This window comes from Salmo trutta, chromosome 32, assembly GCF_901001165.1.
Source record: "Salmo trutta chromosome 32, fSalTru1.1, whole genome shotgun sequence".
NCBI lineage: Eukaryota > Metazoa > Chordata > Actinopteri > Salmoniformes > Salmonidae > Salmo > Salmo trutta.
The window spans coordinates 23,130,412-23,201,083 of record NC_042988.1 but is presented as its reverse complement, the minus strand read 5'-3'; the positions used below and the strand labels follow the sequence as shown (position 1 = coordinate 23,201,083).

The 70,672-nt window shown below is 42.4% G+C and overlaps 6 protein-coding genes and 1 pseudogene across 9 annotated transcripts in view; 3 read left to right on the top strand and 4 right to left on the bottom strand.

The window, feature by feature from the left end:
* The window catches only part of LOC115171452 (serine/threonine-protein kinase SBK1), a 13,083-nt gene extending 11,258 nt beyond the window's left edge, over positions 1-1,825 (top strand). For both annotated transcript variants that reach the window (XM_029728270.1, XM_029728269.1), the window contains one exon: positions 1-1,825. This exon is cut by the window's left edge and continues 1,601 nt beyond it. The gene's annotated coding sequence lies outside the window, so the exon portion shown is untranslated.
* A 10,845-nt stretch (positions 1,826-12,670) lies between these two features.
* LOC115171451 (transcription factor 20-like) lies at positions 12,671-19,492 on the bottom strand. Of its 2 annotated transcripts, none has more exons than XM_029728268.1 (6): positions 19,095-19,492; positions 16,620-18,662; positions 16,181-16,274; positions 16,039-16,088; positions 15,688-15,759; positions 12,671-13,983 (listed from the first exon to the last, which is right to left on the bottom strand). In XM_029728268.1, exons 2-5 carry the CDS (start codon positions 18,657-18,659, stop codon positions 15,718-15,720), a joined length of 2,226 nt encoding a protein of 741 aa, XP_029584128.1. In that variant the 5' UTR covers positions 18,660-18,662; positions 19,095-19,492; the 3' UTR covers positions 12,671-13,983; positions 15,688-15,717. The 2 variants fall into 2 exon arrangements, with proteins under 2 accessions (XP_029584128.1, XP_029584127.1); XM_029728267.1 differs by having other exon boundaries at positions 19,366-19,492.
* A 214-nt stretch (positions 19,493-19,706) lies between these two features.
* On the bottom strand, positions 19,707-38,948 carry LOC115170694 (uncharacterized). The gene is made up of 23 exons (XM_029726931.1): positions 38,664-38,948; positions 37,597-37,674; positions 37,376-37,441; positions 36,656-36,807; positions 36,172-36,256; positions 35,859-36,030; positions 34,826-35,042; positions 33,697-33,802; positions 29,757-29,861; positions 29,466-29,522; positions 29,175-29,243; positions 28,954-29,043; positions 28,726-28,835; positions 28,029-28,563; positions 27,803-27,907; positions 24,784-27,675; positions 24,460-24,607; positions 24,104-24,221; positions 23,573-23,732; positions 23,213-23,314; positions 22,451-22,537; positions 22,095-22,254; positions 19,707-20,286 (listed from the first exon to the last, which is right to left on the bottom strand). Exons 1-23 carry the CDS (start codon positions 38,787-38,789, stop codon positions 20,270-20,272), a joined length of 5,757 nt encoding a protein of 1,918 aa, XP_029582791.1. The 5' UTR covers positions 38,790-38,948; the 3' UTR covers positions 19,707-20,269.
* A 1,490-nt stretch (positions 38,949-40,438) lies between these two features.
* Positions 40,439-47,861, bottom strand: LOC115171450 (splicing factor U2AF 65 kDa subunit). The gene is made up of 12 exons (XM_029728266.1): positions 47,585-47,861; positions 46,683-46,857; positions 46,453-46,556; positions 46,133-46,284; positions 45,889-46,005; positions 45,640-45,778; positions 45,421-45,516; positions 44,324-44,334; positions 42,736-42,858; positions 42,529-42,615; positions 42,182-42,424; positions 40,439-41,991 (listed from the first exon to the last, which is right to left on the bottom strand). Exons 1-12 carry the CDS (start codon positions 47,631-47,633, stop codon positions 41,854-41,856), a joined length of 1,434 nt encoding a protein of 477 aa, XP_029584126.1. The 5' UTR covers positions 47,634-47,861; the 3' UTR covers positions 40,439-41,853.
* A 1,063-nt stretch (positions 47,862-48,924) lies between these two features.
* On the top strand, positions 48,925-52,650 carry LOC115171449 (dehydrogenase/reductase SDR family member 7C-B-like). Of its 2 annotated transcripts, XM_029728264.1 has the most exons (7): positions 48,925-49,006; positions 50,672-50,828; positions 50,952-51,064; positions 51,261-51,471; positions 51,556-51,648; positions 51,811-51,957; positions 52,045-52,277. In XM_029728264.1, the coding sequence occupies exons 2-7, from the start codon at positions 50,675-50,677 to the stop codon at positions 52,275-52,277; spliced, it is 951 nt and encodes a 316-aa protein (XP_029584124.1). In that variant the 5' UTR covers positions 48,925-49,006; positions 50,672-50,674. The 2 variants fall into 2 exon arrangements, with proteins under 2 accessions (XP_029584124.1, XP_029584125.1); XM_029728265.1 differs by lacking the exon at positions 48,925-49,006 and having other exon boundaries at positions 50,675-50,828; positions 52,045-52,650.
* Positions 52,651-64,055: 11,405 nt separating this feature from the next.
* Positions 64,056-69,267, top strand: LOC115170693 (heparan sulfate glucosamine 3-O-sulfotransferase 3B1-like; annotated as a pseudogene).
* Positions 69,268-69,578: 311 nt separating this feature from the next.
* Positions 69,579-70,672, bottom strand: part of LOC115171448 (germ cell-specific gene 1-like protein) — a 3,994-nt gene continuing 2,900 nt past the window's right edge. The window contains exons 3-4 of the mRNA XM_029728263.1: positions 70,469-70,580; positions 69,579-70,258 (exon numbers count right to left, since the gene is read on the bottom strand). Of these exons, the coding sequence (XP_029584123.1) occupies positions 69,946-70,258; positions 70,469-70,580 (425 nt within the window). The 3' untranslated portion in view covers positions 69,579-69,945. The remainder of the gene's footprint in view (positions 70,259-70,468; positions 70,581-70,672) is intronic.

The window sequence follows — 70,672 nt, the reverse complement described above, 5'->3', positions numbered from 1 at the left end:
TACTGAACAGATGTGTGGGCGTCTGCAGGCATTTATTGATGTATTGTACTGTAGCTATATTCAGACTAAAATATACAACAAGATCGGACAGAGACAACAATCATGTGAAGGACAAAACAAGTTTTTACAGAATAGCAACATAATGTCATGGTAAATTGTATTGGAGCTCACCAGATCCTATCATAAAGCAATATGTTCAAGCAACTTCTCTGCAAAAATGACTCTGATAAATGGCTCATGGAATAATGGAAGAAATTAAACAACTTTGAATCTGCCGTAATTGCATCAGTAAAAGATAATTGGAGAGTGTAAAAGTTGGCTGTCATTGTGACTTTTACCAGAGCGCAATGTGAACCAATGGTACTATGGTGTGTTTGTATTGTATACCCTTATGTTCTGTGGGTATAAGAGCTTTATGTAATGTCGTTTTTGTTAATATTATTTATTTGAGTTCTTGATTTCTGAACATATATTTTTGCTATTTATTTTATAAAGTAGCATTAGAGATTTGACTTTTTGATATTTTACGTTTGCCAATGTTTTACTGCTAGTGCAATTTAAGCAGCCATTTAAGAAAAGGGAAACTGCATTTGACCTTCCCCCATAGCAATGTCATATAATTCCATGGAACTGCTTTTCATCTCATGTAAATGGATTATGTTGATGTTGGCCATTACCTCTATAGCAGTAGCTATAGTGCATTATTATGTCAGTCAGAGTGTTTAGTTCACCTCCTCTTGTCTGCGTGCTATGCCTGCTAGGCCTGGTACACCATGACAGTAATGCAGTAATGGATAAGAACACCGATGCTGACTTTATGTGATAGCCTGCAGTATACATAACCATTAGAAGCTTAGCGCTACTATGGTTTTACTTTAGTTTATTGACTGTTGTGTCATGGTGACATGAGGACGAAATGTCCATGTTTTATGTAAAGCATAAAGTGGTTTCATTTTGTTTTCTCAGGTATACTCTTTATAATGTATTATACCATATGGGTAAAAACAAACTGTTATAAGACTATGATAGTATATGGCCAATACACACCATATACATCCTCTTTTGGGGATAATTTAAAACCTCCAGCTGAACCTAAATGTTCTGTGGGCATGTTGTACCATAACTAATTTGTTATCTTTTAGCTTTTAACTCTAGGTAAAAGGGCAGAATCCTAAAAATGAATTTCCTTGACTGGTCTTTTATTTTATACATTAGTTTGGCAAATTTGTACATGCAGATGTCAGATGAAAGCATCAAAGGATGAATGGATGAGCATTATTTTTATTGCATGGTTAATAAAGAAAACATTTGTGAAATCAGCTCGTACGGTAATTGTGCCAGTGAAAAATATGTGCAAAAAAATTGTTGTATAGTGAAATTTTGCTGTAGCACAAATTTGCATAATTTGATATTGTTCTCAAAACAAAATCTAGGGCTGAAATAGCAAAAAAGAATTGTTCCATTGTATTTGATGTGCTATATTTGTATAGGCTTCCATCACAAGATCACAGATGATGTAGTGGGACTATGGGGATACTACCTACATGTCCTCAAGTACGTTTGGGATGTGACTTGAATTATTTGTTTTATTTTGTGTGACTTACCTTTAAAAGGGAAACATTTCAAAATCTAGAAAACAGGATGGGATACTGGATATAATGTCCACCATGTAAATCTGAAATACATGAGGCATTTGGGAGAAATGCACAACAGTTCATTTTGGAATAGACTCTACTCTCTCTGTGTGTTGTGTTTTTCAGAAATGTTTGCATGAATCAATATTGTTCTGGAGGAACACTGTTGAAATAAATCTCTAGAGTGAAAAGTTGCAGTATTTATTTTTCTGCCACTGGAGAAAATACTTATTGTATGTTAACAGAGGCAAACACACTGGGCCCTATTTCCCCCTCTGCCACACCCACCACCCCCTCAGAAACACACTAGACTGATCAGGAGAAAAATAAATTCAGCACTTTTTTGTCTTTAAATAAACATCAATGCATTTTGAAAGCAGCAGTCCAGTTCTGTTGCCTCTCAGCTGCTGATATATTCCTATGAGTAGATATTTCATCAATCTGTTATTTATGTGTTTTGTTATTAGTAATGTTATGGGATTTCCTTGTCTTTCTGTGCCCTGTAATTTTACCACGCTGCCGTGTTGTGGAGTTTGTCTGTAGAACATGCGCTGCTAGAACTCTTCTTCTCTTATTCAGTCCGTCCAATAGAACGCTGTCTTCCCTAAACTTTCCTCTCCTTTCATTCAAAATGAAATAAAGCGATCTGAAATGAAGCTTGAATCTGTTGTGTGGTTTTGAAGTGTGTGGTGCCTGAGAGGCTGCAGCATGGCTGGCTGGTGGCAACAGAAAGGAGATGTGCTACTAGACTAGATCCCGGTGGAAATGACCACTCTGTATTTTGTTGAATGTATAATTAATCTGGATGAATCATGGTTCTGGTGTTTATTTAAAAGGTATTTTAGAGAGCCCACTCAATGACGCCCCACTCAATTCTGAAACCACTGATGCATTGTTTCTGCTCAGCTGTGATGTAAAGTGATTCTATCCAAAACAGGGCTGGTCTGTATTATACACTGCTCAAAAAAATAAAGGGAACACTTAAACAACACATCCTAGATCTGAATGAAATAAATAATCTTATTAAGTACTTTTTTCTTTACATAGTTGAATGTGCTGACAACAAAATCACACAAAAATAATCAATGGAAATCCAATTTATCAACCCATGGAGGTCTGGATTTGGAGTCACACTCAAAATTAAAGTGGAAAACCACACTACAGGCTGATCCAACTTTGATGTAATGTCCTTAAAACAAGTCAAAATGAGGCTCAGTAGTGTGTGTGGCCTCCACGTGCCTGTATGACCTCCCTACAACGCCTGGGCATGATCCTGATGAGGTGGCGGATGGTCTCCTGAGGGATCTCCTCCCAGACCTGGACTAAAGCATCTGCCAACTCCTGGACAGTCTGTGGTGCAACGTGGCATTGGTGGATGGAGCGAGACATGATGTCCCAGATGTGTTCAATTGGATTCAGGTCTGGTGAACGGGCGGGCCAGTCCATAGCATCAATGCCTTCCTCTTGCAGGAACTGCTGACACACTCCAGCCACATGAGGTCTAGCATTGTCTTGCATTAGGAGGAACCCAGGGCCAACCGCACCAGCATATGGTCTCACAAGGGGTCTGAGGATCTCATCTCGGTATCTATTGGCAGTCAGGCTACCTCTGGCGAGCACATGGAGGGCTGTGCGGCCCCCCAAAGAAATGCCACCCCACACCATGACTGACCCACCGCCAAACCATTCATGCTGGAGGATGTTGCAGGCAGCAGAATGTTCTCCACGGCGTCTCCAGACTCTGTCACGTCTGTCACATGTGCTCAGTGTGAACCTGCTTTCATCTGTGAAGAGCACAGGGCGCCAGTGGCGAATTTGCCAATCTTGGTGTTCTCTGGCAAATGCCAAACGTCCTGCACGGTGTTGGGCTGTAAGCACAACCCCCACCTGTGGACGTCAGGCCCTCATACCACCCTCATGGAGTCTGTTTCTGACAGTTTGAGCAGACACATGCACATTTGTGGCCTTCTGGAGGTCATTTTGCAGGGCTCTGGCAGTGCTCCTCCTGCTCCTCCTTGCACAAAGGCGGAGGTAGCGGTCCTGCTGCTGGGTTGTTGCCCTCCTACGGCCTCCTCCACGTCTCCTGATGTACTGGCCTGTCTCCTGGTAGCGCCTCCATGCTCTGGACACTACGCTGACAGACACAGCAAACCTTCTTGCCACAGCTCGCATTGATGTGCCATCCTGGATGAGCTGCACTACCTGAGCCACTTGTGGGGGTTGTAGACTCCGTCTCATACTACCACTAGAGTGAAAGCACCGCCAGCATTCAAAAGTGACCAAAACATCAGCCAGGAAGCATAGGAACTGAGAAGTGGTCTGTGGTCTCCACCTGCAGAACCACTCCTTTATTGGGGGTGTCTTGCTTATTGCCTATAATTTCCACCTGTTGTCTATTCCATTTGCACAACAGCATGTGAAATTTATTGTCAATCAGTGTTGCTTCCTAAGTGGACAGTTTGATTTCACAGAAGTGTGATTGACTTGGAGTTACATTGTGTTGTTTGTGTTCCCTTAATTTTTTTGAGCAGTATACAATCCCAGATGGGTTTTTGGCAAATGTGACCCAGGATTTCTAGTTAAACCATGTTAAACCCTCACTACTAACCAATAACTACTTGCAAAAGGCTTATGTAGTCTAATAATGTAGAGTGTAGTTCGGAGACTACTGGCCACAAAATGTTGCTAGCTCATTTGAAAAATATAGATTTATATTAGATTTTTTTCTCCCCAATTTCTATCTTGTCTCATCGTTGCAACTCCCCAACGGGCTCGGGAGGCAAAGATCGAGTCATGCGTCCTCCGAAACATGACCCACCAAACTGTGCTTCTAACACCCGCCCATTTAACCCGGAAGTCAGCTGCACCAATGTGCCTGAGGAAAGACTGTTCACCTGACAACCGGGGTCAGCCTGCAGGTGCCCGGCCCGCCACAAGGAGTCGCTAGAGCGCGATGAGCCAAGTAAAGTCCTCCCAGCCAAACCCTCCCCTAACCCAATTGTGCACTGCCCTATGGGACTCCCGATCACGGCCGGTTGTGATACAGCCCGGGATCAAACCTGGGTCTGTAGTGACGCCTCTAGCACTGTGATGCAGTGCCTTAGACCGCTGTGCCACTCGGGAGGCCTGAAAAATATTTTATATTCTTTCTGGGGCCTACACTGTGTATCACAATGATGAAGCTTGTGGAGATAATGAGAGGGGGTGAGTGAATAGGGTGAGCATCAGTGCTTGAGACAGCCAGTACCAGGGCAGGCCTGTGGATCTGCTTGGATGCAGCACAGCAGGGAAACCAACAGTTCACCCTGGCCAAGGCAGTGCTGCTGCTTCTGGAGTGGAAATCATCAGGACTGCATGTTCAGCATAGCAATTACTATTGAGCACTGCACTACACACCTCACTGCCTCTCCACTCCACTGTCATGTTTACTGTCTCTACTGTAGCTGTGGCTAGCAGGGGGAGAGTGGCTGGGAGGATAACGGTTTGATACATCCTTAAATAATATCTGAATGTTACTTCTAATGAAAAAAATACAATGATGTTCAGTCTCCTTAGCTAATTATGCACACAGAGTGTAAGACCACAGAGATGAGCTGTACAGATGTAGGATCTTAATTCAATCCCCCTGTTGCAGGAAAACTTGTAGTGTATTAAAGGTTTAAAAAGGCTTCTGAAGTTTGTAATTTCCATTTTGAAATTTCAGACTTGATTTTGTGTACCGTAAATTACTATAAGCCGCAACTTTTTTCCCAGCTTTGAACCTCGCGGCTTAAACAATGACGCGGCTAATATATGGATTTTTCCCCAAAAAAACACATTCTGTGACGTGCTCAGTTTTTTGGCGGCATGAAGCTTTCATTAGACCAATGAAATTGCCGAACGGGTTAAGGTAAACAACTTTTTTGTTTACTGTTTAGATTAAATCGAGCGTTCTCAAACTTCCCATCATTCTGATTACGGTAGTCATTTTGTCACCCTCATCATGGCAAAGACACGGAGAAATGCATATGATGCAGCTTTCAAGTTGAAGGCGATTGATCTGGCTGTTGGAAAAGGAAATAGAGCTGCTGCACGGGAGCTTGGTCTTAATGAGTCGATGATAAGACGTTGGAAACAGCAGCGTGAGGAATTGACTCAGTGCAAAAAGACAACTAAAGCTTACTGCTAATTTTTTATTTTTTGTTACAAGCCGTGTTTTGTTAAAGCCTATTTATTTTTGTTAGAAGCCGTGTTTCGTTAAAGCCTATTTATTTTTGTTACAAGCCGTGTTTCGTTAAAGCCTGTGTAAAGTTCATTTGTTTCAATGTACCGGTAGGCACCTGCGGCTTATAGACATGTGCGGCTTATTTATGTTCAAAATAAATAAAACATTTAATTCAGTGGGTGCGGCTTATATTCAGGTGCGCTTAATAGTCCAGAAATTACGGTATCAACACTGACAAAAATGTCCATTAGTTATAATCCACATAATAATTCCCATTTCCTGTTGCTGCAGGATGGTTTTCCTGCTGTAGCAAACTGGTTCAAATGAAGATTTTACATCTTTAGGTGTGAATAAAAAGAGTGTGATACTGTATCCAAGCCTTTATAAGAGCCTTGAGCAAGTGTGTAAGAGCGTGTGAACTCATTGCCAAGTAGAGAGAGGAATGGTTTACAGTTCTAGTGGAACTGTACATTTCATCTCCAAGTCCTGGAGGTTGGAAAACCTTGAGGGTTAAACGTGCAGGAGGCTTTTCACATCCACAAGAGTATATTGTTGGGAGCAAGTCCTCTACATATAGACATCTCAAATCAAATCAAATCTAAAATAAAATCACAGTTTTGCAGATGTTATTGCAGATGCAGCAAAATACTTATGATTCTAGCTCCAACAGTGCAGCAATATCTGCCAATACCAATAGACACATAATCCAAAAATTAACAAAAAGAAAAAGAGAGGGAGAACAAGAAATTAAGACATATCACACAGAAAAATATGTTTGGCAAAAAATAGATAACTGGTGTGAAATGGACTCAAATTATAAAAAATTATCTGACTCAAGCAATAAAATATAATCTGACTCAAACTATAAAAAATAATCTGACTCAGATTATGAAAAATAATCTGACTCAAATTATAAAACATAATCAGACATAAATTATAAAAAAGAATCTCTATTAGGAAATTCTCCATTACAGCATGAATAACTATTTTTCAAAGAGTAGATTGAGTCATGGTTACACGACAATAAAATATTAATGCGAAGGCGATTCCACAACTTCTTTCACTGACGATACTACTGAGCCAAATACTGAGATATTCAACACTATGGCAGCAATAAGCATGCATGTTTCTATTACATGACATCTTCAAGGACATACAGTACAAGGTCATTGAACCCAGGGGAGAGAAGAAGCCATCCCTCATGGTCCAACATTTATCACCCTGTGTCCAACACCGTTAACCTGATGCACTCCGTAATCCTCCAGGTTATTTTTGGGCTTCAACAACACAAGCCAATCTGTAATAGTGTGGTGAAATATTGATTCTCGATTGCGTGCTGCCAAAATGACTCGAGCGGGTGTCAAAGTACAGAGCTGTAACCTATGTCACGGTGATATACTGTGGGGGCACTTACATGATTTGCAAAGATGGTGTTTGATCTATACTGCCTGGATTGATGCTGTCTGGTTGGTGGTGCACGTGTGCCTCAAATTTGTGACATCCTATTATGTAACAGAGAATTTGTGAGGGCAGATATTTTGGCAGAGATAAGAGTTATAATAATGTTATTTTGTGCTTTCACGCTTTGTGCATTAGGCATAGGGCATAGGCATGGGTGGACACCCCACCCTGGAAAAAATAATTTTAGTTGGCTTTGACGTTATGAATCCACTACCCATTCCTAAATTCTCATATATGCTTCAGAATCAAGTAGTTGCTTGTCTTGATTGTTGACCAATGACCAATCATCGGCATCGGGTCGCGCACATCCAGATAAGTGACCAGAATTTTTTTTTTCGTTTTGCCAGGCAAAACATAGTAGGCCTACGTTTATCATCCATATAAAATACAGTTTGCCAGAACAACCTGACAATTTGATTTATCATTTTCATATTGTGGGGTTATTTTTCGGTTTTATGCTTCTGCAGATATTGAATGTGCAACTATAGTTATGGTTTATAATATATCAGAACTTAAACAGGACAGCATAATGGGTAGACAAAGAGAACATTGTGTAACAAGGTGTAGGCAGCTGACTTAGTGATAGGAGGTTGTGAAACCCATCACAAGGGGAGCATGTGAGGAACAGGTAGAGTGGAGAAACAACTGTATAAGTAAATCACTGGAAATTGAGTGGCTGCTGACTCTTGAGTATACACTAAGAAGATAAGATCCAACGCCTGGCAACATGTGATGCGCCAGGAGGCTTGGACCAGCCTGTGCGCCTGCGATAGGCTGAGTAAGTCTAAACCACGCCCAGCCTTTACTCTGATAGGCCCGCTCTGAGCGGGAGCTATCTCTGTCAGAGTATTAAAGAAGAACTTTGTGCTTAAACAGTGAGTTCTCTGTATACCCTGCGAGGTGGTGCAGTGAGCCCGTATATACGAACATCATATTTACCATTTGTACTATCATTCTATTTACTTAAAGATGAATTAAATAATCATTGCAAAACTAAGTTGCATGGTTTGTTTATATCCTAATACCAGATTCGATTGACGCAACCCAACAATATTTCTGACCAAGTTTGGTTGGCTACTGTCTAAAGATAAGCAGCTGCAACATGCCTTCAATATTATGGGATGAAGATGTAACATATTTTGACAAATGTATTATAATATTTGTGAGGAAGAACAGGGCAATCCTGCTGCCAATGAGCACTCCGCAGGCAGGATGTACTCAAAAATGATGGCGCTGTGCGAATTTATTACGATATTTGTGAGGAAGAACAGGGGTACCCTGCTGCTAACGAGCACTCTGCAGGCAGGATGCACTCCAAAATGATGGCGCGGTGCAGACACAGCATGCTTTCCATCAGATCCTGCAACCTCCACTTATAGTATGCTACAAGCAGGCCGTATGATTGCTCTGGACTCCAGAGAAGTGACATGATATACCCCAAGTTGATGTTGACTGCTAACATGAATGAATTTCAGCTATGAATGCAGGTGTAAAACGCAGTTCTGTAGTCTATATTGCGTTTTGAAAATGCATCACTGTTTATGGCTGTAATGACAGGCTACATTTGTACAGCGACTGTGCGCGCATGTTCGTGTGTACACACGTGCATGTGCTTGCGTTGGGGTCGCAGGTTTTGTACCAGTCCTTAAAAAGTTTGAAAACCACTGGGATACATGATAGTGACAACAAATGGAGTTGGGTTGGATATAGCCTAGTAATGGTAGGCTACAGTATTTCTTATGTTCTATGATGACTGGAATTGTGTTGGTCATTGTTAATAAGTGCAGAATTTATTCCAGTTCAAAATAGTTTAGCAAAATACTTTACTCATCAGATTGTGCTGCTTTCCTCTGTTCTTGTAATAATTGATGCGGGACATTTTTTGGGGGGAGAGCCCTTTTTTTTCACTGACTCCAAATGGTCTGTGCATGGCCCTGTTGTGCATCCTTTATTTTGTGACCCTGGATGAGGAGATTCTGAGTGACCTGCAATGGCATTGTGCTGCTGTGCTCAGCTGCTGAGATAGTGGGAGGGATTGTGATCGAATGAGCCTGTCAGAGTCCTGGGAGCTGAGATAACACTGCGCCCAGAGCTAAGGCTGCTGCATGCACGGAGAGAGAGAGAAAGAGTGAGTGAGAACGAGACGGAGAGAGGAGAGAGAAAGAGAGGGAGATAGATGGAGAAAGAGAGTGAAAGAGTGAGAGAAGTGTGGGCCTTAGGCATAAACATTTTGAGACAATTTAGCTTGACAGAGCTCTCCCTGTCTCTCTTAACTTAATCTCTAAGATAAACAAGAGCGATTATTTATCTTAGATACAGCTAAAACGCTTGTCCTAATAAACCACTTGATACCGAGTTAAATGATAGCTCTCATAGGTCACTCCATTCACTGAAATGGCCCAAAGTCAAACAAGGTTAGCAATTATGAGGCTGGCATTTTGCTGTGTTTACAATTTACACCTACGTTAAATACATTTTCTTAGACCCAGTTAACATTTGAAAAGGCTTTTATAGTGGAACTGCCCTAGTTACAGCATCATCTGATGAGTTCTACTGTGTTTACAACCTACGCCTGCGTTATATCAATATCTCTTATACCCGGTCACAGCGTTAACTGATGTGTCAACTTGTTGGATTCCACACATTGGTGATAGAGGACAGGGGTTGGGGAAATACTTACAGTAGGGTACTGTAGGAAAAATGTGAAATGTCATGGTATTTATGAAAGAAGCAATATTTCCACTGTCATAATGGCTGTAATACAACCCACATTATGTTGGATGATGCAAGTGTTTCATAATTGTCCAATGAGGCATAATACATGTTTGGTATTTTCCACCAAACTCTTCAGCATCTGTCATCTTCAGACAGACATCCAGCATCATGAGTCGCCTACAGGTGTAGGATCTTAATTTGATCTATATTGTCAAAAAAAATTATCTAGCCAAAAGTATGCTACATCAAAAGTGCTGCTGTTAATATATGTTAATACCTTCAGAAAAGTATTCAAACCTCTTGACTTTTTTCACATTTTGTTGCGTTACAGCTTTATTCTAAAATGTATAAAATAGTTTTTTCCCCTCAACAATCTACACACAATAACCCATGACGAAGCAAAAAAAATTTATTGACATTTTTGCAAACGTAGGCAGGATGTAAAAATACGGAAATATCAAATTTACATAAGTATTCAGACCCTTTACTCAGTACTTTGTTGAAGAACCTTTGCCAGCGATTATAGCATTGAGACTTCTTGGTTATGATGCTACAAGCTTGGCACACCCATATTTGGGGAGTTTCTCCCTTTTTTCTCTGCAGATCATATCAAGCTCTGTCAGGTTGGATGGGGAGCTTTACTGCACAGCTATTTTCAGGTCTCTCCAGAGATGTTCGATTGGGTTCAAGTCCGGGCTCTGGCTGGGCCACTCAAGGACATTCAGAGAATTGTCCCCGAAGCCACCCCTGCATTGTCTTGGCTGTGTACTTAGGGTCATTGTCCTGTTGGAAGGTGAACCATTCACCCCAGTCTGAGGTCCTGAGCACTCTGGAGCAGGTTTTCATCAAGGATCTCTCTGTACTTTGCTCCGTTCATCTTTCCCTCAATCCTGACTAGTCTCCCAGTCCCTGCCGCTGAAAAACATCCCCACACCGTTATGCTGCCACCACGGTTTATTCCAGATGTGACACTTGGCATTCAGGCCAAAGAGTTCAATCTTGGTTTCATCAGACCAGAGAATCTTGTTTCTCATGGTCTGAGAGACTTTAGGTGACTTTTGGCAAACTCCAAGCAGGCTGTCATGTGCCTTTTACTGAGGAGTGGCTTCCATCTGGTGGAGTGCTACAGAACTGGTTGTCCTTCTGGAAGGTTCTCCCATCACCACAGAGGAACTCTAGAGCTCTGTCAGAGTGACCATCGGGTTCTTGGTCACCTTCCTGACCAAGGCCCTTCTCCCCCGATTGCTCAGTTTGGCCGGGCGGCCAGCTCTAGGACGAGTCTTGGTGGTTCCAAACTTCTTCCATTTAAGAATGATGGAAGCCACTGAGTTCTTGGGGACCCTCAATTCTGCAGAAATGTTTTGGTACCCTTCCCCAGATCTGTGCCTTGACACAATCCTGTCTAGGACCTCTATGGACAGTTCCTTCGACCTCATGGCTTGGTTTTTGCTCTGACATGCACTGTCAACTGTGGGACCTTATATAGACAGGTGTGTACCTTTCCAAATCATATCCAATCAATTAAATTTACCACAGGTGGACTCCAATCAAGTTGTAGAAACATCTCAATGATTATCAATGGAAACAGGATGCACCTGAGCCAAATTTGGAGTCTTATAGCAAAGGGTCTGAATACTTATGTAAATAAGGTATCTCTATATATATATATATTTTTTAATACATTTGCAAACATTTCTAAAAAACAGTTTTTGCTTTGTCACTATGGGGTATTGTGTGTAGATTGCTGAGGATTTTTTTCAAATCCATTTAGAACAAGGCTGTAACAAAATGTGTAAAAAGTCAAGAGGTCTGAATACTTTCTGAATGCACCGTGTGTTAGTGTGGGTTTTCAGTGAATTTATGTAAATCACAAAGTTCATCGGTACTTCCTGCAGTGCAGGAGCATTCTCAGCAACAAAAGTGCTAAAATTAAGATCCTACATCTGTATGCTAAGAGATCAAACTGTTAGCATATGGAGCTGCCATTCCAAATGGCTGTCCATGTGTAAACCCTTGTAATGAAAGGCAGCTAAATATAGTCTCATCTTCCATGGGGAGGAAACACAACAGCTGTTTGAATATTCTCTGTGAAATTGGCTGCTTAAAATGCAGAGATTTGCTCAGTTAAACCCTCTTCCTGGAGACAAAGCCACAGCTCTCTTACACAGGAATGGGATGCCAGTCTATTTTAGCAGGTGGGAACACGGTTATATTCTGAGTTCAACAAGGTGAGATATGCTCTGTGAGCACCACCCACCAGGTCAGGATGACACCCAGTTAAAAGTGAGGCAGACACGCGCAGTAAAACATTGAGAGCAGATTATTCCTGATAACAGAGGTAGAGGAATAGAAGAATAGGTCACAGAAGGAGTCTGAACAGTTTGCAGAATAATTATTCATACAAGGAGAGGGTGAATGGTTCAACATGACCGTAGCAGTCTAGAATAGGGCAGTTATCTACAATTACTGTACTTACATAGAGAACATAAACAGCACGGATACATCCAGACTTACCTTGTTGTGTGCTACACAAGTACAACATATGTTCAAGCATTTTTTATACAGAATATCTTAACCTAACCTGTCCCACTGAATCACAGCTACATCTAATAAAAGAGATTAATTATGCTAAAAAATGATCACATCTTAAAACAGGTGACGTACACAGGAATGTCAGCTTTTATTCAAACAGGTGACAAAAAGGCAACAGTTGCAAGCTGTTACAGACAATTATTTCCATGTGTTAGCCATCTCTTCCTCACACATATGTAAGACTGGAACACCCATACATTTCCTTAATGGACTGCATTAACAGAACCCAGTATAAAATCATAATCTCTGGAGCCAATGATATCAGGTCAAATTCAAAATCACTTCACACTGGGCACAGACGTCAATGCAACGTCGATTCCACGGTGGTTCAGCGTCATTTTATTAAAATGATGTGGAAACAACGTTGATTCAACCAGTGTGTGCCCAGTGGGTTGAATGTACCAACCTTTGCAAACTTTGTGCAAAACAGACATTGTACCTTTTCCTCATTGAGCAGCACTACCACCATGTCAGCTGAACATTACACAAATAAATATGCACAACATGATTAAATCATAAATAGAAAATAAATATGTCTTTATGACTGCATTTAGATAGGCACCCCAATTCTGATATTTTTTTCACTAAAGTGGTATTTTAACCAATCAGATCTGAAATAGATCTGATGTGAAAAGATCTGAAGTGATTGGTCAAAAGACCAATTTGTGGAAAAAATATCCGAATTGGGCTGCCTGTGTAAGCGCAGCCATAGAAGCCTTTCTGGAGATCCATCACTTCCTCTGTTGTCATTTAGTTCTGAATGATTACCAAAGCATACCACCAGGATAATCTGAGATGCAAAAATCATTATAGTAACATACAGAAATCTGAATTTCAAAGTAGCAATCTTGCAATCTTGGCCTTTCAATCACTGTTAATTAGAATGAATACTGAATTCAACTATTGTCCTCTCAAGGTTCCTATTAAATAAAGGTTCCTATCAAATAAGGAAACAATAGCAAGTCTGTCACACATTGTGAACACAAAAACATGTCAATCATCATTTCAGTATTAAAAGGTAAAAAGACCAAACATAGATATAAAACTTCAACAAAATAAAACAGAGGACCAACAGTGATATTTTGGTCTTTCAACAAAGCAAACAGCACAACAAACCTGGCAACACAACTCTCAAGCTTCTACAGTGAAGACGGGCCAAAAAGACCACGGCCATCTGCAGGCAGACACAAAATAAGAGCATTTGGCTTCATTGGAACAATCAATTCAGAATCATTAATAATACTAAAGTAACATGGACTCAATGTAAACATTCAAGAGATAAAAGAAAACATGAATAGAATGTTGCAGTTCTTCCACAGCCTCTTCTCTGGGTTGAAGGAGAGTATCTATCCGATGGCTGCTGCCAATGAGGTTTAGCTGTCAGGGAAACACAAGGGAACAGTGACACACTGTTATAGAATTGGACAAAAATAATCAGTTACTCAAATTTACAGTACAGCTATATAGTAGCTAGGGTCACACACTGAAATAGACATTGATGTGAAAGTACATATTTTCTGCACCACATTCACTCATTTATCTCTTGCGAAGCCTGAGATAAAAATATATATATATATTTTTTGTTTACAACTGAAGAGCAAATCAAATCAGTTTCAACATGATAGGTTATGAATGTTAACCCAGAAGCCCTTGCAGCAGATTGAGGATATTCTTATAGCATAGTTGGCAAATCAGTCTCATTGCTTTTTCACACCCAATCACTAGGTATGTTCTCATGTTCCACACAGCTCATCTCACTGAGGGAAGGTCTACCTACACTCATCAACAGCAGATTGACTGGCTGTACCGCTAAACCTTCCTGTTAGGATTCTTAAATGAAATTCAAACCTCTTTAAACTTCAAAGTAATTATCATGGCTTTTCTGCCATTTCTGTGCACATTCCCTGTCAAACTGACACTGTAGATTGTGTGTGTGTTCCTTAATCAACTAATAATCCAACTTGAATTTGGAATCCTCTAGAGCAGGGGTGGCAGGTTTGAATCCCCGAGCCAACTAGGTGAAAAATCTGTCGATGTTTTCCCCTTGAGCAAGGCACTTAACCCTAATTGCTCCTGTTAGTCGCTCTGGATAAGAGCGTCTCCTAATGACTAAAATGTAAATGTTGCCAAACTTTTTAGCTTTGCGATTTACCTTAAGTGTTTGAGCTGTGAAAAAACATACACAGACAGAACAAGTAAAAAATACAGTATAAAAATAATAAGTAAAAAATATAATCTGGCAGTAGAGAGAAACATTTTACATTTTGAAGCTAATTTCCAGCAATTCTACACATTCTGCCGTGAAGTTTAAATAAAATGTTGCTTTATAAAGAAAATGTTCTGCAATTGTATACATGTTGCAATGGAGCTGGGAGAAAACGTGGCAGATCTTAAGCACATTTCCTGCAATTCTACACATTTTGACAGATTAGTGCTGTATTCCTATGCTCAAACATTATAACAAAATCAATGGGGCCTGGTTGTCTAGCTCAAAGATTATAGGCTATTATTTACAAATATATAGGTCCATTATATTTTCTATTTGGTTTTAATAATTTAAATTCACACAAAGCATTTTTCTATCCCAAAAATATATAATCAATTATTTTTAATTTTTTGGGTAAAAATGCAATGGACCAAAAATGTAATCCCATGACCCACCTGGGCTCCTGCCACAACCCACAAGTGGGTCCCGTCCCAGTTTGGGAACTACTGCTCCTGTGGATCGTTAGCACGAACTTGTTTGAGTTTGATGTCACTTTGAACAATATTGAAATCTTACCCTAAGTCCTGTTTTAAACATACTGTGGGTAAAGATGCTCAACTTATTTGTGGAGAAAACAATCAAATCAACAGTCTTAGGGAAGCCTAGCTGTTCCAAACACTAAAACAAGCTCTGACACGATGCACAATCACAGATCTCTCATAGTCTGACTGATGAGCATCAATGACTAAATACCGTCCTATTTACAAATAAACCCGGAGCCCTTCCAAAGGACACACATCTATAGGTAGTACACTTTAAACCGTCTGGTCTCACATGATGAATGTAACATGTCAAGGGCATAAAAAATCACATACCTTCCATGGTGTCCAATTCCTTCTCTCCTGTCATCTGTTGTCTGGCATGTTCACACCTCTGAATGATTTATTCTGGAAAGGACAAAAGTGCAATATTTCAGAAACACTGCACTAATAGCCTAGATCGCCGATCAAAAAGTAATGATCTTTAGGCAACCCTATATTTTAAGGGTCCATAATAAACCATTTATAAGGCATTTACAAACCGTTTGCTCACCATTTATTAATCATTACTCTTACATTTTTAAATGTTAGTAAGATAGCTATTCACAAATGTACATATATTTCCTTAAACATCCTGTGTTTTGTTATTTAACCAGGTACTGCTGGAATGACAATTGTTACATCTACCTTGTGCTTTGGACATCTCATGGAGAAGTTTTCCTCGTTAAGCACACAGCCTGCAAAGATAGATAGAAAATAAAGCATTTAGTCAACCCAATGTTTCTTCATTGACATAATTGTACATAGGCAGAGCAGGACAGCTTCCCACCTGACTGAGCTGCACAGCTGTAGTGGTACTTATTGGGGCACCCTTTCTGGAAGCAGCCCATGGTTGCACCTGCTGCGAGGCATGTTGAACACACCTGGAGAAGAAAGGAAATGTAAAAAAGCATATTTGCATAAAGCTTTATTTGAGAGGCCAAGGACACAGTGAAAGAGTAAGGCATTGTGTTTTACCTAGTCACAAGCATAATGGTCCTCTGTCTATCTGAGCTGCTTCAGTTTGACCTTGTTTACATATTTTGATAAAGTGAGGCAGACCGAAGCTACATTTCAGGAATGTTAGGAAGACACCAATGCATTTTGATTTAGCATACACAGCAATATGATCATATTTTCAGTTATGTTCTCATCTATGTTGCACTCGAGATACGCAAGCACAAATGCACATTATCTCAAACAAAGAGGCATCGTTGAATTTGACTCACTGTTTCTTGGGCAAACCTAACAGCCTCCTCCAAGCCGTAGAGCTTTCCTTTAACTAAGAAAACACCTGTGGACCATATGCCACAGTCCTCGTGGATCCAGCATTCATTGGTGTTGTGGGGCACCACAGGCAGACTGTGGTCGTCCATCACGCAGCCATTTGTTCGGAGCTTTTTGGCTGAAGGCAATGTGGAGCTTTCACAATCACTGACTGTGATGCAGCAGTCATCAACTACAGCCTCTACTCTAGGCACATTGCTCAGTTCATGTAACCCATTCTCCCCTACCTGACCACAAAGGCCTCTCTTACAATCTACAGACAGTTCACTGTCCTTGTATTCTTCCCTCTGGGCCTGCTGTTTGCCTTGTTCCTCCAAAGCAGGTCCAGTTGGATAGTAAGGTCCGTGTAGGTCCCCTAGGCCCACAGCATTAGCAGACCCACCACACAGGCAGCACACCATTAGGGGCTGACACTTACTCTTTGAGCTGAGGCGACCCAGACGATAACAAGACGTCTTTGGAACGACACCAGACAAAGACCCAGTTGGTTGTTGTTGCTGTCCTTTGTTCCGCCTCACATCCTTCTCCTCCTGCTGATCGTTGATCACTGTACAAGCAGAGTACTCCCTCTGCTCCATGTGCACAAAAGGGCAAAAGTCCTCTGATTTACTGGCCCTTTTGTCCTGTTTGTAGTTTGCATATTTCAGCTTGATTTCTGCCTCTTCATGGGAGAACATGGAGGATGAGCCAGCTTGTTTGTGTTTCTCCCTCCGTTTTGTTTTACTTGCTGCTGCTTTTCTACTACTTGAGGCCTGCTTTGCTGGGCTTCTCTGGTGGGTTTTCTGCTTGGTTCCTGACCTTTTGCTCCTGGGTGAAGAGGGCTTTGTCCACTCCTGTTGGATGTCTTCCACATGTGTGGCCTTGGTCCTTGACTCTGTAGCAGGTGATGATCCTCTCTGTGGCCTTCTAGAGGAACGTAGGTTCTCAGAGGGGTCATGTCGAACTGTCCGACGGTCCACATCAGAGTCATCAGATTCTACTACACACCTGTACAGGTAGACAGTTGGCTGTAACCAAGACTCATCCTCTGAACTAGATGACTTCTCTTTTGAGTCCATTGTGGCGCCAGAATGTTCCTTGGGTAATATTCTACTTGAGTTTTTAGTATGTATTTTTGAATGATGGCGAGTGACATTGTTGGTGAGTTTCTGAGCGCTGACCCCAGGCTGTATTGTTCTAGGATGTGGAGAAAGGCTTTTTTTTACAACATTACTAGCTTCACCTGTCAGCTTTTTCTCATTTTGAACATCAACAGGTAAACTGTGAATCTTTTTCTTTTCATTGGTGATGGGAACTTCAATGACATCACTATCATCACTTGAGATATCCACAGGAGACCTGACATATTTCCCATACACAGCAGCTAATTCCGACAGGTTAAGAACGGGTTTTGCATTCACCGACATCTCCTCTGTGCTTTCAGATGAATCCTCTGAATATGTATTGTCAGGACTGGGGGAACTCAGTGTCTGGGGCAGTAGAAAACAACCTTTAGCTTCACCCAAAGAGACAGCGCCAGGGGACGGAGAATCCCCTAAGGGACTAACAGATCCCCTGTCTAAATAGTCCTGAGGTGAGGGTGCTTCCTTAGAACTGGAAACAAGCAAAATGACATCAGAGTCACTCTGACTCTCGTCTCCATCAATACTTTCAGAAATGGGGCTCTCTGCATTTAGGCTCTCTGTAGGGTGTGGCTCGTACAACCCTGAGTCCCGTAAGCTTCTGTCCATACCATTATGTAAAAGGGGGGAGCGAACACAAGTCCTAGTCCCGTAGGAAAGTCTGACACCTGTGTCTGTTAGTGTTTTCTCAGAGAGGAGCTGCATGCAGGGCATGGACACATGGTCGTCAGTGATGCTGTGCCAGCTGGGCTTCTTCATCAGGTCCAAAACCTCTGTGGTCCTGGGATTCAGATGACTCTTCCCACATCTCTTTGAGAGATCCAAAGCCATAGGATGAGGGTCTTGAGACGACAGCTCCATAACCTTAAAACAAAGTCACAAAGATGGTTAAGCCCATAGGTTACTTCAAACCTAGCCTATATAGGCAGAATTTCAAAAGCACCTTTTCTACATAATAGCTACAGATGTAGGATTTTAATTTGAGGCAGTTTGCTACAGCAGGAACAGAATCATGAAGGAAAATTCTCACCAACAAAGAGTGATCAAGTTAAGATCATACATCTGTACTATTAATGCATCACTATAACAACAATTTATCGTTAAACCAAGCATTAATATTATTATTTATGATTATTAATTTGCAACTCTTGACAGCAAATTCAGTCTACAAAATGTAAAGTCGCATTGCGTGATACCAATTCGAGATGGAATCAATTTCTGAAATATGATCTCTTTCTAACGTCGTTACTAGAGAAAAATGGGAGCTGCCCGTTCAACGTTGTACCGGTTACCTACCCTTCGTCGTTCCTTGCTGCAGGTGAGTGCACTGATGACGGTAGCTGGCTAGTGGCTAGCTAGCTACTTGCATCCAGGCCTTTGTAAACATTGTGTAAACAAAGCCGCAATATAACCACAGCTAACGTTAGCCAGCGACTGTGTTGACAACCGACTTTAGCTAGCTAGCTGGAGTTAGCTCGCTATTAATCCATAATAACATGCGTTATAACAAACATGTTGCCGAGGACCCCTTATATTCGGAAATAGTTCAACTAACTATTTGACCTACCTTATTGAAATTAATAAAGTAAGCTGAAAGGGTGCTTCCTTTCCAAAAAGGGCATCTCGTAGTTTACTTGCATTGGTGAAGAACTCAGCTGGCGGCTGGTGGTAAACGGGCAATGCATTATGGGAGATGAGTTTTGTCAGTTTCATTTGATGTGGACCTAAACAAATATTTTATTAAAAATTATACATGTATGAATTTCCATTCATGATAAAGATGTTATTTTTTTGTTGTAAAATCAAATATAATACCTTCATAGAATATCTTGTATATTTCCCTGTCCTCTGATGATTTGATTATGTGATGATTATTCCGTAGCAGACTGATAAAAGGTCACACAATTATTTAAAATAAATCAATTTAATTTATCATTAGATTACTTGACATGAATAAAGAACATCAAAATGTGTACTAGCAGGACCAAGATAAACGCCTCCAAATAAAACCACCCACTCACAAACAAATAATACTTTTACATTATAGACTCATTTTACATTATAGACATACATACTTTTTCATGTATTTCACAGGTAAGAAAAGCAAACTTAATCTGAGTTGTCTTTAGAAATATCCCCGTTCAATAACTGGATTGGACATAGCAGTGTAATAATTCTACACATTTTACAAACGTCTTGAGATAAATGTTAATCGTCAGGAAAACGTCTACAAAATGTCTAGCCTATCTACAAACGTAGACAGGCTAAATAGTAGTGTGCGTTTAGATACAATGATGTAAAAATACAGAATCCTCAAATAATGCGCTCTTAAAATTCTGTAGTACAGAAACAGTAGATAGGACATAAAATGTTTGACAATATAACTTTGGATCTCTAAGTGCTAAATGGTGTAAACATGGATAGACCGATGAACAATCCATGTTGTGCGTTGCGTCTCTGTTCAGCTGCAGTTATCTTCCTTGACACTCTACGGAGAAAGAAACAGATATCAGAAATCAGATCCAGCATCATGACTATTAAGTCATAATGGTAAAGCTTGTGTTTCAAAAGTGATTACTGTAAGGCCACATAAAGAATCACCAACAGCTTTTCTAATACTGGCATGGCATAGTATATTTTTCGCTGACATTCCTACATTTCGCAGACATGCAGAAAATATAAGAACATTACACCATTCACTGCATTTGCAGAAGATTATTCATAAGGTGCAGCCATGCCCAAAATGTTGGCTACATTACCAGGACAGTCTGTTCTATTATTCAGTCTAACAGAACTAGGGAGTATATGATGGATGAAAGGATTAAAACCATTAGTTGCCTTCAGTATAAGGATTAAAACCTACTAGTTGGCTCCAATATAAGGATTAAAACCATTAGTTGCCTCAAATATAAGGATTAAAACCATTAGTTACCTCCAGTATAAGGATTAAAACCATTAGTTGCCTTCAGTATAAGGATTAAAACAATTTGTTGCCTCAAATATAAGGATTAAAACCATTAGTTGCCTTCAGTATAAAGATTAAAACAATTTGTTGCCTCCAATATAAGGATTAAAACCATTAGTTACCTCCAGTATAAGGATTAAAACCATTAGTTACCTCCAGTATAAGGATTAAAACCATTAGTTGCCTCCAGTATAAGGATTAAAACCATTAGTTACCTCCAGTATAAGGATTAAAACCATTAGTTGCCTTCAGTATAAGCATTAAAACAATTTGTTGCCTCCAATATAAGGATTAAAACCATTAGTTACCTCCAGTATAAGGATTAAAACCATTAGTTACCTCCAGTATAAGGATTAAAACCATTAGTTGGCTCCAATATAAGGATTAAAACCATTAGTTGCCTCCAGTATAAGGATTAAAACCATTAGTTGGCTCCAATATAAGGATTAAAACCATTAGTTGCCTTCAGTATAAGGATTAAAACCATTAGTTGCCTCCAATATAAGGATTAAAACCATTAGTTGCCTCCAATATAAAGATTAAAACTATTTGTTGCCTCAAATATAAGGATTAAAACCATTAGTTGCCTTCAGTATAAGGATTAAAACCATTAGTTGCCTCCAATATAAGGATTAAAATCATTAGTTGCCTCCAATATAAGGATTAAAACCATTAGTTGCCTCCAATATAAGGATTAAAATCATTAGTTGCCTCCAATATAAGGATTAAAACCATTAGTTACCTCCAGTATTAGGATTAAAACCATTAGTTGGCTCCAGTATTGCGAGGTCAAACCGCATGTATGAGGAAGAATAACGGACACCCACACCCCTAAGAGACACTGTAAAGGCCCATGAAAGGGCAAAACAGATGTTTCAGATATTTAGTATATATGTGTACCCAAAGGAGATCTCTATAGCGTTATGCTGCACTACTGTACAATATGACCTCTAATAAGAGCCGCTTTCTTTCATTTATGTAAGAAATGGACAGAACGTCAAGGGTTTTCAAAATCTAAAGGACTAAGTGACATGCTACAGCAAACTGCACAGATGACAGTCAGAGGATTCAGATACATCCAATATTATTAAGGTACATAACAGAATGAGGTTATTCACAAATGGTCTGTATTACGCAATGAATGACATCTATATGATACAGACTAGTGATGCTGCCAAAACCAGAGTTGGGTGGGGAAACATCCAGCGAGACTTGGCTGTCATGCAGGTTTTGGCCTCAGAGTGGCAGCATTCAACACCTTTTCGTTTTCACATCAGTGTTTCATCTCTGAATCCCTGAAGGCCGGGCCACCAGCATAATGTCATGTATACCATTATTATCTGTGTCCGCTGCAGGTGAGAGCTCTCCTAGTGCTTTGTGGGCCAACCTCAGGTTCTCCCTGAGCTGTCCCAGGTCTCTCTCTGCCTTGGCCCTCATGATGCTTAGCTCTGTGTAGATGTCCTTGTACGTCTCTGTTGCATACCTCTTATCCTGGGGGGAACAGGGATTAGGCTATAAACAGGCACTATTACCAGGTTAAATAGAGTATGACCCATGCTAATAAATGTACAGTAGTACATGGTAATAGCAGGACAATAGTGTTGTCCATCTTATGTCTAGTAGTCATACATTTATACAGACAAAGGCTATTGTTATTCTGCCAGTGTGTGCTGTGCTGTGATCTCACCCTGTGGGCTGTCTGGAGTTCATCCTTGAGCGAGGTGATCTTCTGCTTGAGGCACTGCACCTCTGACTCCTTCACACGCAGGGAGATCTAACAGTCAGACAGAATCACAGTTGATTCCTCAGACACAGGTACAACACCAGACACAGGTACAACACCAGACACAGGTACAACACCAGACACAGGTACAACACCAGACACAGGTACAACACCAGACACAGGTACAACATCAGACACAGGTACAACACCAGACACAGGTACAACACCAGACACAGGTACAACACCAGACACAGGTACAACACCAGACACAGGTACAACACCAGACACAGGTATAACACCAGACACAGGTACAACACCAGACACAGGTACAACACCAGACACAGGTACAACACCAGACACAGGTACAACATCAGACACAGGTACAACACCAGACACAGGTACAACACCAGACACAGGTACAACACCAGACACAGGTACAACACCAGACACAGGTACAACACCAGACACAGGTACAACACCAGAGGACCAAGGTGCCATAGATCAGCACAGAATGTACAGCACATGAGTATGTCATATGTTTTAGAGGCTGTAAATTGGTCATGTTGCTAAGGGTGACATCTAGTGGCATTACCAGTCAAAGGCAGATACAATTTACCTTCACATCAAACTTTACTTGACTGGGCTAGATAAAGATTATATCCAACAATTTTTTGTTATACTTAAGCAACATAGCTATTGTGCAGTGAAGTACTACTGAAGACTTACCTCCAGCTCATACACATCTCTCTCCTGACTAAGAGGGAAGGCGTTCTGCTTGGCCAGAGAGCAAAGTCTGGTGATCTCTGCAGCTAGATGGCCACTCAGCTCCTGGAAAGACAACCAGCTTCATCATTACTAACACCGCTACTTTGTATCTGATGACGAAGACAGAATTGGGAAATACTAAGGGAAATGTAAGGGACCCTCAAGGTTTTGTTGCAGAGTGTTGTAACAGTCTGATATGAAGTTTATAAAAGTATGCGTTATGCATTCTACTATGTGTGTTAAGACAGAGGACCCGGCAGCCAATTTAGTTGGCTTGGAGCAGAAACACTTGTGATGGTACATGGTCATAATGTGACTGACCTGGTTGCAAGTTCTAAGGTCCTGGTTCTCCTGCTGACACTGACATAGAGCCTGTCTCTCTGCCTCCAGGGCCTGGCCCAGGTGGGAGCTCTCCAGACACTTTAGAGAGTACTGCTGGGACAACACCTCCAGCTCCCTGTGACAGGAGGCCAGCTCCTCACTACACACACACACACACACACACACACACACACACACACACACACACACACACACACACACACACACACACACACACACACACACACGTGTGCACACACACACACACACACACACACACACACACACATACACACACACACGTGTGCACACACAAACAAAAACATGATCCTGAGAGCTGAAAACCACAGCCAAGACTAGACACAAGGTGCATTGTGTGTTATACAGACAGACAGATACAGAGCCAAGGGCAGGGAGTATGCAGATTATCAGTCCAAAACTCAGTGTTTGTCAGCCAATCCAGTGTACTATCTGGCCATGTGCTTTCCTTGACGATTTACAACGACATAGATCAACAGGTAGTACATTTACCTGTGTTGCCTGCATATCTCTCCAAGGTTCATGTCTCCTGCATTGTTGTTTTCATGGCATGCCCTCTGTATCTCTCTCTTGAGTTCGGCACGGTGAGCGTTCTTCATTGCTTCAATTGCTAATGCCACAATTAAAGGGGATATGTTCACTCCATTAGAGTGGCATGGGAACGTGAGCTTATCAATATTCTGAGAAACTCTGCCTTCACACATACTGTAAATATCCTAAAAACGTTTAACCTTTAAACATGCACACACACACACACACACACACACACACACACACACACACACACACACACACACACACACACACACACACACACACACACACACACACACACTGTCCCCCCTCACCTGTGATAGTAGCAGCCGTCTCCTCCTCCAGCAGTCTGTCTGTGTCTAACTGCAGGCGCTGCAGGTCCTGCTGATGTCTGTGCTGCAGTTCCCCCACGATCCTCTGCTGGGACTCCTCCATGGTGACAAATCCATGCTCATATGTGGCCTGCAGGGGCAAACACAGACGCAGTGGACTGTTAGGTGATTCATCCACAGATCCATTGTTATAATGGTCACTACTCCCTGGGGTTGGTTCATTACATCTTAATTCTAGTGAATTCAGGAACTACCAAAAATCCCATTGATGATTATCGACAATTGTTATTATGGGAGTTGTCCTACCTTTAGATTTTCTATGTCCTCCTTATGTTTCAGCTGGAGAGATGCCATTCTCCCATCATGCTCTGCTTTAATGTTGGCCATGACAGACAGCTGCTCCTCTAGATCCTTCACACGACCTCTCAGTGATGATAACACAATCTCCAGCTCCTCCGCCCCCAGAGTGTTTGCTTCTTCATGGGGTTCAGTAGTGCTCCTCTCCTCTACATCCTTATCCGTATCAACTTCCTGGATTCCTTTCTCTACCTCATCTACCCTACTCTCTACCTCATCTACCCTACTCTCTACCTCATCTACCCTACACTCTACCTCATCTACCCTAATCTCTACCTCATCTACCCTACTCTCTACCTCATCTACCCTACACTCTACCTCATCTACCCTACTCTCTACCTCATCTACCCTACACTCTACCTCATCTACCCTAATCTCTACCTCATCTACCCTACTCTCTACCTCATCTACCCTACACTCTACCTCATCTACCCTACTCTCTACCTCATCTATCCTACTCTCTACCTTTATCATTGGACTCTCAATGCTGTTGGTCAGGAAGTCACCCTCCACCACTTCTGCACACCTAACCCTGCACACTTCCTCTACTGCAGTCACTCCCTGGTTTGGGCTTTCCACCTCCATTTTACCTGCAGCATTCATTGCAGGCGTCTCTGTCTTCTGCTCACTTGCAGTGTCTAGTAGCTGTGTGGCTGTTTGCTGTGCGTCTATGTGTTCTCCCTGCCTCAGGGGGGTCAACCCTAATTCCACTGAGGAACTCCCCTGTCTCTCCAGGTCTGACCATCTGGCCCCAAGCTGCTGGTTTTCACTCAGCAGCCCAGCACATCTGCTGCACATCAAAGGAGAACGAGCAATGAGCAGTCCCTGTTGAGTCTCTTGAAATTGGCTCTTGTGTAGAGTGTTAAGCCTACTGAGACGATAGGATGAGAAGGCTTCCATGGCGGTGCAGTGTATGGAAGCTAACCGGGGCTCATTTACATTGTGGAAATGACAAAGTCTTTGTGCCAGGGACTGGAACTCGTCATTGGCCGGGGCTCCGACTGAGGAGGCGATTTGGTTGAGCAGGAAAATTCTCTCCTGTGTGATCTCTGTGAAATGTCGGCTTATGAAGTCATCGGTGTCATTATGCTGGTTGTACACATTCCATATCCTCTCATCATCTTCCTCTTTCATTTCTGAACCTGTTTCACCTGCTATGTTTCCAATGATGTCCAGGTCTCTCAAAGACCTGCATCCATTCATCCTGTCCAGGCCTCCAGTGTTTATGTTTAAATCTTTCTTATTATGAGAGAAAAGACTATGAGCTAGGAGGAGCGTCTGCTTTTCCACGACCATGTGTTCTAAAATCTGACTTAGAATCACATCTGTGAGTTTATCCTCATTGGACTGGCATGGGTTTGCCTTCAAACTGTTCAACAGCCTTCCCCAAAACTCCTCCTCTAACTGAAGCTGCCTGACCACTGTCTGGTTCACCTCCACACACTTTCTATCTAATGGCATCTTTACCACATCCATATCTGACCTGTCAATCACCTGCGCTACTCTCCCTAAGGTTCTGGACATCAACCTTATCCCTTCCACCACTTGCTGAACCCTTTCTTCACCTGAATCCAATATTACATCCTGCCATTTGCCTTCACTGCTACACCTCAATCCACTTTCTTTCTCTACCGTCCATTCCTTCTCTACTTCCTCATTAATCCTTACGATGTCAGCCTCTGCCTCCATGGCTCTCTGGCTGTACAACCTCTCAGCCTCTCTGAGTTGTGTGTTGTGGGCCTGCAGCTCCCTGCAGGTCTGTTCTGTGTGCTGGAGCTGTCTCTCTAGTTCTAATTGCTTGGCCTCCATGGCCTGCAGACACTGTTGAAGGTGTTCCCGCTCCTTCTCTCCAAGGTGGTGTGTGTTGATATTCTCTTCCCCAGCTTCCTCCTCTTCATCATCATCATCCTCTTCTGCTGGGAAGCCCAGGTCTTTGAAAGTGTCCTCCCTGAGCTGCAGCTGTACCTCTGTCTCCTTCAGACGCTGGTCCATTGAGGCTAGTAGGGACTGGGTCTCCTGGAGCTGCTCATCTCTCCTGCGCAGCTCCTTCTCCAGGCCTTCCACTTTGGTCTGGCTGTGCTGCTCTGCCTCAGGGAGGAACTGAGGCCCACTGTACTGAGTGATAAGCTCTGCTTTCAGTCTCTCTATCTCTCTGTCTGCCTCTGTCAGCTGGTTGAGCATCTCCTGGTTGCGCTGGTTGAGGGCCTCGTTCTGGCTGCTGAGCAGCTCTACCTCCTGGGATAGTCTCCTCATCACGATGGCCTGATCTGGGTCTACGTACTCCTCTGTGGGCCTGGGTGTCTCACAGCATAGTAGGTTGTCTATTCTCACACTGTTGGCTCTTTCCTGAGTTTCCTCCATGCTCAGTGAATCTGGGCTCCATGCACAACTTTTTGTGTGTGATTCTGGAATCGATGTCTGTTGATGGCTTCCATTTTCAAACTGTGTCTGAGAGCTAGTTTCACTGCCCAAGTTAGGCCCTCTGTTCTCACTTCCATTCTGAGGCACAGAGTCAGATGAGAGTTCTGTGTCTGAGGTTGGTGACATGACAGGTGTGTTTACTGATATAGGGCAGTCAGGGAACAGATCCTCCAGCTCCTGGAGGTTTCCCTCGGTGTCATGCAGCCAGATGCTGGGTGGTGGTGATGGGTGAGTTCCAGGGGAGCGGTGTTTCTCCAGAGGGGCTGATGACAGGGACAGGCCAAGCTGCTCCTGGAGCTGCTCCTGTATGTTCTGTCTCTTCAGCTCCTGTTGCTGGAGGAGCTCTCTGGTCTCCCTGTACATGTCAGTCAGGCTTTTCAAAGAGGGAAGATCATCTTCTGGGCACATTGGGGCCTCAAGCTTACAGGAGGAGGCAAGACAATTGTCTATAATTAGGTAGTTATCATTGTTGCAAAGTGGAAGTATTATAGATGGAACTACAGAGCATATCCATACTATGTATAGGCTAAGATATATTTTGCCTTACCGGCAGGGAGGCATGATGCTGGCATCCTAATGCAGTGCTCAACTGAGCCTTCAGCTCAAGCCTGCGATGGTCTGACTCTGCCAACTGGCCCTTCAACTCCTCTACCTTTAATCACACGACACAGAGATACAGTAAGTCCACCGTTAAGCCAACCAGCAGCAGAGAAAGCACCTCATAACGTTAACATTGTTCCTGTTAGGAATCATTTTGAGATACACAGTCTCACCCTGCTGTGGTAAGTCTCCAGTAGAATCCCCATATCCTCTTTATCCTTGCCCTGGGACTCAGTGTACAATGGAACAGTCTTCTCCTGTCTAAAGGCAGTCCTTTCCACCTGCTGCCAGCATTGTTCAATCTCCCTCTGCACCTTCTGGTGAGTCCTGGGTGACCTGGGACTGATACCTCCTCTGTCACAGTCCATCTCCCAGCCCACAAGGAAGCCTAGCATGCTGTCATACCTCCTCCTCCTCTCCTCTCGCCTCCTCTTCCTCTCCAGGTCCCCTACCTCCATCCGAAGAGGCTCCTTTGTTTCCTGCTGCACCTCCAGCTCAGAGGCTAGCAGGGCCATAGGGCTGAACTCAGCCCAGTCAAAGGTCTTGGAGCGCCCTTCGCGTCTCCTCTCATGGATGTGGCTCTGTTTGGGCCCCTGGACTCTCTCTGTAGGGACCTCAGAGGAGGGGGAGGAGTCCTGGGTCACGTCTGGCTTAGGGAGGGGCAGGGACTCTGTTGGGCTGCAAGGGATGCGATGGACTGGCAAGCTGCTTTACAATCACAACAGAATAACACAAATACTTACTGACTGAGGAAACGAGGCATTCTGCCTAAACAAAGGCAGAGACCTTCCCATCACTACTATAGAATGGTGGTAGTCTACTGATGTATTACTATGTAGTAATGAGGCTGGTATTACAGACGCCATTTACCTGGCTACATCAGGAGCGTTAGATGGATGGACATTCTTCATGAGGGCCTGGATCCAGTTTCTCCGGATCCCTGCAGTCATGGCTGACAGAGTAAAGACACACTTCTGGGTCTGAGGGAAGACATTAGGAATATTATTTTGATTGAGTATAGGAGACTTACTGTATGTATAGAATGGATCAGCATTCATCTGTTGATTTCAATTTTTGTAGGTATAGATTTAGTCTTACATGGATCTGAAAGCCATAGTTCCTCTGGACCTGGTACTCTGAGACATTATGACACTTGGTCAAGTCAATCTCCCCCTCCAGATCTGAGTTCTAACAAGAGATGACAAACATGAATTCAAGACTTGGGGTGAAAAATAACAAAAACATGTTTCCCTGTCCCCACAAAATCACATATCTGTGGGTACTGCATTCAGTAAAAATGAAAATGCACATGAACTTGCCTCCTCTGCGAAGGAATCCTTGTAGTACCGCAGACTGTCAGCTGACAGCACAAACCAGTATTTCCTCCACTAGAGGGGAGCAGACAGACATTATAATGGATAGTAGATACAGAAACCTGCATAATACATTTGAACTGTCAGGCTTCACCTTCATAGCAAGGACCCACAGCACCTTAAACATCACAAAATGTACATGCGCACATTCAGCATCCATGTGCCTTTGGGGTAGAAATGTGGGAAGGTGTTCAGTGACGAAAGTAAAATACATTCTTGATCTGTCCATTCCTATACCTGATCCTCCTTATCCAGTTTCATCATCCACCCTTTCTTGAAGTTCAGCAAATCAGGCTGTAAGGAAGATAAGACAGTAAGTTAGTCAGGAGGTCAAAGAGGCACGGTCATACAGTTGTTTTCAGACACTTCAACAAAAAAGTTAACTGCCGTCAATCCACTTGGGGCTTTCATTTATACTTGTTTAAATTATGAGAGCATCCTTGTTTGAACTGTGACAGTTTTCTGACGTTTTACAACTTGACCCCATGCTTTCAGTGAACAGAAATTCCAAAAGTAACAAGCACTCACAGTCATGACAGACTCCGAAGTCCTGCGGTCCAGTGACTTAGCTCTTCTCTGAGGAGGAGGGACGGTGAGTTGACCTGGGCTTAGATCTCCACACGACTGCAGTTTCTGGGCGTAACAACAGGACACTATCAATTACTGAAGTAACAATGTAGAAGGTGTAAGATGGATTAGCAAATGTGATCATGTCCTGTATTACTGTCAGCTTGTTGCAAATAAAAAACAAGATTATGTCGTTTCCCTTTACTCTATCATGACTGAGACAGCTTGGACGTGTGCATTGTATCAAGCAGAGAACCCACAAGTCATGGCAGGTCTCTGGCAGGTCTCTGGCAGGTCTCTGGCAGGTCTCTGGCAGGCAGTGTTGTGAGATGTAAGGCTTATTTTGGGACACAGCAGGAGAGAGGAAGTGCTCTCTTTTCAGGGGCTATTAAACCTTACTCACATTAAGAATGAGTTCCACTCTGGTGACTGGGCTTGGCTGGGGAGTGTATGAAAAGACTTTGGAGGCTGTATTATTCCTGATGGCCCCTGGCATCCAGTCTCACAAGCCCAGGGATGTTAAAAGTCCCAAATCTCTGTCTTGACAAGATTCCCACATCCCTGACTGTTACCTACCTTATATTGGGTTTCATCCTGGCTAACTAAATAGCTCTAAAAAACACATCAGTGAGTCCCTTTAAATCTAGATTAGCCACCGCTAAATGAAACTAGAGACAGCGGCACCATATGAAACAAGATTATTTTCTCATCTAGTTGAGCCTTCAAAAGCCTCATTCTTTTAACTCTTACGTAATAAAAAAAAGGAAAAACAACCACTTCAGTAAATCCAGAACATTCTTCGTCTGTGCCCAGCTATTTGCATAGAAAACTATCCAAGGACACATAACAGTAACATGAGGGAGAGAACACTCTGCTCCCGCCAGCAGTGTGAACTAGCCTCCTGTCATATTCAACAAACACTGACCATTCTGGACAGTTGCTGTCTTCCAATAGGATAGGATGGGAAAGGGGAAGTGGGACTATCTGGGGAATCTGAGCCTGGGGGACAGAGTGAACTGTGAATAGGCATTTGACCTCTCACTCCAATAACCCCCCCCCCCCAAAAAAAACTACTGGAACTGGAGGAACATAAATGATCACATGGGATAACATGTTCCGTCGGGCAGGAACTTAAGAGAAAAATCCTACAGATGGATTTAATCAGAGATTAACGTTGAACCTTTGACCCCGTGGGATGGACATACTATGTATGATGTGTTTAACTAAATCATATTACTGGGTTCAACAGTTCATACAGTATCTCATAATATAAACAGTAAGATATACACCAGACGTAGTCTGTGAAAAATCAACTACAAGCAGCCAGGAGGACGGGCTCATAGTACTGGAACGGAATAAATGGAATGGTGTCCAACACATACCATTCCATTCACTCCCTTCTAGACATTATTATGAGACGTCCCCCCCTCAGCAGCTTCCTGTGACATCAGCAGTATGTTTTCTACATCTAGTACAGTGTGCATACTGTGTACCAGTATGGACTGTACATGTGTTCTATACTGTAGTGTTAATCCTAAATGCTGGTCATGTATTTGTTGTTGTCAGGAGTAGACAGACTGATGCTTTAGTCACTACCTTATCACAGGAGCCAGTCTGAGAACATGGTGACTGTCATTTCACAAACAGATGTGCACTTGACTCAGGAGATACTGTACAGTGATAGTGCCTCCCAGCCTCAAACACATGACCAACAGCAGCTCCCTAAAGATACAACAGCTCCCTACAGATACAACAGCTCCCTACAGATACTACAGCTCCCTACAGATACAACAGCTCCCTACAGATACTACAGCTCCCTACAGATACAACAGCTCCCTACAGATACAACAGCTCCCTACAGATACAACAGCTCCCTACAGATACTACAGCTCCCTACAGATACAACAGCTCCCTACAGATACAACAGCTCCCTACAGATACTACAGCTCCCTACAGATACTACAGCTCCCTACAGATACAACAGCTCCCTACAGATACAACAGTTCCCTACAGATACAACAGCTCCCTACAGATACAACAGCTCCCTACAGAAACTACAGCTCCCTACAGAAACTACAGCTCCCTACAGATACAACAGCTCCCTACAGATACAACAGCTCCCTACAGATACAACAGCTCCCTACAGAAACTACAGCTCCCTACAGATACAACAGTTCCCTACAGATACAACAGCTCCCTACAGATACTACAGCTCCCTACAGAAACTACAGCTCCCTACAGATACAACAGCTCCCTACAGATACTACAGCTCCCTACAGATACAACAGCTCCCTACAGATACAACAGGTCCCTACAGATACTACAGCTCCCTACAGATACAACAGCTCCCTACAGACACAACAGCTCCCTACAGATACAACAGCTCCCTACAGATACAACAGCTCCCTACAGATACAACAGGTCCCTACAGATACTACAGCTCCCTACAGATACTACAGCTCCCTACAGATACTACAGCTCCCTACAGATACAACAGCTCCCTACAGATACAACAGCTCCCTACAGATACAACAGCTCCCTACAGACACAACAGCTCCCTACAGACACAACAGCTCCCTACAGATACAACAGCTCCCTACAGATACAACAGCTCCCTACAGATACAACAGCTCCCTACAGATACTACAGCTCCCTACAGATACAACAGCTCCCTACAGATACAACAGCTCCCTACAGATACAACAGCTCCCTACAGATACAACAGCTCCCTACAGATACAACAGCTCCCTACACATACAACAGGTCCCTACAGATACTACAGCTCCCTACAGACACAACAGCTCCCTACAGATACAACAGCTCCCTACAGATACAACAGCTCCCTACAGATACTACAGCTCCCTACAGATACAACAGCTCCCTACAGATACAACAGCTCCCTACAGATACAACAGCTCCCTACAGATACAACAGCTCCCTACAGATACAACAGCTCCCTACAGATACTACAGCTCCCTACAGATACAACAGCTCCCTACAGATACAACAGCTCCCTACAGATACAACAGCTCCCTACAGATACAACAGCTGGGTCATTGTACTGTAAGATATCATCACTCTTATGAGTTAGCAGAGGTTTGTCTGGGTCTTACAGGCAGATCCCTAATTACATAGTATCCATGTTTAGGTAAATGGAAAATGTGTCTAAGAGGAATGCCATTCTGAGATTACAACACACAACATGAAATGCAGACAGAGCCCCGTCAGAGTATTAAAACCAGTTTAGTTAGAGAACACAACACAGTCCTGAATTATTCACCTTCTTCTCCCTGTCTTACTCACACACTAACACATGCCTCAACACGGCCGATGGGAGGCTGACTTAGCCATGCCAAACTCCTGCATTTCGGTATGGAACTAAACACACATATATTGACACACGTGGCACACACACACACCTGACAGTGTGGAATGGAAGAGTAGTGCTTCATCCCTGTCCATGAGCCTTACACACCATGCAATCAGGCCAGAGCCAAACCGTTTGAGGTGACGTCTTTGCCTCTCCAACACCTGGTCTTATGAGTCATGTCCAAACAAGTCCAATGGAGAACCAGCGGGAACAGCTGTGCAGTGTACACGTGTACATTACCTTAATAATGACAGACTCCATCAATGGTGTGTAAAATACCAATCTATATGTGTAGATGTGGAAACACTATTCACTGGACACTGTCCTAAAGGGGTCTGCCGAAAGGGCAATGCTTGTCTTGGGCCGTCCTGGTGGGTAACAGGTGTTGCTATTCTTAAAAGCTATGGTTACTCTTTGGATTATGAGGTGTGGTTCAAGTGATGGTGTTATAGTGGAGGAATGTGACAAGCCTTACCGGGAGTGGGAGGACTGACTGCAATGTAAGAACACTGTGACGGTGTGACTGATTACCTCTCTCTGGTTGCTGCGAGCTTCACTCCTGCCCTTCCTGGATCCAGCCTGACCCAGGTCCTCTCCCACAGCACTCCTCCCAGCCTTCCCTGGCTCATTGTAGCAGCTGAAAAGCAGGAAAATCAAGTCTGTCATTCAACAAACAGCCATGGTGTCCTCCATGGCCCCTCACAGGTGGGCTGTGACATCACTTCCTGCAGGAAGAACTTCAGGATGACAGCTGAATAATGTCACCGCCACTTATTCTGTACCCCCAAGCCAGGCCTAGACTGAGGACATCCATGTCACCTACATCCATCTAGTGCTACTGTTGAATTGGAATTTCAAGTCACATCCTCAATTCCAGTGTCATGTTTTGTTTAGAAAGATAGCAGATATTACATAGATGGAATTCCCTAGAAGAATCCGATAGAGAGTTTGTATATACAGTATAACCACAAAAGCGAATACTATCTTTAATAAACTGCGGGTGTAGCATCTGTCCTGTTATAACAGGGATGGTAAATTCTTGTTGAGGCATGTATGAGTTGGCACAAACATAATACTGTGCCCTCAGTCAGTGTAATGTCTTGCCTTGACATTTCTCCTACTTTCTGATGACTGGCAGTTTGTGAGGAACTCAGAAATAGAATTCCTTCAAAATATCTAATTCCACAATCCTTTAGGAATTTCGAGGCCTTATTCAGGGAAAGGATTCTGTCTGTCCTTAGAAGGCAATGAATGAAACACACAGACCAAGGAGGTATTCCAGCCACGTAGCCCAAATACTGTATGTGCTGTTCATTAAGGAACAAACTGGGAGTGCTTCTATAAGCTACATTTTAAAATGTTACCTCCCTAATGGAAGAATATGGATCTTTGATGTGCTGTTGGGCTGTGTGTAATGTGTGTACCATTTTATACAGAGAGAAACAGGGAGGCATCTGCTGTCCTTTAGTGCTAATTGCTAGCACATTTGGTCCTAGCCCATGCCAAACCCGTTTTATGCCTGTTAGCATTTTCATGACAACACACAACAAATACAAAACCAAATAAATAAAATTGTAACTAATGTCCAAGAACATTGCGTTCATTATAGATCTCCCAATATCAGACACAACTGATAACATTTCTTCTCCATGATTCTCACCTTCTCTCTGCCCTGTTGTTCTTGTTGGCAGGTGGGTGGTCTCTGCATGGCGTAGGCTCTGTGGGGTGGCTGTCGCTGCTGGTGTCAGTCCCCTCGCTAGCCACAGAGTCCAGGGAACTCACAGAGCTACTGATACAGGAGCCGTTGGAGAGCCACAGACTACCGTCAAAGGTTAGGGAGTCACTGGAGGCTGAAGGGAGGTAGTGGGGATCATGACCTGAGAAGAGTTATTAAATAAAGAGGGTTGTTTTCAGACTGTGACTGCACAGGTTAGGTCTATGTTTTGCATGATACTTTAGGTCATTGCTTTTGGACCGAAACACAAATAGCAGGACAGTGGCAAGATTTTTATGAGAATCCAGTTCTAAAAAATCAAACTTTTAAGACTTGTTATATGAGGAATCTGGTCAGATAGTTACTATAATGTCTCCCATCTAAGGAAGTGTCACGTTTGACCATAGTAGACATTTTAGGGACACCCCTACATAGTGTCACTATGAAGTTGCACAGCTCATTAAAGAGATGCCTCCAGTTTGTTTTCCTTTTCATCTGCTCCCAGGCCATGGAAAAGCAGCTGTAAAATCTGTAATCTACATCAGCCTAATGAAGTCCCCTACAGGCACAGTCTGCACTACAGGAGTTGATCCTGCTCTCCGTTATACCCTAGGCCCAGACACACCAATAAGTCTGCCTCCACATAGTTAGTGTGCACTTGCCATTCATCACATGACCGCTATTAAGAGAAATGTCTGCTCTGATCGCATAATTAATCTTAGTTGTGTCTGTGAAATATATTAGAGATTATAGTTTACCATGAGCCCTGCATCCTTTTCTACTGTCTTTCAATAACACTACTACACTGGTAATGAATCTGTCCACTAATAAAGGCCAACTTTCTCATCCTGTATGCATGACCACCTGCAGGAAGTTAGGACAGTGTTAGAGGGCAGGAAATGGCTGTGAATGTCTGACAGACATGAAAGCCTGTCTGAGTGTGTGTGTATGTGTGTTGGCTGGTGTATTTCCTCCACACCTGCAGGGGTCTCATCCAGGCCCAGGGGATCAGTATCTGTCACTGTCCAGACAGGGGCCACATCCGGACCCCCACTGGGCAGCTCTCCCTGCCACAGGCTGGAGCGAGGGTCACCACTTTTCATGACTGAGAAACTGGGCTCAGTGGCAGCCATCTTTGCTGGGCTGGGCTCCTGATGAACACAATATGTTTTCATTATCATAATATGTAAAGGCATAACACATCTTTGACATATACAGTAGTTTATAGTGTATTTAGGCCACCGGTAACCAGGCATCTTGGTCACAATGTTATGAGAAGAAGAAGTTGTCACCTGGGAAGTAGTGGGTTCTACTTTACGTTTCTTCTTCTGATTCTGCTTATAGGTCCGTGGGTAAACGACTAGTTGTTCACTCCAGCTGGTAAAAGGAAAACGACACGGACATGACAGGGATTCAAAATATTGTCCATCAAAGACAAGAATTTACTGAAAAGATAAATCAGGAGTGATATCATATCATACTGTAATATCAGAGAAGTTAAGTTAGGAGTGATATCATATCATACTGTAATATCAGAGAAGTTAAGTCAGGAGTGATATCATATCATACTGTAATATCAGAGAAGTTAAGTTAGGAGTGATATCATATCATACTGTAATATCAGAGAAGTTAAGTCAGGAGTGATATCATATCATACTGTAATATCAGAGAAGTTAAGTTAGGAGTGATATCATATCATACTGTAATATCAGAGAAGTTAAATCAGGAGTGATATCATATCATATCATACTGTAGTATCAAAGAAGCATCGCTGACCCATTGATGATCTCCTTGTTCTCCCCCCGGATAAAGAACTCCTGTTCAGGTGTGATGATGCACAAAGCGTTCCTCTGACCTGTCTTAGGCTCTGCGTCAATCACCGCTGTACACAGATTCATGTTCACTGTTCCTTGTGGCAGAGTGCTTGTCTAAAGGAATGATACACAATGTCAATCATTTTGTATGACTGGAAATTCTGGCAGAGATTATGATGCTAATCATGGTATCTTTTGTACACCATCTAGAAATATAAAAATATATATAAGGATATTTTGGAGGGTTAAAGGCCATCATGAACAAGACATTACCCGTTGCAACTGAGTTTTAATACAGGCTATATAGAGTGACATGAAAGAGAGCAGAGGAGGAGATTTCAGAAGATCAGTGGGAGAGGGGGATGTGGCATTAGAGGACAGATTAATCCCAAATCATCTGCTCTGGTACTACGGTACACACAACATCTGGCAAAAAGATGCATAGGGAATCCTCTCATAAAACATTAAAACATACATCAGGACAATATACTGTAGTTAACCTCTATTAATGTTGGATGATCTGGTTTGCTTAGCTTTTTGGTGTGTGTGTGTGTGTGTGTGTGTGTGTGTGTGTGTGTGTGTGTGTGTGTGTGTGTGTGTGTGTGTGTGTGTGTGTGTGTGTGTGTGTGTGTGTGTGTGTGTGTGTGTGTGTGTGTGTGTGTTCAAATACAGAATCTCTTACCAACTCGTCCAGTGCAAAGCTCATGCTGCCATGTTCATACAGGATGAAGAATCGTCGCTGCCATTTCTGCCATTTAGAGATAGAGTTGTTATGGATAATGTTGCAATAATGCCTACAAATATTGAATAACTTGCAGGTCTATCAGAATATAAGCTAGTCCTACTGATACATTTCTGTACAACCACCGTCCAAGACTAGATAGTTATTTGTCATTCTCTTACCCTTGACCTCTGCATTGGATTGTCAAAGTCTGTCCCCTCAGCAGCCAAGCAGAGCCAGCCTCCATAGATGGGTTTGGCCTGTCAAGCATGGGAACGCAAGGAGGAATTAGTTGGGTCTTGACCTGTGAAGGTTCTATCTAATGAAATCGTTTTTCTATGCCATCGTATGGGTCTTGGCTTTTTCTGGCAGGGAGCATCAATACTCGTTGATTCATGTTTTGAATGACAAAGGAATAACAATCCTATCTTTTTAGGGAATGTCCTTTGTAGGATTAGCCAGTGACTGTTCGTGATTCAGTGTTCTTATAGTGATATGCTGCATTTACAAAATGTGTGAACAGATTAAGTATGTCCATGCAATAGGCCATAAATAAGAGGCAGGGATAACCTTGTTGACATGGAAAAGAGAAGATAAACTGCTCTTTGTGCTCTTTAAGATATGTCCCCAAAGACTGGAATGTTCTGACTCTCTGCCAGTTACTCTTGCTCAACTCTTTGTCAGAGAGTTTTGTTTCTTGTTTTATGAGTGCCTCTCAACATGAGATAATTCTTTCCTCAAAACTTCCAACAGACGTGGATACTTTATACTTAACCTTCACCCCTGAGTCAGATGCTTTAAAACAGGAGCTTAGCTGAGGTTCATTGACCAATGGCTCTAAATTTACAAGGCACACAGAGATGAGCACAAAAGAATCAGATAGCAATGGTGTATATGTTTTCTAAAATAATAATAACCTGTTGAGACCTATGGCATGCCGAGTGCTGACAGTTGGGCTGTCAACGGTCTCTTTACAACAGTGTGGGAGGTGTGTGGTGACAAATATTTGACTCGTGCATTGGGGCCATTCAGTCAAGATGCTTCATTTTCTACAACAGGTAAATTAGGCTATTGCGTTATGTTCATTCAATTTCACAAATGAACGTTATACCTGACACAATATGAAGAAATGTCTCTGTCTGATATAACATTGAGTGCATGCCCATCTGTCATCCCTGTCATCAACATTCAGAAGAGTAATAGCCAAAGTATTAAAACTAATAAAACATAAATATCTTTGTTCACTTACCTGGTCCTTACCATGATCAGTTGGAAGATGCAGCTCCCGAGACTTGAAACAGTTCTGACATTTACTTTTATAAAAAATGTTCGCTTGGAATTTATTACACGGATTCGCACTCTTTTGTCCAGACATTTTGTCGCATATAGGCTACCACTATGTAAATCCGAAATGCCCCCCAATTCTCTCTTTGCGGTGCAGTTTATCCGATTCGAACATCTGTCAAATCCTGTGCGCTTTGAGCTCTCCCCGACCGGTCGAAATCTGGGATGTCCTAGGCAGCTGAGGAGTTGGCTATGTAAATCCAACCTGGACTCAGGGGTCGACGTAATATACCAAACTGGAAATCCGTGAAGCTCAAATTAGTATGATACGTTACATTTGGTATGTATTCATTTGTGGATGTCCATCATCCATTTCGTATTATATGTTATGAATTACAATTCGTATGATCTGTTACAATTCGTATGATATCTTACCAATTCTAATTTGTTGTGGCTAACGTTAGCTAGGTGGCTAATGTTAGCTAGGCTATGGGGTTAGGGTTAGAGGTTATGGTTAAGGTTAGGGTTACGATCACAGATGGGCAGTAGCTCTGTTACAAGTATTTGAAATATGTATTTTAATTATTTCTGAGTATTTTGTAATTTGTATTACACTGGGTTGAACTACACTCCAATGTATTTTGAAATAAGATACTTTCGAGAGCTGTAAATTGTATTTTCAAAATACAAAATACTTTTCTATATCCTTTTTATAGCGGTTCACAATTTTGTTGCCCCTTTTACCCTGCATTGTTATCATAAGTCTCATGGCACTATGGTGTGATAAGAGCGTCTGCTAAATGAACTAAATATAAATGTATACGTAAAAATGGACAATTGCAAAGCATGCGAAGTATTATTCCAATGAGCTCCACCCCGAAACAAGGTACCTTATTATTACAAGGTAATAATACCCAGTGTGCTTTGCAGTTCATTTTGGTATGTTCATTTTCACATATACATTTTGGTCATTTAGCAGACACTCTTACACAGAGTGACTTACAGTCATGGCATTCAACTAAGGTAGATAACATTTCACAGTTATAGCATGTAAGAAGTGTATTTAATGTTATTGCTATTCTGGGCCGGCTAATTGCAAATATATTTCTGTATTTTAATATACAAAATACATGTATTTGAATTAAATATATTTCAAAATAGAAGTATTGTGTAGTTTAATTTGATACAATGATATTTATGGTATTTTGTGTAATTATATTTTGTAATTGTATTTTGTACATTTTGCCCATCCCTGGTTAAGATTAGGGTTAAGAGTTAAAGGGTTAAGGTCAGGGTTAGGGAAAGGGTTTGTTCACATGCTAAGTAGTTGCAAAGTAGCTCAAAAGTAGCAAGTGGTTGCAAAGTTACAAATTAGCTCAAATGCTTGTCCGTGATGAGATTCAAACATGCAACCTTTGGGTTGATACACATTTGCGTTATATATACCCTCCTTTCATTTTTGCCTTAAGTAACCTTTTTTCTTATGTCTTATTAACATATTATACTAATTTGAGTGTCCTGGATTTTCGTTTACTATGTTATGTCTAGTCTATGAGACCAGCCTGATAAAGCTCAACTTTGCTGCCTTCTACTGACCGATAGCTGAACTGATAATCAATCTGGTGTGAGTTCACAGTATATTCACATTTCCTCACCTTATCTGATCTCACAAGATGCCCCTGTCCTGAAATTGACATCAGCCTTATTTCAAAGCAACAATAATGATATTATAGACTGACAGAGGATGCAGGCATTTATTCAAGGCATTGGCAGGTTAGATGTGTACATAAAAATGCTTTCCGTTTGGCACATTCAAAACCACATTTACAAAAACAGTATTTATAATTCTTTTGAATCAATGAACTGCATTTATTTAGTTGAAAGCTGATTTCCAATGTACCCATAATGAAGCATACTGTTTTTGTTGTAATCGTATGTGATATACAGTACATAATAAAACACTCAAAGGTCGTCTCACTGTAATGATGTGCAACTCACGTCTGCAATTTTCATGAAGCTTAAAAAACCTTTGGGTAAAAATAAATTAACCAATTTTCTTCCATACAATTGCGAAAGCATCAGATAACAAAAACACAGGATATACATTAGCTACATACATTATTTACATAAATGAAAAGCACATCTTCTAAAATCTCCTCCTTTCCTGTAGGATGACCAACTATTTCTTATTCAAAAAACTATGCATAATGTCCATTTCTATTGCCAGTATGGCATTTTTGTGACCTTGTAATTTGTTGCTACAATCTAAATGACACAAATTCTTAATCCAGAACACGAACACAAAACAATCTGCAAATTTCAAGGTTAGGGGTTTTCTAACACAAGTTTTAGGTGTTTGAGTTTTAAACTTCAGGATTTTGGAAATGCTTTCTACTTCCCTAGAGTGAGATGAACCTGTGGAAACCATTTTTATGTCTCTACGTGCAGTTTGAAGGAAGTTTCTAACTAGCGTTAGCGCAATGACTGGAAGTCTATGGTACTTGGCTCGTGAAACTACCTCTAACTTCCTTCATACTGGATGCAGAGACATAAACATGGTATTCACAAGTTCATCTGACTCTGGGGGGTATACAAAACACTTCACTGTTAGTTACTTCTCAGAATCACACAGTGAAAGTATGATAGCTATCAAATATAGGTACATCTCGACTTAACAATTCTTTAAGTTAAGAGACAAAATAAGAAAACAGCTTGTGCTCAGAATAGAAATCTAAACATTTCACTTTTGTATCATGTCATTGACTTCAGAGTTAAGAAAGACAGCAACACTTGCTATGTTACAGTAGTCTGGTTTTAGATCGAAGTACACATGACATTCATACTACTTCTGCAAAGGGAATCCTACACAAATAGCATGGTTTTATTTGTTTGTATACATTTCAGACTAAATTCATTCACTGCACACAGATATTTTTGGTTGGTGTAATATATCAGAGTATCTAAAAGACGCATGTAAAAATCTAGTATTTTTTCCTAAAAATCTGTACTACTGTAGTAAATGAGGATAGGGTTACAACGTACTAGCTGTGAATACTGGAGAGAGAACACACGATACTGAAGAGCTGAAACCAGGTTTGAGGAGGCAGGAAAGAGGAGGTCCCAGATAATTCCATGTATTGCCTCCTGTTTCCCCTCTACCCTGAGAACTCCTGTCTGTGATACATGTCTGGATCATAGTATTTGGTGACCACCACTCTGTTGGCAAACTTGCGGCCAGTGAGGGCCTGCATGGCATTCTGACAGTCTACAGCAGAAACGTACTCCACAAAGATCTGAAACAAAAAGAACCCTCAACCTCATCAGGATCCAAATAGCAAATACATACATGTTACTTCAACAACAATTCATACTTCATGTGGTGTATTACAGTTTGTTATTTTGTTCAGACCAATTACTTATGTTTAACAACAGTGAAGAGCAGAGTCTCATTCTGTATTGAATAACCTCAGTTCAACCTTTTACCTTGCCACAGCCAGGGACCTCCACTCCATCGACAGGCCGGGGAATCTCGATGGAGCGCACGCTGCCGTACTTGCAGCACTCCTCACTGATGTCCTCCAGGATCTCCTCGTAGTCCTCGTCATCCACCAGCTCCTCAGGCATCACCATGTTGAGCAGGCACAGCACCTCCGTGGGCAGCCCAGAGTTCTGAAGTCCCTGCAGCCCAGGCACCTGCAGTGTCACCGGGGTCTCGATGATGGCAGTCTAGGTGGGAGGAAGGAAAACAGGTCAGACAGACAACACATTTAGACTGCGGGTACTCACATTTGTTTCTTGCAATTCAAAATGCACAAGGGAACTGCGCTCACCGGATTGGCGTTTTTGGCCCCCACACTTGCTCTCTGGACGATGAGCTTTTTGTCACCCAGTTGCATGCCATTGAGCCCAGCCACCGCCTGACAAACATACACAGAAACTTTTCAAATATGGAATAGAACCTTAAAAACAAGATTGATTTGACACCAAAAAATGATAAACCATAACCATGAGAAAGCATAGCATTTGCTCATCCGTACCTGATCAGTAGCACTGATGTCAACATATTCACAAAAGGCATAACCTTTGGATAGTGACGTGGCACTGTCCTTGACTAGGTTGAAAGCTTTGACTGGTCCGAATGATGTCAAGAGCTCCTTTACCTGCATAACAGATGAAGACAAGCAGAGGCATAAGCAGGGTAATTTGAATCCACCACATATTCTACTGAATGAATTCTAAGCCTCCATTTAATAGTCATGAGGAGAGAAATCATACCAAGGTGAATGGCCTGGAGAAGTGCAATAAATGACATGGTCAAAGAAAACAAAATATTTGTATCTTGTATTAAAAAAATAAAAATAATTGTAGAACGTTTATCAGTTTCAGTGTGATGAGATTAAGATTGCTTAATTACGAAGCAAATCAATTGTTTGTTAATAATTTGTATATACATACAACGGCTGATGTTTTACAGACGAACTCTATTTAAGTATGACATATACTAAATCCACAATAATCCAGGGAAACTATATATGAGATTTTTGAAAGAGCCCTGAATGACTGATTTTCTGTATGACAAAACAGATAGACAGAACTGGATTAACAAACGTTGTGTAATGTATTTCATTTTATTCATATTTTACCAGACATTCATTTACTTAACAATAATATAAAGTTATTAAACAGTAATAACACAAGTTGTGCTGAAAATTGTGCACTGACTATAAAATCCAATACTTATTTGTTTACCAATTCACCTGAGCTATGAAAATGATGAACCCATCATCAAAGTAAACTGATTGGCTATCACTTAATCTACAAAATGCACTTGTTTCATGACAGTACATCATGTTAACAGTCTTAAAAATAAAGTTAAGGCTGAGAACCACCCCAAAACCTAACATTAATCAGGTATCTGTTTATTGTATCCCACCCCTAACTAATTTAGTCCTTAACGCGTTTCAAAAGAGTGATGGGAGAGAGAGAAAGAGTAGCCAGGAAGGGAACCTGCTGGCTAGGAGTGTATCCGTGGGAGGAACGGAATGTCTTACTTGCCTTGTGTTACATGTTGGCATGGCAGCAGTAGATCAGTACTACTGAACAAATTATGAGCGCAGACTTAACGATCTTACAGGCCCCTAGCTGGGGACAAAGTGGGGGAACAAAAATGAAAGAGCTGTGAGTATCAAAGCAGTAGCAGTGACTGCAAGAGTAAAAAAGAATAAGAAAATAAACACCAGGGTACAATCAGGGTACTGTTTAGAAAGAAATCATGAGGAATGGAAAGTTAGAATCCAATTCATTTAGTGCACAACAACATTGCAGAACTATGCCGTTTTCCCAATCTCTCTGGAACTTGGAGTGAAGATGTAGCAGTCAGGGCTTAATATATGTTTGGTGAGAGGAATCATGGAATACGGTTGTTGGCAACCATTTGACTTAACCAGGAATTTTACTCAAGCCTGCATATTGTGATATCTAGAACATGTTACCTCGCTGCATCTTATGAACTGGACTTTGCTTACCTTTGTCAAATAAGCATGGTTAAAATGAGAAATTAGCATATAGCTGAACAGTTACAATTTTCACTCACTGGAGTACTGATAATCAAGCCTATTAACCCACCCATTCAGATACTTATAGCTCCTGCTAGCAGGTGGTCATGCATTTATCCCATTCAAAAGTATGTTTTCATGGGACCATTAGTGACTATAAACTACTTATCTGATAGAGATACTATTGTTATCGCTGAAATCAAGTGAACGAGATTGAAACTGGGTTGATGATTATGCATAAATAATATGTGTAAATATTCATTCACAATTTAGTTCAGTCATGAAATCACTAGCTGAGTTTTTATTCAAACACAGAGCGATTCATGGAGTGAAAAATAATGTGTTCACATTAACTAATGCTAATGAATAATGCTAATGAAATGTAATCACATGATTGCTAACAGAAGTGTAACAACAAACTGCATAAAAGGAGGAGTTACTGGCATCTTCACAAATATCAGACATAAATACTACATTCATATTTTGATTTCCATACAACACTGGCCAAATTGTAGACACAATGAAAACAGAACCTGAAAAAATATGAATTTTAAGAAAATTGTAATTCAATTGAAGGTCAATTATTCAATGTTTTTCAAACAGAAACTTCTCCTTTGGGTAGGGTGCACTCTCACACCTGCAGGGTGTGACTGAAGCAAATGATGTCAGTGCTGAATGTGTTAGTTCTTATAAGCATCTCTACACTACTAGACGCCTGCCATGGACTCAGAGCCAGGGAAAGAGCGTCAGCTACAATTAAGTTCATACGGTCTACTTTAGGCCAAATGTTATTCCCATTGTTACTCCCTAGTATGTTTTATTCACGTGTGCCTATAAGCTCTATTTAGCTCACTGTATCTCAACCAGTGGAGGCTGCTGAGGGGAGGATGGCTCATAATAATGTCTGGAATGGAGTCAATGGAATGGTATCAAACTCCTGGATACCATTCCACTGATTCCGCTCCAGTCATTACCACAAGCCTGATCTCCCCAATTACGGTGCCACCAACCTCCTGTGGTCTCAACATGGTTGTAAGTGTAAAGGACAAAGGTCACTTCTCCCCCACCCAACCAGAACACTGTAAGTCTGTCACTTCAGAGACCAGTTCAAGAAAGTAATACAAATGAGAAGGGTAAGGTATGCTTGTGTTGTCAATGTGAAATTACTGTTTGAGTGAAGTACCTGATCATCATTGAGATAGTTGGGTAGGCCTCCAATAAACAGTTTATGTGGGGAGTCTGGTACCACTGTGGACACGACACCTACAGAGACAAAAACAACAATAAAACACGTTCAACTGCAATATACCTGTACTGTAGCTGATATCTACTGGTGCTATGAATGTGAACTACATAACTAAGAAAGCATGTTGCCACTGTACAAACCTGGGACATGAAAAGCAGGTTGCTCTGAAATGCCAGGTAGAGGCCGGTAGTCATGTGGTCGTCTCATCTTCAACGACTGACCTTGGAAAATGATTCCATCGAAAGCCATGGCCTGTGTGGTCTCATCGACAGACCGAAACTGGAGAGGAAGATGCCAAACAGGGAGTTAGACAGTTTTAGTAAGTTATGCAAGGCAACTAATGTTACACACCAACATATACAGAAGAGAGAGGACACAAGGCAACCTACCTCTAGGAATGCAAAGTTTTTCTCCTGATTTATCTGCACAGCAAGCACAGGGATGCTAGGGGCTGGCGATAGGCCTGCAAGCCTCATTTGGGCATTGAAGAACTCTGCCATGGACTCCTAAAAACAGAAATAAATAAAAGGAAAAAATAACAGCTGAAACCCATACAGTAACTGCAAAAATACCTTGAAATACGATGTTGTCACTTCAATGTGCAAGACAACGTAAGTCCTCTGGGAAGTTTACCTCTGTCACACCAAAGGGAATATTGCCAACATAGAGACGTCGAGCCTGCCTAGTCATCTGACTGCCAACTATGGGCACTTGGGTGGGTGTTACTGCCAACCCACTCGTGGCAGATGATGCCAGCAGGGCTATTGTGGGTATCTGCCCAGCCGCTGAAGGGAAAAGTGGAGCGTAAGAGAAACTTCACACAACCTTGGTAACTGGCACTGTTCTTGACAATTAATTCTTACATGTATGAACTTAACAGGAAATAAATAAAACAGGGGAACATTACAGTGGGATATTAGCCACTTAACAGGCAAAGAGAAGCTGACAGATACCTTGCATAGCTTTGTACTGCAATGGTGTGATGTGTTCAAAGCCAGGGGGAGGCACATCCCAGTATCTGCAGGTCCTTTTCCTCCTTGTTCTTCGTGGAGAATAGCTGAGTAAACAGAATACATGTTGGCTCATTGTTGGCAAAGGTAACACTGAAAAGGCAATACCTTAGTATACCTGACATGCTGTCAGTGAGTGGCTCCAGGTACTGTACCAGGGGCTAAATACTCACCTGTGCTTCTTGTGATCCCGCGAGGTGCTCCTCTGCTCCCGGCTCTTCCTGTCTCTACTGCGGCTTCGCTTCTCTCGGCTCCGGTTGCCCCGGTCTTTGCTCCAGCTGCGATGTTTCTCACTGCGGCTCTGAGACCCACTGCCGCTCCTCTTCTTGCGTCTCTCCTTCTCTCTCTCTATGTAGGTGGGAAGAGAAAGGATGGAACATAAGCCAAGCTTTTGGTAGCTATATACAATCATGCTTCAGCATCATTAAGCACAGTGGGTCACTATAATACACCTGACATACCTAACATGCAGAGAGGGGTTGGAATAAGCTAGTATGAACTCTTGAATAAACTTAATTTGATCGGGGTAAAATACACAGAAGCTGCTTCCAGCTATGTGAATAGATTTGACAGAAATTAGTTCATAACATTCCAGTGGGATGCTTATTATGGACCAAGATATAGCTAACCTACCTGCAAGCTGACCAAGCAAACGAAATTGATCAGTCAGTCTGGGATAGCTAGCTTGATTGTCTTGGTAACTAGCTAGCTAACTAACTCTAGATGGCTAGTGCAATAGATCAGTGAGTACATCTAGATATCTGGTGCAGCTCTAGTTAGCTAGGTAACGTCAGATAAGCTAATTCACTCGAACTATAGCCATGCCATGTTTGCTAATCAATAAATTGAGTGGCTAATGGTTAAATTAGCTAGCTAGTCAAATAGGCTACATCTGCATACAGCAGGACTAGCTCTTTTAGCAAAGCTATCTAGCTAACTTGACAACTAGCCACATAACCACAGCAATGCATGCTAGTTAGCTAGCTAATGTTAGTTAGCTATCTAAAAGCTTCTAGATAGCTAGAACCATTGCAACCCATCCAAAACAGAAAGCTGAAATAAAATGGGAAATCACCCTGTCGGTTCTTGCTCAGCTGTTTTTCGAATTCCTCAAAATCAGCCATGATTAATGCAATATTTTAAACCGATGATATTCTGTATCTGCCTGACTGCCTTAACGGATCAGACTTGGCTGTCCAGCCCAGCTAGCTGTAATTGCACAGTGCTGTAGTAGACGGCTCCATGGATTTTTCCAGTCGTCCAGGCAAACTGATGAGCTACCCATTCCACAGAGTGATAGAACATAGCTACACAGCAGTAACCCAGATGAGAGAGTATCCAAACATTCCAAGAGTGTGCAGATCAGGGAATATCATAGAAACGACGCGCAAGGGGAGCGTTCAAGAGCAATCACACTTTGTAGAGCAATCACACTTTGTAGAGTTTTAGTCAATCCTGTAATCGTAATCAATATGAGAAACTGAATGCCACGTGAGGATTAATTAGTAAAAAGATGAGAAGACAGCAACATGTTTTCTCTACAACACTTATAATAAAGCGTATTTGATACAGGTTGGAGATGGAGACATTGGGTCAACATTTAGCATGGAATAAAACAGCTCAAATAAACTGTGAAGCTGACGAAACAATGCATGCATGTGTGTGTGCAGGGCTGGACTGCACATCTGGGGCCGATGTGCCATGAGACTTAGAAAAAATCTTCAATTTTTAAAGCATTTTTTTTTTACTATTCTATATATTATGCTATCTGGGGGGCCCGACCTCCAGGCTGCTCTCAAAGCCCCAAAATAAAATTATAATATAAACTTTTCTTTTGGGGGGAGGGGATTGGTGGAGTCCCCTGGAGGTCGGGGCCCCATGGCACGTGCCCTGCATACCCGTTTGGTAAGCCGGCCCTGTGTGTGTATGTGTCTGTCTTTCTGTCTGTGTGTGTAGGCTATGCATGCTCACTGGTACATCTGTGTGAGTGTGTGTGATTCAGTTTATTTTCTATGCCATATCCTTGCTTTGTGGTGCACTAAATGAAAACAGAGCTAAATAGAGCAGGGCCTTAGCAATGGGACACCATCTCCCCCACCTCCTCTGCCTCCTGGAGGTGTGAGCTGCCTTGTTATGCTAAACATAATGAAAGACTCTGTAACATGTAACAAACTTTTAAACATGTCTGTGGTTTACCCCCTCTAATTGTAATGGTTACAGAGCACGGAGATGCTCTAGTTAATGTCTACCTACTCTGACATTTATCTATTTCTTTGTATACAACATGCATGGAAGATGACTGACTCAGCTGTGCGCTATTAAAAGAGCTCAAATCCCAAAGTATTGCCGGGGGGGGGGGGGGGGGGGGGGGGGGGACGACTGCTGGTCAGAGCTACACTCTGAATGGGCTGGGGCTGGGAACATTGTCCCAAATGAGAAGACCTAACCAGGAATACTAGCAGACATCTTTCCATCAGAGGTCTAGCCAACCCAAACCGTAAGTGGCAGTTGTGTGAAATGTATCAAACCATACCATAGGTGTGAAATGGAGACAGTCAGCCAATGACACCCGGCCAGGACAGTATTTGCACGTTTTGTGTTGAGACACAGGGAAACTTGTTACTGTAACTGTATAGTTCCATGTTCTGATTTCATTGTAGTTGTGAGGGATGGCAGGATAACATCTATGATTAAGGTCTTTAGTTTTTTTTCACATTATGTCTTTATTGCATTTGTTACATCCATGTTATTCTTGGATCTATTAAGTTTATCTTGGAGTTGTGCTGATGTTACCGTACAGCTTTTGAAAATAACGTTGCTATAGTATTTCTAGGTCAGGGTATATTTGGAGCCTCCCTTTGGACAGACACACACTGTACAGTACATGGTAAACTGTGGCTTAAGTGCTATTACAACACCCAGTAGAACAAAAACTGTGGACCAATCACACTTAAACTGCAATGGGACAAACTGGGATTGTCGTATGTGGTTATTGCAAAGATATAGTAATCTGAGGAGAGAAAGTTACTGTAAAGTGACTGTATCTTATACTGTATGAATGAACTCTGAAATGTTGAGTCACCTTGACTGTCTGACATATTCGGTATGCTTCACATAGACGCTGTCCTAACTGAAGATGGGTTTCACTTTGCCCTTTGTGATAATTTGAGGTCATGTATCAAGGAGTATGTTTAGCTCCTTCTGATGAAACAACCAGACAGCATTTATTAGAGGGATCATAAGCTCTTATCTTTTAACTTGCTCTGTCACCACAGTACATGGTCAATATCTGTCTCTTCTGTGTCCATTTCAGAGTTATAAGAGTAACTTAAGGCTTAAAGGCCCAGTGCATTCAAAATGTGATTTTTCTGTGTTTTATATATATTTCCACACTATGAGGTTTGAATAATACTGTGAAATTGTGAACATGATGATAACACCCTTTAAGTGTAAGAGCTGTTTGAAAGGACTACCTGAAATATCAGCCTGTTTTGGTGGGATGGAGTTGGCATCACCAGTTGGTAAATTAGCTAATAGACCAATAAGAAAGAGAGCTCCAACACTCTCAGCCAATAACACCTACTTTTCAGTTTTCCCCTCCAACTCTGACCACTCCCAGTCAGTCCTAGCTAAATTCTTATTTGAGAAATGTCTCTTTTCTAAAAAGCATTTTTTCTTCTTTTTGACCATTTTAATTGAAAACAATCACAGTAAGGTACTAATTGTTGCCCAGAAATGATTTGATATTGAGATCAAAACATCTGCATTGGACCTTTAACTGTTGTCTTTAACAGGGTCTTTTGGATACCAAAATCATGGACCTGGAATATCTGTTGATATGAAATACATTTTTGAGAATGTTCAATATTCTCACTTTGATTATGTAATCACCCATAGAATTTGAATTGAATTCTTATTCTATGTAATCACTCCTCATCCATTAGTCAATCCATTGATTATTGATTCATCTTGAACATGCTTTCATCATATCATATAATGGACTGTAGACCAAGGTGTATTTCTATAAGAATGCACTGCATACTTCTGAACAATACATTTACTGCCTGTATTTTTTAATTCAAAACTATCAAGTTTTCTCACTAAACACTAAAACATGGCACTATATGCTACTGAAAATGATATTCCCATTGGTCTTTTCCAGAGTATGGACCTAGCTGCTATTCTGCTGGTGCCTGTTGTGGTGGTGGTAACAGCAGCGGTTATTTTCCTGCACAGTCTGGTGCTCAAGTTCTTGTCCACAGCAACGGTACGCAACAAGGTGGTCGTGATAACAGATGCCTTAACAGGACTGGGAAAGGGTAAATCCTTTGTTTTGATTTTGAAAAACAAAGCTCAGATATAAAGTGCACGTAGAAAACTGTTATTACATTGTTACTAAAACAGTATTCTGTCTGTAAATGTATTAATCCAAACCTTTGCAGAATGTGCAAAGTTGTTTCACGAGGGAGGAGCTAGAGTCATCCTTTGCGGAAAAACTTGTGAAAAACTTGAAGGTTTTGCTGATAACCTGACTAGCGCTGCAGACCCTAAATTAGTAAGTATGTCATAACTCTTAAACCCAATAGAGCAATTATATGGTCTTTATATGCCTGATACAAAGTTTAGTTTTATTAGCATTTATATGAATATGCATAAATTGTAAAGTGATCATGAATATCCTAAAGATTAATAACCATATATTACGATAATTTGGTCCTGCATCATTGTGAAATCCTCTTTCCCTTTCCTAGACCTTCCCTCCTAAGCTTGTGCTGGTGGATTTCGGTGACATGAACAGCATGCCAGATGTGATCGCAGAGACGCTGGAGTGTTATGGCTGTGTGGATGTGCTCATTCTCAACAGCAGCCTTAAAGTCAAGGCCCCAGTACAGAGCACATCACTGAAGATGGACAAGCTAGTTATGGACAATAACTACTTTGGCCCTATCACATTGGCTAAGGGTACTATATCACAACAGAGCATAATTGAACTCAGTTATAAGGAATTTGAGTTTGAGAGTTGTGTTACATTGGTCCCTTCTGTAGGTTTTCTGCCATCCATGATGTCGAGGAGGACTGGCCATGTGATTCTGATCAACAGCATCCAGGGCAAGCTGGCAATGCCTTTCCGTGCCACTTGTGAGTTGTCATTTTCATACCGACAGTAGGCCTACTTCTGAATGTAGTTTGATGAAGTTTGAATTAACAGGTATTCAGATGTTCAGTATGAGTTCCCTCAATAATGAAACAATTGTATGAGCGGGAGATCAGGGTCTGAATTTGGCTTCTGCTGGGTTTCAGATGCTGCCTCTAAGCATGCGGTCCAAGCCTTCTTTGACTGTCTGCGGGCTGAGGTCCAGGAGTATGGCATCTCTGTCAGCACTGTCAACCACACCTTCATCATCTCCCCTCCACCTGGGGAAAAGACCAAGAAGTCCATCTGGTCAAGTAAGCTGCTGTCTCAGTTGATGATCTTAAAACTGTGTTGTCTTGGTCTGACTACTCTAACCAACCTTATCCTGCCCCCCCTCCCAGTCTTCTCCAAACAGAAGGTTATGGGCATCACACCAGCAGAGGCTGCCAATGAGATCCTGAAGATTCTGAACAGCAAGAAGAGAGAGGTGGTCATGGCTCACTCCCTCCCCAAGATGGCCATCTATGCCAGATCCCTTTTCCCAAATGTATTTTTCGCTGTGATGGCTGCAGGAGTGAATAATGCGGCAGGAGTGAATAATATTGCAGCTTTAGCAGACTCAGAGGAGCTGTAGTCAACATAGCATTGGATTGGCACTGGATTCTGGATACACACCACATAGAACTGGGGATAAGATGATGTGTTGGGCCAACACTTATTACTGTCAAATATGGAGGACCAGCTGAGACCGGAATGAAAAGAGAAGAAGACAAAACGATTATTGAAATGCTAGAATGTTTTCAATGCTGAATGGACACAGGTGACTGAAAAAGATGTTAGAAAAATGTTTACTTGGAAACTAAAATAACTTGGGTAGCTCATAAGGTACACAACTTGCTTCAGTAGAACTGTCATATAGCAGAAATGAGGGAAACTGTTGTTTGTGTTATTGGGAACCGTATATTAGGCCTACTGAGCCTAGAAATAAACCTTGTTTTGACCTCTGTCTCCTTGTCTTTACCTTTCATAATATATGTAACATTGGTAAAGAGACCACTTTGTAGCCTACAGATGGAATTGAAGACTCATAATTGTATTTTGTGACAGAGGTGGATGGTAATTTAATTACAATCTCAACTCATTATAGTCATGAAGTAACTATTTTACGCCGGCTAGTGGGCATCAATGGAATTGCATTGGGAAAGACGGCGCACAGCCACGAGCGAGAACTGACTCTTGAACAAGAAAATTGATATGGCTTTATGAAAATGGATTTTTCGCGTCTATGCATTGAACAGCACACCTCATTCTGTAAAGGTTTTGAATACTCATGTCTGCCTTTAGTGTATTGAGTCCTAACAGCGACTTGAGAGTAAAACATGACCGACACAACCTCTGCTTTTCTATCAACCTGGACGGCGAAGGTGAGCGTGAAACAGAGCAGGGATTGCCATTTACAACCAGGGGGTTATAGTAACTCGAGGCCGGTGTTCATGCATGGCCCACTTGGGAACGTTCCTAGTTAGGAACGCATGACTGTGGGGAATATAATATGTTACACGTATAAATAACATTTTACTCTCTTGGCACAGGACATCAGGATAGCGCGGTGCTACACTACAAATTTACGAGCAAGAAGGAGGTAGATCTATTGTCAACTTATGTACCTGAGTCTTTCAGGGGCAAATGTGTTACAGCTCTTCTGTCAAAGGTAAACTGTCATGACTATGGAATCCCATTTCCTCCACCCCCAAAAAATGTAAAGGCCCAGTGAAGTCAAAAACGTGTGTTACTGTGTTTTATATATATTTCCACACAGCTTTGAATAATACTGTGAAATTGTGAAAATTATGATAATGCCCTTTTAGTGTAAGAACAGTTTGAAATGTCATTCTGTTTTGGTGGGGTGGAGTTTTGGCCTGCCTGGTGACATCAACAGGCGGTAAATTAGTTAATAGTCCAATTAAATATTGTTCCAAACTACTCTGCCAATAACAACTCGTTCTCAGTTTTTCCCTCCCTACTCAGACCACTCCCAGACAGTCCTAGCAAAATTATTGCTTGAGAAATTGCTCTTTGCTATTTGAAAACAATCACTGTAAGGTACTTAATTGTTACCCAGCAATGATTTGATATTGAGAATTTAAAAAACGTCTGCATTTGACCTTAGAAAATTATTATACTTTCTAAACATTTCTAGGTAGTATCTACAAATTTTGAGATACTTAAGTCAACATTGAGATACTTTTTTTCTAACCTTAATTTAACTAGTCAAGTCAATTAATAACAAATTCTTATTTACAATAACGGCCTACCAAGAGGCAAAAGGCCTCCTGTGGGGATAGGGCCTAACTTTAAATGTTGGACAAAAAAAACATATCTGTCACAGTTGTCGTGAGGAGTGGACCAAAATGCAGCGGGTATATTGATCATCTTCTTTACTTTATTATAGAAAAAATACTTAAACAAAACAAACGACAAAAACAGTCCCGTAAGGTGCACAGACTATACAGGAAACAACCACCCACAAACACAAGTGAAAAACAAACACACTAAAATATGGCCTCCAATTAGAGACGACAACCAGCTTCCTGTAATTGGAGGTCATTGAAAAACACAACATAGAAATAGAAAACTAGAATAAACATAGAAATAGAAAATATAGAACATAAATCAAAAACCCCGAAACACCCAAAACAAACCCCCTGCCACGCCCTGACCAAACTACAATAACAACTAACCCCTTTTACTGGTCAGGACGTGACAGTACCCCCCCCAAAGGTGCAGACCCCAAATGCACCTCAAAACAAAAACCCCACAATAATTAACCCCAAACTTAAAGGGAGGGAAGGGAGGGTGGCCACCATCAACGACGGCTCCCGTGCTACACCCCACCCCCCAAATCCTCCAACTACGGAGGTGCCTCTGGCTCCGGCCTTAGTCCCCATTCTAACCTGCTGAAGGCTCTGGGCTGAGGTGCGTCGCTAGAGACCTCGGGCTGAGGTGCGTCGCTGGAGACCTCGGGCTGTGGGCCGTCTCTGCAGGCTCCGGACTGTGGGCCGTCTCTGCAGGCTCCGGTCTGTGGGCCGTCTCTGCAGGCTCCGGTCTGTGGGCCGGAGCAGGAACAGGACGTACTGGACTGGGCAGGCGCACTAGAGACCTGATGCGTGGGGCTGGCTTTGGGGGCGCCAGCCTAGTGACACGCACCTCAGGGCTAGTGCGAGGAGCAGGAACAGGACGTACTGGACTGGGCAGGCGCACTAGAGGCCTGATGCATGGGGCTGGCTTTGGGGGCGCCAGACTAGTGACACGCACCTCAGGGCTAGTGCGAGGAGCAGGAACAGGACGTACTGGACTGAGCAGGCGCACTAGAGGCCTGGTGCGTGGGGCTGGCTTTGGGGGCGCCAGACTAGTGACACGCACCTCAGGGCTAGTGCGAGGAGCAGGAACAGGACGTACTGGACTGAGCAGGCGCACTAGAGGCCAGGTGCGTGGGGCTGGCTTTGGAGGCACCAGAACAGTAACACTGGAGGAGCAGGAACAGGATACATTGGGTCTTGAAGACGCACTGGAGGTCTGGAGCGCACAGCCTGCACAACCCGTCCTGGCTGAGTTGTCACTGTAGCCCTGCACGGGTGGAGTGCTGGCACAGGGCGAACTGGGCTGTGCTGAGGAATGATGGCTGCCATGCGTAGAGCAGGTGCAGGGTAGCCTGGGCCTAGGAGACGCACTGGTGGCCAGATATGCTGAGCAGGCATACTCCTTCCTGGCTGGATGCCCACTCTAGCACGGCACTTGCGGGGGGCTGGTATCGACCGTACCGGACTGTGCGTGCGGATGGGCGAGACCGTGCACACTTCCGCATAGCACGGTGCTCTCCACGCCAAACGCTCCCCATAATAAGCACGAGGAGTTGGCTCAGGTCTATTACCTGACTTACCCCAACTCCCCGTGTGCCCCCCCAAACATTTTTTAAGGGGCTGCCTCCTCACCTCCTGAAATGGAGGATATAATGCCTAATACCTCCGTCGTTCTGCCTTTGCTGCCTCCAATTCCTCCTTCCGTCGCCGGTACTCCCCAGCCTGCCTCCAAGGTCTCTTTCCATCTAATATTTCCTCCCATGTCCACGACTCCAAATATTTATCCTGCTGCTCCTTCTTCCGCTGCTTGGTCCTGTTTTGGTGGGTGGTTCTGTCACGGTCATCGTAAGGAGTGGACCAAAATGTATCGGGTATATTGATCATCTTCTTTACTTTATTAAAGTAAAAACACTTAAACAAAACAAACGACGAAAACAGTCCCGTAAGCTGCACAGACTATACAGGAAACAACCACCCACAAACACAAGTGAAAAACAAACACACTTAAATATGGCCTCCAATTAGAGACAACGACAACCAGCTGCCTCTAATTGGAGGTCATTGAAAAACACAACATAGAAATAGAAAACTAGAATAAACATAGAAATAGAAAATATAGAACATAAATCAAAAACCCCGAAACACACAAAACAAACACCCCCTGCCACGCCCTGACCAAACTACAATAACAACTAATCCATTTTACTGGTCAGGACGTGACAATATCATGACAAAAGAGACACCACAACACTACATAAAGAGAGACACAAGACAACAACATAAAATGGCAGGAACATGACAATACATGGTAGCAGCACAACATGACAACAACACAACATGGCAGCAGCACAACATGGTAGCAGCACAAACATGGTACAAACATTGTTAGGCACAGACAACAGCACAAAGGGCAAAAAGGTAGAGACAACAATACATCACACGAAGTGTCAGTAAGTGTCCATGATTGAGTCTTTGAATGTAGAGATGGAGATAAAACTGTCCAGTTTGAGTGTTTTTTGCAGCTCGTTCCAGTCGCTAGTTGCAGCGAACTGAAAAGAGGAGTGACCCATGACTGTGTGTGCTTTGGGGACCTTTAACAGAATGTGACTGGCAGAACGGGTGCTGTATGTGGAGGATGAGAGTTGCAGTACGTATCTCAGATAGGGGGGAGTGAGGTCTAACAGGGTTTTATAAATAAGCATCATCCAGTGGGTCTTGCGCCGGGTATACAGAGATGACCAGTTAACAAAGGAGTATAGCGTGCAGTGATGTGTCCTATAAAATGTTGAGATATTAAGTCCTCACCCTAGGGAGGACTCCTGGTCATTTACACAGACACAGAGACAACAACTGTGAGTGGTCAATAGAGCTAACGGTGCTGAGCTTGCTTTATGCAGGGTTGCATCATGTAGGACTTTGCATCTGTAATTAAAAATTTAATCACACAACAAACCATCGCTATTGTGTTGATTGATTAATTGCAGTCAATCATTTTGGATTGAAAAGGTCTATGTAGCTTAGCCGCACAAAGTTCGAATATAAATCAAATTTGATCACATTCATATTATCTCTTAACAGAAATAAATGGGCCTATATTTAAAATATAATTTAGGTTGTAAATACATAGCTTAGGCTATAAATACATGACGTTACTGCTTTGCTTCCTTTGCCCAGAGGGAATCAGAGTGCTTAGGCTTCTCTAGGCTACCTGCAGCTGTGGTTGTTATCAGTAAGCTACAGTTGATCAGTTTGTGCTCAAGTTGACAGATGGAAATCACCACACAATGCTACAAATAAATAAACATGGCGCGGCAGGTAGCCTAGTGGTTAGAGAGTTAGGCCAGTAACCGAAAGGTTGCCGAATTGAATCCCCGAGCTGACAAGATAAAACATCTATTGTTCTGCCCCTGAACAAGGCAGTTAACCCACTGTTCCTAGGCCGTCATTGTAAATAAGAATTTGTTCTTAACTGACTTGCCTAGTTAAATAAAGGTTAAATGTAAAATATATATATATATTTTATAGCCTCAAGGCATACCACGTCACGTGGGGTTTGAACACCAAAGGATCCAATTCGGGAAAGTCATATTCCTGAATGTAATGCTGGTGCATTACCGTCGCTCTGATATATTCTGGCTGCTCTTTGGTGTTCAAAGTGGTGCTTGACGTGGTATGCCTTGAGGCTATACAGAGGTATTATTTACCATCTCTACATTTTAGATAGTATTGACTTTTTATTATGTGGGTGGGAATTGGCTTCCATACGTGACTCATGATGTCTGTGGTAACAATAAAATAGTTGCATGTTTGATCATATTTTTAATTGCAATATTATTATTATTATTTGTTAATACATTTTAACCATTCTCTCCTCTATTCAGGCTGCCATGAATTTTCTGGTGGAAGAAAACCTCAAAGCCCATATATCTTGTTGGTATATTAAGAAATATGTTGAGGAAACCCCACTTCTTGGTTATAAGGATCTTATTACACTGCTCAAAAAAAATAAAGGGAACACTAAAATAACACATCCTAGATCTGAATGAATGAAATAATCTTATTAAATACTTTTTTCTTTACATAGTTGAATGTGCTGACAACAAAATCACACAAAAATAATCAATGGAAATCCAATTTATCAACCCATGGAGGTCTGGATTTGGAGTCACACTCAAAATTAAAGTGGAAAACCACACTACAGGCTGATCCAACTTTGATGTAATGTCCTTAAAACAAGTCAAAATAAGGCTCAGTAGTGTGTGTGGCCTCCATGTGCCTGTACGACCTCCCTACAACGCCTGGGCATGCTCCTGATGAGGTGGCGGACTCCTGGACAGTCTGTGGTGCAATGTGGCATTGGTGGATAGAGCGAGACATGATGTCTCAGATGTGCTCAATTGGATTCAGGTCTGGGGAACGGGTGGGCCAGTCCATAGCATCAATGCCTTCCTCTTGCAGGAACTGCTGACACACTCCAGCCACATGAGGTCTAGCATTGTCTTGCATTAGGTGGAACCCAGGGCCAACCGCACCAGTATATGGTCTCACAAGGGGTCTGAGGATCTCATCTCGGTAAATAATGGCAGTCAGGCTACCTCTGGCGAGCCCATGGAGGGCTGTGCGGCCCCCCAAAGAAATGCCACCCCACACCATGACTGACCCACCGCCAAACCGGTCATGCTGGAGGATGTTGCAGGCAGCAGAACATTCTCCACGGCGTCTCCAGACTCTGTCACATCTGTCACATGTGCTCAGTGTGAACCTGCTTTCATCTGTGAAGAGCACAGGGCGCCAGTGGCGAATTTGCCAATCTTGGTGTTCTCTGGCAAATGCCAAACGACCTGCACGGTGTTGGGCTGTAAGCACAACCCCCACCTGTGGACGTCGGGCCCTCATACCACCCTCATGGAGTCTGTTTCTGACCGTTTGAGCAGACACATGCACATTTGTGGCCTGCTGGAGATCATTTTGCAGGGCTCTGGCAGTGCTCCTCCTGCTCCTCCTTGCACAAAGGCGGAGGTAGCGGTCCTGCTGCTGGGTTGTTGCCCTCCTACGGCCTCCTCCACATCTCCTGATGTACTGGCCTGTCTCCTGGTAGCGCCTCCATGCTCTGGACACTACGCTGACAGACACAGCAAACCTTCTTGCCACAGCTCACGTTGATGTGCCATCCTGGATGAGCTGCACTACCTGAGCCACTTGTGTGGGTTGTAGACTCTGTCTCATGCTACCACTAGAGTGAAAGCACCGCCAGCATTCAAAAGTGACCAAAACATCCGCCACGAAGCATAGGAACTGAGAAGTGGTCTTTGGTCACCACCTGCAGAACCACTCCTTTATTGGGGGTGTCTTGCTAATTGCCTATAATTTCCACCTGTTGTCTATTCCATTTGCACAACAGCATGTGAAATTTATTGTCAATCAGTGTTGCTTCCTAAGTGGACAGTTTGATTTCACAGAAGTGTGATTGACTTGGAGTTACATTGTGTTGTTTAAGTGTTCCCTTTATTTTTTTGAGCAGTGTATATTCTGAATAAGCTGCATCCTTGATGAATAGTGGTTGGAAAGAATGGTAATTGTAAAAATATACAAAATACTTAAAAATAATGTATTCAGTATATACAGTACTCGTCAAAAGTTTGGACACACCAACTCATTCAAGGGTTTTTCTTCATTTTTACAATTTTCTACATGGTAGAATAATAACGAAGAGAATCAAAACTATGAAATAACACATATGGAGTCATGTAGTAACCAAAAAAGTTTTAAACAAATCTAAATATATTTTAGATTTTAGATTCTTCAAGGTAGCCTTGATGACAGCTGACAGAAACTGACAGATGACAGAAACGGAAGTCCACCATTACTTTAAGACATAAATTGCAATAACTTTGAAAGTTGTACAGTCGCAAAAACCATCAAGCACTATGATGAAACTGGCTCTCATGAGGACCTCCACAGGAAAGGAAGACCCAGAGTAAGGGCTATTTGACCAAGAAGGAGAGTGATGGAGTGCTGCATCAGATGACCTGGTCTCCACAATCACCCGATCTCAACCCAAATGAGATGGTTTGGGATGACTTGGACTGCAGAGTGAAGGAAAAGCTGCCAACAAGTGCTGAGCATATGTGGGAACTCCTTCAAACTGTTGGAAATGCATTCTAGGTGAAGCTGGTTGAGAGAATGCCAAGAGTGTGCAAAGCTGTCATCAAGGCTACCTTGAAGAATCTAAAATCTAAAATATATTTTGATTTGTTTAACACTTTTTTGGTTACTACATGATTCCATTTGTGTTATTTCATAGTTTTGATGTCTTCACTAATAATCTACAATGTAAAAATACAAATAAAGAAAAACCCTTGAATGAGTTGGTGTGTCCAAACTTTTGACTGGTACTGTATATACATAATATTATAATATTTTATAATAAATTATGATAATACATATGGTTTATCAGCCTGCTTTCAGTCTACCTTATTTTGCATTCTCTGACCATGCCTTTGAGAAATATTGTCATGCGGTGGGTGTAGCTGGTGTATGGAAGTCAGGCGCAGGAGAGCAGAGATGAGCGAACAAAGAAGCACTTTACTGAGGCAATAGAAAGAACAGAACGCAACCGCGTCACAAAAAACAAACGCACAAAGAATAAGTGAGGCAGCACAAAGTACAACAACCAAGTACAAAGTACAGGCTGCCACAAATCACGGGTACAAATAAAACCCGGCGCAACCCAGCCGGAAGCGTGCCAACCTAGACAATAAACAATACCCCACACAGAAATGGAAGGAACAGAGGGCTAAATACACATAGTAATCATGAGGAGATGTAAACCAGGTGTGTGGAAAACAACACAAAACAAATGGAAAAATGAAAGGTGGAGCGGCGATGGCTAGAAGACCGGTGACGTCGACCGCCGAACGAACAAGGAGAGGGACCAACTTCGGCGGAAGTCGTGACACATATTTATTCAGGAGTACGTTCAATGAGAGGCCAAAATAAGCAACCATGTTTGAGTCACTTCAAATGTAGCTTACTATTTCCATCAGAAAGGAAAAATTATATCGATAGAAAGAATTCTTCTTTATAAAGTTGTCTGTTGTATTACTTGCTTGTTTAAATTATTTGTGAATAATCTCTTATATTTGATTGTACATTTTTCATTGATTGAACAATAGTCATTTCTATAATAGATTATATTGATATCAAACACCCTCTCCTTGTCATGTCTTCAGTAGAGAGCTACCCAGTCTAGTCCGGGTCTTCATAATGTTGTTTTTTTGTTCTCAAGAAATATAACACCTGCAGAATAGAGGATAGACTTTATTGATTGAATCATCACAATTCAGGATTTGTACAGAATAAAAATAGGATAAAGAAACATAATGTTTTTTGCAAATGAGATTACAGTTTTTAATCTAGTCATAGATAGGGATCCTGTATTAATCTCTGAATACTCAAGAAGTAAAGAGTAATCTCCTTTAAAATATTATTATCTGGAGGTGACAGTGGGTTTAAGGGCTTTAGTTCTAATCAAGAGGATATTGCCTTTCAGGACAGCAGTATAGTGCTCAGACCTTATAACTCTGCAATTACTACTGTACTAGGGGTATTTGGAAAGTAACCTTATCCTTTGGACCGGTTTTGGAGAGACAAAATACGGTTATTGTAATGGTACTGCACTGATGATACAAGGACAATGTTTGTTGAAAGAGCTGCTATTCCTACAGTACGTTACAGACACTTTTTTAGTTCCAATTAATGTAACATTTTGTATTAAATATTCATTGGACATGTTGAGGGCAGTTATATTGTGTGATAATAAGGAAAGATTATTGTGGACCAGTGGTGACTAATTCATTTTCTGGGGGCGTTTTAAGCTTACATGATTGGGTATAGACCAAAGATATTTGAAGAGCAATACACCTTTTGAAAATAACATGACATAACAATCTCTTAGTACTCAGCTCAGAGGTCAGGAGTTATCTGTGATTGCAGGATGGGGAGGCGTACAAGGTAAAAATGTCACATGTGGGGCCACATTAGCATACTATTGTGAACATGCCTCCGCATACATTTAAGAAGATCTCCAACAGGTAATGAATGGGATTGGAACCAGGTGTGAAAAGAAACAAGACAAAACCAATGGATAATGAAAAATGGATCAGTGATAGCTAGAAGACCGGTGACGTCGACCGTCGAGCACCACTCGAACAAGGAGGGGCATCGACTTTGGTAGAAGTCGTGACAGTACCCCTCCCCCGACGCGCGGCTCCAGCAGTGCGTCGACACCGGCCTCGGGGACGCCCCGGAGGACGAGGTGCAGGGCGATCCGGATGGAGACGATGGAACACTCGCAGCAGGGAAGGATCTAAAACATCCTCCACCGGAACCCAGCATCTCTCCTCCAGACCATACCCCTCCCAGTCCACGAGGTACTGAAGGCCCCTCACCCGACGTCTCGAATCCAGGATGGATCTAACGGAGTACGCCGGGGCCCCCTCAATGTCCAGAGGGGGCGGAGGAACGTCCCGCACCTCGGCCTCCTGGAGAGGCCAGCCACCACCAGCCTGAGGAGAGACACATGGAACGAGGGGTTAATGCGGTAATTGGGGGGAAGCTTTAACCAATAACATACCTCGTTCAATCTCCTCAGGACTTTAAACGGCCCCACAAACCGCAGACTCAGCTTCCGGCAGGGCAGGCGGAGGGGCAGGTTTCGGGTCGAGAGCCAGACCCTGTCCCCCGGTGCGAACACCGGGCCTCACTGCGGTGACGGTCTGAGCCAACTTTCTGACGTCGTACGGCACGCTGAAGGTGGACGTGAGCGGCTTCCCAGGTCTCCACCGCGTGCCGGAACCAGTAGTCCACCGCAGGAGCCTCGGTCTGACTCTGATGCCAAAGGGCCAGAACCAGCTGATACCCCAACACGCACTGAAAGGGAGAGAGGTTAGTGGAGGAGTGGCGGAGCGAGTTCTGAGCCATCTCTGCCCAGGGCACAAACGCCGCCCACACCCCCGGCCAGTCCTGGCAATAAGACCTCAGAAACCTACCCACATCCTGGTTCACTCTCTCCACCTGCCTGTTACTTTCGGGCTGTCCTTCCATGAAAAAGATTTTCACTATGATGCTGCGAAAACAAGCAGAATCAGACACAAACCCCCTCCCTGTATTACTTAATACCTCTGCCTGGAGATTATCCTGGTTGTATTACCAACGCTTCCTATTACGTCATGATGCCTATGTACAGGGCTTTCTGTCTGTGGATACAAAGAACAATATTCAATCATTGCAAAACAATAATGTGTGGTAAGTCATGCAAGGAACCCCCAAAAAATCTGCATGGTCAGCTGTTCCCATATATGCCTCAAAAACTGTAATATGAATAGCAAAAAATCAATATTTATTGAGGAAATTGTCACCTGAAAATTATGTCAAAGCTGAAATGAGTTCCCTTGTGGTGTTATTTCCCTCCTGACCAACATAATACCATAGCCTGAGGAAGGAAAGCAAATTGCCTGTCTAATGCAAACATTGAGAAAGAAAGTTATCCTAAAGCTGCTGTTACAGGATCATGGCTCAACAGTTTAAGTTTGAGCAGTGAAACCCGCCTTCTCTACCATCCCTCCAATCAAGGTAGAGCAGCACTGAAAGATGCGCACAGCATCTCCAGATGATGGTTAATATAGCAGTGTCAGATGAGCAAGAACATACTATACTAACTGTGTGTGGAAACATTACACCGTCGTTTATGTCCAACAAATATTGTTATTATAGAGAGAAGGAACAATTTATTGCGATGAACAGTTTAGAGATCAACAACGTGTCAGTATGGGATGACAAGCGTATTTGGCACTTCGCTTGGAACAGCCGGCGCACCATGTTTTTGGGCATGGAATTATGATTATGTGCTTTTGCTTACAAGAATACCAGATGTACCGAAAGGAGAGATGTGTTGTTCATAGAATGGCCTCAATTTGTTTGTGGGAGAAGGTATGGCTGGTTCTCATCACCTTCAACAAGACGTTCCGTGACTCCTGCATAAACGTCTCTTCATGTTCTCCCTTGCTGTGATTTGCGCGTCGCTGTACTTCATTCTCTCCGGCTGCTGTGATTTTATTTTAGTGGATACTGCGAAACATTTGAAGCGAACCTCTCAACTTTTACCTTTGACTGAGCTGTTTCAAAGGAAGAATGCCTCATTTGAGAAGAGGGCTACAGATGTCGGTGCGCGCTCAGCATCCCCCGTCGGCAGCGCAGGTGCGACAGGTGCAGTTGGTGCGCAATCAGCCAATGTTGGTAAGGACTGGACCGCAACAAGGAGACTACGAGCTCTTTTGGAATTCCTAAGACTTCATCCTGACATTCGAGCACTTGGCTCCAGGGGCGAAAATCTGATATCAACTTTGGAGGGGACAATTACATGACATTTTCTCAAGAGCAATTCCTGAGGGGGACACCAAAAGTAGTGCTGTAACACATAGCCTACATTGTAATATGGTAAATGTATATTGAGGAACCAAAGAAATAAGGTGTTTGCCGTACTCCTAACTACCGGTACCCAAAACTACACAACTAATCACAACAGCAATACCATTGCCTTTAACAAATCTTAGTTCAGTCACCAGTTTAAGTTGAGAGTGGGGGTATCCATGGCATTTTCCAATTATGTTCCTATTTTACAAGTAAAAAAAATTGAGAACCTTTCATAATGTTGCCAAACAAAGAATCAACAAACTTACCTGAGACTCCCTGTCTCTGCCAGTCTGTCCCTGCATATCTGTCCCCAACTCTGCTGTCTGTGTGCCATCTGTTGCCTGCTCTGCCTAATGACATCACTGTGAAACATTTCCATTAGAATTTCATTTCTTTCTTATGAACATTTTATCAACTAGTCTTTGAGATATTAGGCTACTAGGGTTCTTACTTTGCGTTTTGGTGTACTGAAAAATACTCTGATGTCCGTCTTTTATTTTTCTGCCATTTTTCTACCTGGCTGGCGGGCTGGCTGGCTACACACACACACAGTGTGTAGGTTATTTAGAGTAGGAGATGGGCTTCTATCATCTTATCTTTTATCATTCTATTTGGGCTTCGATCTAAAAGGTAGCTAGCAAATGTGAAACGGATTAAAATGACAAGAGTTGACAGCTGTATGAGTTCACCATTTACACAACATATGCTGCAACCTTTTGTAATTTTAATAGTTTGTTTCATATTGGCTGGCTTCCAACAATAGCTGAATTTGCAAAGCTAGCGAGCACCAATTCAGTTTCAGTGGTGTTTGCTATAATCTTAGCTACCCGGGTTAAATAAAGTTGAAATAAAATAAAAAAATAAAAGTTCCCTTGTGACAATTTAGCTTTTGCAACGAGACCATTAAATATATTTAAGACAATGGTAGAAGAGAGTGTAGTTCTGTTCAGTTTGGACTCCAGTTTATCGCTAACCTTATCACAGGGACTTTGAAGCACTAACTTACATCATCTGCATGCTGATCTTGGAATAAATTGACGATAGCAAAGATTCCATCTTTGACGAGGCCACATAAATGGAATAGGTACTAGCTAGCTTAATAGTTAATATTTGCGCGCTAGCTCTGCATATTCAGCTAGTATGTGTGCACGATTGACTGGATTAACCTCACGTCAGTTACGTTCATTGAGTGCCTTTCAGACAGTGGATACGACCCCTCTGTTACCTTGCCAACTAAGGAACTGGCAGTGGATCAAACCATTGTGAGGAAAAGGGTGGGGGGTCGCAATCTTTTGAAACTTAAAAACACGCTATTAAGTGTCTATAATCAGCACAATTGCTTTCATTGCGTATTATTAATATTATTTCAATTACATAGTTATGTTTCAGTGATATATTGGGGGGGACAAATCATATTTTTCCCAGGATGGGGGGGTCGTGTCCCCCCCGTCCCCCCCGGGATTTCTGCCCCTGCTTGGCTCTGAACCCCACTTTTTCGACAGACATTAGTCACGTGGGTTGAATTGGTACAGGTATGTACCTACCTACCTATCGATGATGATGATAATGATGATAATGGTGATGATGATGATGATTAGAATGATTATGATGATTAGAATGATTAGAATGATAATGCTGAAACACACATTTGTGTTTGGTTGATATTTGTTTATATATATTTGATTGAAAGGAGGGTTTCAATCAAACTTTATTTATATAGCACATTTCTTACAACAAATGCATTTCAAGGTGCTTGGGCCAACAGTGCCCCACAATATGGACCTTGTTCTCTCCCTTGTTTGATGTCAGGTGGTGAGCGGTTATTTTTCGTTTTTTAAACAACTAATTGACCAACTTTGGTTCAATTATTTGAATTACATTTTGTTCAGTTTTCTTCTGTGCGCTCAATGCGTTTCTCTAGAGATACATCAGATCCACCCTCAGCTGTGCGATGTAGTAAGGAGTTGTAGTTTCCAACAGGCCAATATTCTATTGTTTAGTGCGTAAAACGTGAGCATTAACTACAATGACCACAATCCCTTGCACATCTACTTGTCCGGTCTTTGTTTCTTTTACGCCTGCTATGGAAGAGACAGAAGAATGTGCGATCATGAGGTGCTATAGAGCAGCTGTTGCTTCACGAGGGTTTATCTCCACCTGAAAATACTGTACATGATCTAAGTGATTGATATTTGGCATTCAGCAGTCATAAAAGTATGCCTTATTTACTTTGAAGGACTACAAAATTGTGATTTTGTCAGACTGCATAGACAGCAGCTCAATAGAGATGAGATGATGACTTAGAATTAAATAATAAAGTTATTAAATAAAACAAATGTAATATACACAACAACTGAAGTATTTTCTTAAAGTAATGTGAATAAATGATGGTTAATAAGGGATAAGCAGTAATGAACAGTCACTACCATCTTGTGACTTTTATTAATTGTTTTATTCTGTCTTGTTACAGCATTCAGGCCACACAATGCATAGTGCATTTAATGTTTAAAAAAATTATTGAAACTTGAAATTGAAAACCATAATTCTTTTTTTATAATCGGACCGAACTGACCTCAAAAAGCACTAATCGTCAAAAAGCATTAATCGCTCAACACTGTTGATGTCTGAAGTATCATACTGTCTGTTCCCAAAATGGAAATATTCATCAAGCTGCTTGATCAAAGTATAGCACCACATTGTCTAATGAGAATATGCACTGGAGTATGAAAATAATCAAGGCTCTTTATTGAAACACTACCCATGGAAATGAACTCGATCTTGATAATGGTTAGATAACAGTTCCAAGGGAGAGAAGCTGAGTGCAAATACCAAGCGAGTCAATGCAACACAAAAGCTACATATTCTGCCAGTGCCAAAATCTGTCTCCAGGGAAAATCAAAAATGGGCACACTAATGGACTTTGCTTGTATTTGTGTGCTCCCTCCCTCCTCCTTTCTCCCACTCTCTTTCTTCCTTCCTTCCTTTCTTTCTCTCTTGTCCTTCATTTGGATTTCTATTCAGGCAGACAGCTGAGTGTGTCCTCTCTCTCTCCCTGGTAGCACATGCTCTTACAAGGGGTGTGTACGAGTTTCAGTGCCCCTCAGCCCTCGTTTAGTTGAATGGGAGTGTATTAACATCCGGCAGGGAGGAAGAGCTGAGTGAGGCTGGAGAGCACACTGGGGAAAACTATATAACACCATGTCAATTATTAAGAACCAGCAGGCCTGTTGGCTTCATTGGCACAGGATGACATAGAGATCTGTGGGGAGTGAGCATGACCAGATAGGTCATGGTGTTAAGGGATGATTCAGTCCCTTTATTTGGCTTTAGGCCTCAATCAATAGTGCCTTGGATTGGTTGATGGTTATTCAAAGAATTAACCCTCTCTTCGATCTAAAACAAATGGATGTGGTTATATTCTATTTTGGCTGTATGTGTATTTGTGTATTTGATATAAGATTGAACAGCCTCATTGTCCCTCTCAGGAACCTGATGCCCAAAGCTCTGGAGGGCCAGGTGGTCCTGGAGAAGACACCCAGGTACTTTGTGATGCCGGATAGCCCCGGCCGGATCCACGCCATGTCCCAGGAGGTCAAACTGATCGTGGTGGTGCGTGACCCTGTGACCCGCGCCATCTCTGACTACACCCAGATCATATCCAAGACTCCGGGCGTTCCCAGCTTCGAGACCCTGACGTTCCATAACGGGACGGAGGAGGCGTTGAAGGTGGACTCCCTGTGGAGCCCCATCTGGATTGGCCTGTATGCTCTGCACCTGGAGAGGTGGCTGGCCCACTTCCCCTTGAAGCAGATCCACTTTGTCCATGGGGAGAGGCTGGTGAGCGATCCTGCAGGGGAGCTGGGCAGAGTCCAAGACTTTCTGGGCCTTCAGACGATCATCACAGACAAACACTTCTACTTCAACAAGACAAAGGGTTTCCCCTGCCTGAAGAAGCCAGAGGGCAGCGGCGAGCCCCACTGCCTGGGCAGAACCAAGGGCAGGCCACATGCTGACATCCACCCTCAGGTCATCCTCAGGTTACATCAGTTCTACCAGCCACACAACCTGCACTTCTACCAGATGACAGGGCAGGACTTTGGCTGGTAGGATGGGAACTACAATGAGGTGGTAAAAAGATGGTACCATCATTACCATTCAAAACACAGGCTGCACGAAGAGGATACAGGACAAAGCTTGAATTGGTGTATTTTGTGACGGTCCTGATGTCATCTGGAGTAACTCAAGTCCTCATGCATCCTGTATTGGTAAACAAATCAAAACAGTCACACTTTATTTTGTGACAGTTAAACTGCAAGAATTAACGTGAGTAATGCCATAGTCGGAAAGCAGGTCCTCAGAACTCGTGTGAACTTACCCTTTACTCCACTAGATGACAGTCCTTCACCAACAGAGGCTTAGACGGTATTGTCGAAGTACTGTAAACTACTTGGAAAAATGAGGATTTGTGGTCATGATCGTCATACACATTTTTTTTCTGTAGTCAGATTGAGCAAGTATTACCATAAGAAAAGACATGGCATCCCTTAATTTAAATCCAAGACAATTCAAGGCAGCTGCATGGACAAATACTTGAAATATTTAGTAGAGTCCTGCATTGATCCATTCAGTCTGTAGTCATTTGCAGTTGGTTTACATTGAAATATTCCCTAGTTATGAGGGCATTTAAACCCATTTCCTCAATATTACCAAGAATCATAGACAGATTCACAGTCTGTATTGTCCTTAATTTCTGACAAAGTTTGTGTTCAATACATTACCTGTGTATGTTTATGGGTGCTGCCTTTTTCTTCATTACATTCTGAAGCAAATATTAAGATCCAACTTTCTCTCAAACACAAACGTACATACAGCACACATAAACATAAGCACCATATTGTAATCTACTGTACGTGTTGGAAATAGCCGTCTGTACACCAAGCATCCATATGGCAACTAGACTTGGCTGATATTTGCAGCCCCATGCCGCATGTGGCAACAAAACTACTAACATAGCTGGTAAAAACAGCTTTACCATCTGCTCCAGAATAACAGTCATGATAAGAATAGTCATGGCCTTGGCTCTAGAAACATACAGGAGGAAGTTGAGGACAAGTGTTGTTTATTCAGTCAGCTCCATGTTCCTTTAGCCATAATATTAGTAATGATCTTCTCAATGGGATCCATTATGCCCTATATAGTCCAGTGAGTTTGGGATCCTGTATATGAGAACCAATTTATGGTCATTTTAATGAAGAGGTCACCAAGCCTGGTCCTGTAAAGCCTTATAGATCTCGTAGGCCCTGTTCTGATTCTGTGAAAATGCATCCTTTCTTTCTCCCCTTTTTGTTTTGAATTGGAACCTATCCAATCATGTTGGAGCAGTCATAACCTCAATGAAGGGAGGATGGAAGGTACATTCTAACAGTATTGGAATGGGGCCCTGCAGGCACAGGGTTGGTGACCACTGTCTTAGCAGTAGGCCTCTCCCTGTGGTTCTGTCATGCTGTCCAGGCCCACTACATAGGCTGCTCCAGTGGAGGGGTTGTGCCCATTGACAGGGAGGTCCAGAGGCCCAGCATTTCCTTCTCTACTTGCAGGCACAGCCGTCAGGTACATGTCCCACATCTGCTCTTGCAGGTCCATCTCCAGCAGCCTCTGCTTGATCCTCAGCTTCTTCTCAATGTTCCGCCGCTTGTACTTGAACTCTACGATGGTCTTGGTGTACCTGTTCAGTGCTGTCACCGCAGAAGCCATGCAGGTGGCGAAGGAGCCCCATGCTAAGCTGGGGAGGGGAAGAAGAAGTACAGAGGGTGTGATTAACCTCAGCATGCATGCTCTCTCCATCATGACTGTGCTACTATACATGGTCTCAGAATGCTAGCGTCGCTTAAAATTGCACGAGTATCACATAGCTGGGTATTAGAGTTTAATCAGAGACAACTCCTATTGTACAGCACCTAGTGTAATGGTAAGTGACCTAGTCAGTACATACATGTAGGACCAGCTGTAGTCCCAGGTCTTGGGCCTCCAGTCCTCCGGACCCATAGCCACAGCCAGCTGAAAGGCCGTGGTGAACATCATGTGGGCAACCATCCCCAAAAGGCCTGGATCCCGAGGGACACAACACAATACAAAACGCAAATAAAGTTGGTGAATGAAAACTTGAGATAATATATGAGACTATATATTTTTTTGA

What these genes read in the sequence shown, in the direction of transcription:
- LOC115171451 (XM_029728268.1), bottom strand. Translation starts at nt 18,659, where the DNA reads ATGGAGCTGTCGTCTCAAGACCCTCATCCTATGGCTTTGGATCTCTCA. An exon ending in TTAGGTTTGCCCAAGAAACA is followed by an intron (nt 16,275 to 16,619) that starts GTGAGTCAAATT and finishes TTTCTTCTCCAG; the next exon opens with GTGTGTTCAACATGCCTCGC. An exon ending in TGAGATGTCCAAAGCACAAG is followed by an intron (nt 15,760 to 16,038) that starts GTAGATGTAACA and finishes TGTCCTTTCCAG; the next exon opens with AATAAATCATTCAGAGGTGT.
- LOC115170694 (XM_029726931.1), bottom strand. Translation starts at nt 38,789, where the DNA reads ATGTCTGGACAAAAGAGTGCGAATCCGTGTAATAAATTCCAAGCGAAC. An exon ending in CTGATCATGGTAAGGACCAG is followed by an intron (nt 37,675 to 38,663) that starts GTAAGTGAACAA and finishes CATGCTTGACAG; the next exon opens with GCCAAACCCATCTATGGAGG. An exon ending in TGGAGACTTACCACAGCAGG is followed by an intron (nt 27,908 to 28,028) that starts GTGAGACTGTGT and finishes GTGTGATTAAAG; the next exon opens with GTAGAGGAGTTGAAGGGCCA.
- LOC115171450 (XM_029728266.1), bottom strand. Translation starts at nt 47,633, where the DNA reads ATGGCTGATTTTGAGGAATTCGAAAAACAGCTGAGCAAGAACCGACAG. An exon ending in CGGGATCACAAGAAGCACAG is followed by an intron (nt 46,557 to 46,682) that starts GTGAGTATTTAG and finishes CTGTTTACTCAG; the next exon opens with CTATTCTCCACGAAGAACAA. An exon ending in ACCTGCTTTTCATGTCCCAG is followed by an intron (nt 45,517 to 45,639) that starts GTTTGTACAGTG and finishes TTGTCTCTGTAG; the next exon opens with GTGTCGTGTCCACAGTGGTA.
- LOC115171449 (XM_029728265.1), top strand. Translation starts at nt 50,675, where the DNA reads ATGGACCTAGCTGCTATTCTGCTGGTGCCTGTTGTGGTGGTGGTAACA. An exon ending in CTTAACAGGACTGGGAAAGG is followed by an intron (nt 50,829 to 50,951) that starts GTAAATCCTTTG and finishes AAACCTTTGCAG; the next exon opens with AATGTGCAAAGTTGTTTCAC. An exon ending in CCCTATCACATTGGCTAAGG is followed by an intron (nt 51,472 to 51,555) that starts GTACTATATCAC and finishes TCCCTTCTGTAG; the next exon opens with GTTTTCTGCCATCCATGATG.